This window comes from Onthophagus taurus, chromosome 2 (genome assembly GCF_036711975.1).
Source record: "Onthophagus taurus isolate NC chromosome 2, IU_Otau_3.0, whole genome shotgun sequence".
NCBI classification, from domain to species: Eukaryota; Metazoa; Arthropoda; class Insecta; order Coleoptera; family Scarabaeidae; genus Onthophagus; species Onthophagus taurus.
In genome coordinates, this window is record NC_091967.1 from 28,980,724 (window position 1) to 29,052,812 (window position 72,089).

Below are 72,089 nucleotides of genomic sequence, written 5' to 3' on the forward strand. Positions count from 1 at the left end.
AGGATCCGGCTCGAAGGACCAATGTTCGCGTGGCAAATAACCGGGAAACAAAAAAATTAGGTGTTGGTTCTTAATTGAAACAAAATTATAATGAAGACAAATAATAAAACAAAAAAATCGCAAATGACTAAATTTAATAAATGAAATTGAAATTATAATTACCTTAGATTTAATCTAACGGTAAGCGTGGGTGGACGTGCTTGCAGAACGTGGTTATTTTTTAACGATTAACACGTGCGATCGAAAATGTGATTTTTTTTTGTGTTTTAAAGTTGAAAACTCCAGGTTGAGCCGGCGCACATGCGCACATAACTCAGACCTGGGGTGAAGATAAAAAGGTTAAATGTAGGACAAACAATGAGCCTGAAGGTAACGGTAAATTATTTGACTAAAGAAGAGTTGTCATATGAATTGTGGGTGCGTGGCATAGAACCGACAACGGTCGATGACATGCGCAGAAAGCTTCCCCTTTGCTTACAGAAAGAGAAGTTGGGAACATACGATGAATTGGGATATCCTGATTATCCATATACGCAGGAAGAAGATTTGAAAGCGCTTCATCCTAAACTTAAAGAAATAGCTGAAATGCTGAGTAAATTTCCCAGTAAGGATTCTCGTAAAATTGAAACGAAATTGTGGCATACACTTGGGCGTATTAAACGCATGGGCGAATCGGAAGAAAGAGCAAAAGTGTTGACGGAAGCAATGGAACTCAACACCAAATATATGTCTGTTGTATCTGCATTAACACGGCCGCTTGAATTAGAAGTTTTAGAACAACCCTTGAATATATCATTAAATTTTTCTTCGCCGTCTGGAGCATCGTCTCCACAGGTAAATATTCCTGTAAGCCGTGAACAACATATAAAGATCGTACCAGTGCATAAATGGGACGTGAAGTTTTCAGGAAAACCTGGTTCATCTGTTGGAGCGTTTTTTAGAAAGGATAGACGAGCTTTCATCGGCTAGAGGAATTCCTAAAAACCAAGTGTTTTTGTCAGCATTGGATTTGTTTGAGGGACCGGCTGTCGCATGGTATCGTTCTATTCGGAGATCTGTTTCTTCTTGGGCGGAGTTGGAGTCGTCGTTAAGAGAAGAATTTCAACCACCGGATTATAACGAACACCTTATGGAAGAAATTAACCCTTAGCTACACGCGCTCTACGTTCAGACCTCTCTACACGCGCGCGGTACTGCGTACCGCATTTGAACTTTTAACCGTTTCATCGGTACAGTGCGAAATATTAATACCAAAACTGATTCGTATGTTTGCAAAATATCAATAGTTAGTAAAAGAAACGATTGGGAAACAAATTTATAATTATTTTTTTTTAATTAAGACGACATTGCATCGTTAATACAAGATCTACATTTTGAAAATCTCTCACAATGGTTTTTGCACACAAACCTTGTGCACTCGGTACAACGTACGGTTGTTGTGTTATTTTTGTGTTTTCCGCATTCGTGGCATGGACCTCGTCTTCTTTGGTCAGGAACCGCTTGCTTCTCTGGGACATCTTGATATCTAGCCAGAAAACTTTTTATATCCTGCGGAAGGTTGGCTATCTTAGCTCTTTCTTTTAGGTGATTTTCAAGAAGGCTAAAAGACAATGACTCTAGAAAATCCATCCTCGTCTTTGGTTTCTCAGCAGTCATCATGTGATTGCCAACATATATAATATGGGAATTTACTCCCGCTATATCCAAAAATCTAAAAAACATAGTAAGCGGCCATCTCCGGGTTCTTCTTTTAGTCGAATAATTCCCACACTTTTCGTCAACTGCATCAACACCTCCTTTTGTCGCATTGTAGTCTAATATAATAATTGGTTTTCCATTCTCCTCGTCTACTTTTCCTTCGTCGTGCATTGTGGAAATAAGAATTACGCTTTTATTTTTTTTCGGAGCGTAAGAAACTAATGTGACGTCGTCTTGGAAACCAAAAATGGAAGACCCGACATCCCGATTTTTATTGGGCAAGAATTGAGGTGGAATCTCGGGTTTGTTTTTCTTCATTGTTGCGATGAAGGTGAGTCCATTTTCTTTCAAATATATCGCTAGCTGATAACTTGAGTAGTAGTTGTCTACTGTGACATTCCTATTGCTGTTCAGAATGGTTGATACCAACCCATTCACTATATCCATTGGTTTGTTGGAAACTGAAAATGGCCCGTCAGGTTGCTTCCCACAATATATTTCAAATCTAAAGACATAGTGTGTTTTGGCATCTGCTAACACATAGAGTTTGATACCGTATTTCCCAGGTTTATCAGGTAAGTAAACTATAAACCCACAGCGACCTCGGAACGGGTGTAACATTTCGTCTATTGTTACAAATTCTGATAGGCAATAATTGCGTTGACAATTTTCATGTAGATTGGTGTAAAGTTCCCTAATTGGTGCCAGTTTATCCGTAGCCCTTCGTTGCTGCCGTGTTCTTTTATCGTCAAATCTAAGAGATTGCAATAAAAATCTAAATCTATTTATTCCAAATGTTGCTCTGCATATCATCATCCCAGTGCCATTCGTTTTCCAAGCTCGAGATACGTTAGCTCGGCTGCTTTTGTTTGTTCCTAAAAGGAATAAAATTCCCATTAACGCCATTATTTCGAAGCGTGTTGTTATCCTACAATCCCTCTCTCTTTGGAAACCCTGACTTTCCCTTTTCTTATCAATGTATACATTAGTGTGTTCTACAATTCTGTCAATCATGTTTAGATATTTTTTGACTTAGATTTTGACTGAAGAGTTGTAGGCGAACTAAGCCAAAAAGTGTCACTATTTTTTCCTTGTGGCAAAAAAACTTCGAAATCAGATGTCATCGCCAGGTCTTCTTCACTCTCGTCTCCTGATTGTTCGTCGTCACCTTCGTCCCTCTCCTCCAAAATAGTTTCTTCTTCACCTTCACTATCGTCTGTGCAATCGTAAGGGTCTTCTTGCTGCTCTTGTATTTCATGGTGAGGGAGTTCTTGAAGTACTCGCTCATAATCCTCAGGCTGCACTTTTCTACGCAAATTACGCCTGGTCTTACGTTGTTCAGATGTGCTTGCCCTAAGAAAAAAGAATGAATCAACCTGAATGTATACCTGAGTTACGCCAAGTACTCTTTTGCGCATTGCGGGGACTAAATTTTTCTGCAATTACATGATTTCTTCGCTAGGTCCATACCATTAGACCGGTGAAAGATTGAGAGCGGACACGTTTCGGTTTTCTCTGTCTGAGATACAGCAACCATGTAATGCGGACAAAGAAAACTGAATCCGCGTCATCGGTTATTCTTATAGAAACTTGTACTTACATTTTATGCGTAAGACACACTTCGCTATAATTAAAAACTTTATAACTTTTTTCACACGCGCGTGGTACTAAACACTGCCAACGACACCTTTACAGATAAATACATGTGCGACCACTCGTTTTCATATAACTCGGGGAATACCCTAATGTTCCATTCTTGGAACACCGAGAAAAAACGGGTTAAAAAATTATACTTATAAAAAATGAAAATGTACATAAAGGCATCAACAATATGAAAAAAGGAAATTTGGATAATAATAATATATATGTACGTACATTTTGTACGTAACACACTTCACTATAATTAAAAACTTTACAACTTCTTTCACACGCGCGCGGTACTAGGTACCGCCGACGACACCTTTGCAGGTAAACGTCCAAAACTCATCTGTACAGGCATATTTCTTTTTTATTTCACGTGGTACGTTAAGTAGGCATCCCATTTGAAGAATACCTAAACAGTCAAGGGATGTTTTCAAGAAATAACGCTTTTGACATAATTTAAAAAAATGCGGTACTCTGGACCGCGCCGCGTGTAGCTAAGGGTTAAGCATCGAACGCAGGGAGAGCAAGAACCAGTAAATATTTATATTGCAAATATGATGGGACTTTTCAGTCGGTTAACATGTCCAATATCGAAAGATGCCAAAATAAAGATTTTGAGAAGAAACGTTTTGCCTTACTTACAGAATCAGTTGGCATTGCAGAATGTGAATTCAATCTCGTATTTGAAGACACTATGTAAGCGAATCGAAGAGAGTCGGAGGACTGTAGAAGAATTTGCACCTCCTAAGCGACGAGGAAAAATGTTGGAGCCAGACCTGGCGTATGTTGAATTAGAAGCTAAAGAAGGTTCATCTGTTGAAGTGATAAGAGTGGCAACGACTACAGAAAAAGAACGAGAATTTGTTTTAATTGTGGAAATGTTGGTCACTTGGCAAAAGCATGTGCTGCACCTCTTAAATTACATTGCTATAAGTGTAAGAAGCCAGGAGTTACCATTCGAAATTGTCCGATTTGTTCGAAGAATTATCCCACTACGTCATCGTCGGGAAACGAAAGGCGTCGTCACTAGGTGGTCGGATAGTAGACATAGACGCCGATATATCGACCGAGAAATTTAGATCCGTATTACATTATATTTTGGAGAGTTCTGAGCCTGATGAACGACCCTACCTTACTGTGAACATTCTTGGAAAAAGAATGTTAGGATTGTTGGATACTGGTGCATCAAGAACGATTCTAGGTGGTTTTGGTTGGAAAATAATATCTGAATTAGGACTTAGTTTAGAGAGTGCATCTGTTACAGTGCGTGTGGCTAACGGCCAATGTTGTAATAGTATTGGCAGTGTTTTGGTTCCGGTTGAACTTCGTGGTGTGTTGAAATTAGTGAACATGATAGTTGTACCAGAGTTACCTCATACCTTGATATTGGGAGTTGATTTCTTCAGAGCATTGGGAGTTGTACCGGATTTACGCAGCAAGGAATGGTATTTTTCGCGGAAGGATTTACAGGTTGATTGTGTGAGGGAGGATTATGTTGATGATTTGTCGAACATTGAGAAATTACAATTGGAGAGATTGATTGACAAACATAAAGAGATGATGGGTTCTGGATTGGGCTGCACAAATTTCTTCGCCGCCGATCAAGCAAAGGTACTACCCGGTATCTCCTGTAGTTCAAAAATGTATTAACGCGGAATTAGATGAAATGTTGTCCAAGGGTGTTGTAGAACCGTCGACGAGCGGGTGGTCATCGCCAATTTTACTGGTAAAGAAAAAAGACTTAACCTACAGATTTTGCGTAGATTTTCGCCGCTTAAATGCAGTAACGGAACGGGATGGATATCCACTACCTTACATATCCGCTACATTAGACAAGCTTAGAAATGCGAGATATCTTTCTCCCGTGGACATCAAGTCAGCTTTTTGGCAGGTACCAATGGAAGAGACCTCGAAGAAGTATACAGCGTTTACTGTTCCCGGCAGAGGACTATTCCAATTTACAAGGATGCCGTTCGGATTGCATAATTCACCACCAACGTGGCAGCGACTAATGGATCGAGTTATTGGAGCAGATCTTGAACCTAACGTTTTCGTCTACCTGGATGACGTTATCATTGTCACCGTAACATTTGAAAAACATATCGCTATACTAAAAGAAGTGTTTAGAAGACTGATTAACGCAGGTCTTAAAGTTAGTTGGGACAAATGCAACTTTTGTAGATCACAATTAAGTTATCTTGGTTATGTCGTAGATAAGCATGGATTGCATGTCGATTCCAGCAAGGTGGATGCTATGTTGAGGATACCGACACCAAGGACCCAGAGAGAGGTTCGTCGCATGGTGGGAACTTTTTCATGGTATCGTCGCTTTATACCTGATTTCTCATCGTTGATTTCACCTATAACTAGTTTATTGAAAAAAGGTGCTAAAGTTGTATGGTCTCAGAAGTGTGATGAAGCTTTTAAAATCATGAAAGAAAAGCTGGTGACTGCACCTATACTTTGTTGTCCGGACTATTCGTTACCATTTGAACTCCACACTGACGCATCTGGAGTTGGATTAGTTCTTTTACAGCCATCAGAAGAGGGAGATCGAGTCATTGCCTACCTAAGTCGCACTTTGTCGAGAACTGAGTCTAACTATTCTACCACGGAGCGAGAGTGTCTGGCCGTTATATGGGCTGTAGAGAAGTTGAGTCCATATCTTGAAGGTATTCCTTTTACTGTGATAACGGACCATTACTCGTTGTTGTGGTTGTTGAAGTTGAAGGATCCGACTGGTCGAATAGCGCGATGGGCTGTACGATTGCAACAGTTTGATTTTCAAATAAAACATCGCAAAGGTACCGAGAATATCATTCCGGACGCACTTTCCAGATCGTTTCAAGCTGTTGATTGTGTTGATACTAGTGTTGTTTTTGATACGAATAGTGATAAGTGGTATAGTAAGCTTCGTAAATTGGTAGAAGAGTATCCGGCTAAGTATCCGCGGTATCGTATAGAGAATGGACTACTTTACAAACATGTTGCATCTTCCTTACCTGGTTGGAAAGTTGAACCCTAGAGGTTATTAGTACCAAAAAAACATCGATCGTCGTTGATATCGGACGCACATGACCCACCAACCTCTGGTCATATAGGAATTTTCAAGACGGTGGGACGATTATCTCAGCGTTATATATGGCCTAAGATGCGCGCTGATGTGGCGAAGTATATTGCTAATTGCAAGATATGTGCTGCGCATAAAATTCCTGCATCAACCAATTTGCGATAAACCATGGGAATTGATCTCGATGGATCTCATTGGACCTTGCCTCGTAGTAAAATTGGAAATCAATCAACTTGTCATATCCATTATTTTAGTAAGTATTGTTTACTTTATCCTTTACGAACTGCTACTTCTGACAAGGTAGTGAATATTGTGGAAAATAATGTTTTTCTCAGATACGGTGTTCCTAAAACATTGATTTGCGATAACGAGCCTCAATTTAGGTTAAAACAACTGTTGGCGCTTATGGATGAGTATGATGTGAAAGTGCGTTACAATGCGAGCTACCATCCCCAAGCAAACCCAACTGAACGTGTCAATAGAATTGTGAAGACGTTAATGTCTATCTATTGTAGGGATGATCAACGGACTTGGGACGTCAGTTTACCAAAAATCGAATGTGCGTTGAATAGTGCAAGACACGAAACTACAAGGTTCACACCACATTTTATCTGTACTGGAAGAGAAATTATACTCGATGGTAAACATCATGATGGTTTGATTACAGATGATGCTGATAGTGGTATGATTGGTAGTAAGCAGCTTCACAAGATTTTTTAAGATGTTAAACAAAGAATTTGGTCTATTTCTAAGAAGAACGAGCGATTATATAATTTACGCAAACGTCCTGATGTTTTTAATGCAGGTCAAAAGGTATGGAAGAAGAATTACGTGCTTTCGGACGCTTCTAAATATTTTTCAAGTAAATTAGCTCCTAAGTATGTTGGACCTTATACCGTTGTGAAAAGTGTGTCGCCATGGACTTATATGTTGAGGGATGAGTTGGGAAATTCGGTGGGGACGTGGCACGATAAAGATTTAAAATTGTATTTCGATTCGAAATAAGGAAAAAGTTTCGGGGAAATTTTAATGTAGTAAGGGGGGAATTTGTAACGGTTTTATTTGAAATAATTTGAAAATTTGAATTTTTTTTGGAAAAAAGTTATTTATTTTAAATATGTTTGAAGGGTTACATATAGATGAGGGGTTAAATTTTCTTAAATTTTCGGATCGTGGTTTTTTGGCGGAACGGGTTTGACGCAGCGGGCCGTTCTTGAAAACGTAGAGATTTTGGAGAAGTGCTGAAGCGTTGAGCTAGCGACGAAAGTTTAAATTTTATTAACATCCGCGTGCGTTTCTTTACGTTGAGATCAAATTAATGGTTTAGTAGTACCCTCCAAAGTTATTTTGGGATTGTGGGTCTCATTGTGAATTTTTTTCGACGATTAATTCTTGTTAGTTTTTGCAAATTTTCGTCGGTACTCCTTTGGGAGGATTTTTCAAACCACGTTTTGCGTTTTTACGCGTGCTTCTAATAAATTTTCGTGCGTGAAGTGAGACGCTTCTTGTATTGGATATTTATTTTTGGTCTAAATTTTTCCGTCTACGACCTGTCGATTTCGGTCCGTCAATCCAAAAGGCGATTTTTCCGGATAAAGAATTATCATCGGAAAAGTAAAATTTTCAGCGTGTGTAGAATTTTCAAGGTCAGATTACTTAATTTTCTCGTTCCCGGAACATTCGTCGAGTCGTCTTTTTCGTAACCTGTTAACAAACAAAAAAAAGCGTGTTTTTCAAATATATATGAACGTTATATATATTTTGAGAGAAATATTGAATTAAATATATAATAAAGTTTGAGATAATAAAAAAGAAAAAGAAAAAAATATATAAAAAAAAAAAATGGAACAGTTTATTGTTACTTACCTAGAATTATGTTTGATATTTTTATACTCACCTGAAATAATTGGTTATTTATTATTATTTGGTTTAGTTTATTTTTATTTCATTTTCTTACTTTTTTGATTTTGTAAGATCACAGTTAACTCGAGTAAACTTTGGTTAAATTAAATTTTTTGTTTCTTATAGTTTTTGAATGATTGTTATTATAATTGATTTATTTATTTTTTTTACTTTCACGAAAAGTTACTTTATTTTTTATTTTACTTACTTTTTTTATTATTTTTTAATAGAGTATTATTATTATCCGTTTTGTTTTCTTTAATTTTCGTCATTCACTTTCACTTCAGAGTGGGTCCTGTTGTGATTGGCATTGAGACAAGGAATACTATCGTAGATCCACTGGCGCCCTCTAAAAAAAAAAGAAATCAACCCCTTCTCTACTGAGATTGCCGGCACCTTGCTTTTCGTGGCGTTTTGTTTTGAGTTTTTGATTATTAATTTTTTTTGTACGCTACAAAGTTACCACAAAGTTGCTTACGTAAGTTAGCGTTATTTGTGAAAAATGATGACGATGTTAATTCGTTAGCGTTATTTGTGAAATATGATGACGATGATAATTCGTTCATCTTAAGAGGCGGGGATTTGCGCTACAAAATGAATTGAAGGTCATGAATTTACGTTTTAAATATTCATTATCAAAGCAAGGTCAATACTCAAAGCCGCCACAAAGTTGCTTAGGTAAGTTAGAGTTGTTTGTGAGATATAGATATAAAAAGAAAAAATATAAAGTATTTTAAATTAAAATAAATTTATTTAAAGGAGATTTTTAACATAATATTTATTTAATATACTTAATCTATATGAAATTAAACAATCTAAATATAAAATATAATGAACTTCCGACATATTAATTACAATAGGTATCAAAGAGGTTCTCAAATTTCCATCAACATCGAAGTCTTCGCATTTAATACATAGTACGTTCTCACTCAGGCGGGTAATATTTAAAATTCCTTCTGCTAATGGTATTGTGTCACTTGAAATCACCTCCTTGTTGATGTAAAATTGTTTGAATATATAAATTAAATGATCCCAATCTTCGTGGTGAAGGCAAATTTTGTTTAACTCATCATTACGCGATTTAAAAATTAACTCTACACAAGGTATAAAGCCTCGAACAACACTAATACCAACTTTAATGTTAAATTCACCTACAGAAAATACACTTTCATCAATAAGTTTAATTTCTTTCTTGAGATCCTCTTTGAATTTTACCCACAGTTTGTCAATTAATCTCCAAAAATCTAAATTTACACCGTTGACACTCATGTTTCAGAGGATGTTTGATACTAATTAACATGTACCCTATATCTAATATTAAATAGGAATGGGGGATTTAGATTTTAAAATTAGGGAGGGGGTGTGTTTTATAATTACGTGTTGGGGGAATGTTTAAAACTGAAAGGGAATTTGTATGAAAATATAAAAGCACTAGTATCATTACAATTTAATTCAGTAAATGCTTTCTATATGTTTGAAGCGGTACAGATTGCTTTCAGTAGTGTATATTACGATTTTGAACTAAAGTGAAGAGTATGGAAACTGTTATAAATAAAATTGGGGATATTATTAAAATATTAGAAGTAAATGGTGGAAATTTACAGGATATCGATCCGAATCTTTTTCAATACATTCCAATCTACATATTTCAAACCAAAGTTCAAAGCGAATCGCTAGAAAATAAATGGGATTTATTAACACCACAACAGAAGATGGAACTGAAAAGTTTTAGACCGTGTTGGAAACATTTTAATCTTCCAACGCAAAATACCCATGTAGATGGATGTCCACCTCCAATTAATCGGTGTCCTTCTTGTCGCAACGGTAACGGTGATGGTTTTAAGTTTGAAGAAAAGAAATAAAAGCAGTTATAAAAGTCGGGAGAGCGTGATGACCTCGCTCCCGTTATCGTTGATACTATTTATAAAGTTTAAAACTTAGTACACATCGTGAAAAAGTATAAAATAAAGAAAAAACTCTTAAAAGTCGATTTTTTATTATTTTTCATAATACATTAGCTTTAGGAATCCAACTGTTATGAGATTTATCTAAACCTAACCACTGCACGTACACTTTGTTTCCTTTACGACGTAATATTTTCTCAATTAAATAAATATCTTCGTGTTTCGCCTTTTGTAGTTCTTCTTCATAGAAACATCCAAGTAAAACCTTTCCTGTTATGTCCTCCAGTAAATACGTCTGCGGAGATGTGTTATTTATTTTGGATATCTTGAACAATTCCGTAGACCAGTTTGGAGTATATCCTTTTTCAAATATTGTTTTATATTTACTTATACGAACTACATCACCTAATTGAAATTTCGATTTTTTGTTCGTATTACTATTATTATTGGTATAGTAAACGGAAGATAGTAGATGTTTTTCCTGCTTTGCGGTCACATCGCAGGGTTTCATTCGGATAGTTCTATGTATAGTATTTTTAGAAAAATATATAAATGTAAAAATTATTAACATCGAAAATGAACCTAATGTACCTAAACTAGTAAAAACTAATTGTTGTTGTGTTAATCATAAGAAAAATAGATTAAGCAATTGTACTCTATATAATGTAACCATTTTATATAACTTTTTAAAGAAATAAAAAAACCTTTTCTTTAGTTTACCTACATTTTATTCTTTTTTAAATCGCAAAGTTAATTTATATGTGTATTTATATGTTAATAAAATATAATAGTTTTTTGGAACTATTCATTGCACACGCGTACTTAGAAAAAAATTAATAAAAATTATTATCTCGAATTTGATTTGAATACGTCTCTGGTAACCTACTTGACTTTGAGAACGCATCCTCAGCACATTTCTGATGACTTTGTATTTACCGTGAAACCCCGCCGCGCCGCGCCTCACATTCAAGGTTTTTCTCGATGGTATAAATTGGTTAAAATTTTCATACGAAACTCAGTTCTTCTACTACTACTACTCGCATCGCCCGCTCACGTTATAAAAGCTATTAGTATGTCACGGTTAAGCCAATTAGGACAGTATCAATTTTCCCCGAAGAAGAACATATCCGAATTAGAGGTGGATAAATTGTATACGATTAAGTCTGCGAAGCGGATTACATCATGCGCATGGCCATCAGTTGTCGTTGATTTGGAGGATGGATTCACCGTATTTTTACCGAAACGTATCGCGGAGGTGATTACAGATGGCGAAATTACTGAACTAGGAGGAGGAGGTATGAGCTTAATATTCAAAGGATCAAAAGACGTTGGAAAAGGGAATCCAGCGCATCTCATCGACTTCGTAAAAACGTTAGAAAGTAAATAAATGTAAACGTTCTTATCGACTTTGTAAAATGTTAATAATAAAATGTTAATAAAATGAGTGTTTTTTTTTGCCTGATGAGCGATAGATGGCGCCCGATGGACGTCATCTATCGCTCATCAGGTAACGCCCCCTCACCTAACTGTCCACCGCTAGGTGACGACACACGAACTGCCGCCGCCAGGTAGCGTTTCCCCACGCTAGGTGGCGCAATAAAAAAGTTACCGTTAAGCTGCGCGCCATCTATCGCTCATCCACACCCCCCTTTCACCACCAGATGGCACCTTTCACCACCAGATGGCGTCACATAAAAAAGTTACTGTTGCCACCGTCGACCGATTCTTCGATCCTTAAGGATGTAAATTTTAAATTTCCCGCGGATCCTTTGATCCTTAAGGATCGTTTCCGGTGGCGCCACCGTCGACCGATCCTTAAGGAAGCCTAGGTGGCGCCACCGTCGACCGATCCTTCGATCCTTAAGGATGATCCTTAAGCAAATTTCAAATTTCCCGCGGAATTTCAAATTTCCCGCGCTATGACGTTACTTCCTGCGCGCATGCGCAGGATCATCGGGATTCAGGATTCACTTCCGGTCCAGAACCGGCATTGATACTCTACTATCGTCTAATTGCATTATCATCGAGTCAGTCAATTTTTTCGGCATCATGTTCAGTTGGTCCAGTTTGATGCGAGATAGGGCATCTGCATTCTAATTTAATTTACCCTTTTGTATTTGACAGTGAAGTCGAACTCTTCCAGTTTAATGTTCCACCTCATCAGTCGTGAGTTGGGTTCCTTTAGCGACCATAACCATACTAAACGCTTGTGATCGGTATAAATTAAGAATCTTCTGCCATAACGGTATGGTCTGAATTGTTTTACCGTATACACAATTGCTAGAGGTTCCTTTTCTATCGCAGAGTACTTTTCTTCCGTCGTTGATAGTGTCCGCGAGGCGTAGCAAACAGTACGGCCCCCAAGGCTACGTCTGAAAAAGAGTTCATCGTTACAACAGAAACGATGAACTCTTTTTCAAAGTCCGGATAACATAAAATCGGGTCGTTTGTAAGGAGTTCTTGGCATCTTCGGAAGGTATCTTCATATTCTGGTGTTATTTCGACTTTTGCATTATTCTTTAAGCATTTAGTAAAAGGCTTAGTGACTTTTGCGAAATCTTTGATAAATTTCCTATAGTATCCTAGTAATCCCAAAAACGATTTACCACCAGATGTATCACCCGCCGACTCTTCCAACTCTAGACAGGGAAACCTCTACATCGCGCGAGAAGTAGGGCTCCTGCAACAGTAAAATGTCCACCCCCCTCTCCGTCGCGCACTGTACCGCCTCCCCCATCACCGCCTTTGATCGTTGGCAGTTCAGTTGCATACATTTAACTGTGAATGTACTGTGTTTTTTCTCTCCTTAGTTAGATTTGTGGCGCAAACTCAGGACACCCACTAGATGTCGTGGGGTGATCACTCGGCTTTCCCCTTCCCAAACACAGTTTACAACGCGCGGAGTCATCTTTGTCGGGACAATCGTACTCACTGTGACCCTTACCCGCACAATCTCAAACTCTCTGTTGCAGGACCCCGAAGGTGCCGACGGAGACCATACCCTCGAGGGAAGATGGAGACGAACGGACTGCATTACCCCGGCCAGGGAGGATGGTGAAGACGGCGCGCAGGTGGACGGCGCCAAACACTCTTCATAAAGAGGGCGTGGAGTGTTGATCCCCATTTGAGGCTGGACTGGACGCATGAACGTTTCAACGACGATGTCATCTCAAGGACGTCTTCAGTTGGCTGGTTGCAGCGGGGCCAGACCACGCGTGCGCTGATGATGATTGGTAAGAAGACGAACTCCCGTCCTGGCCAACGGCGGTCAGCAGCTTCCCGGAATGGAAGGCAGTCGTATATCCTCTTCTTATTTAACCAGGTGCGGTCCAACGGTGTTGAACCCTCCCAGGAGACCTGGACATTGCGGACGACGGAGAGCTCCCTGTTGACATGGACGACCAGATCCGGTTTGAAGAGTTGCCTACTTGAATGGTAGACGTAGGGCTCCACGTCGGTGGTCCATCCCTTCCGTCTAGTGTGCCTGCAGATTTTGCACAGGACCTCGTTGTGGCGTTGTATTCGGGCGTCGTGTACCACGGGACACGCCTGTAGGATATGGCAGATGGTTTCCTCGTGGTAGCAACCTCCTCTGCATCGCCGAAGTTCTGGCCGCTTCGTTGGAATAGCCTGTGTTGGAAGACTCCCCGTGCGAAGTTGTACTGCACGGAGGAAATCACGACCGGTACAGCCTCCTGGGGTTTGATGTAATCAGGATCGGCTTGCTGGATCGTCGATGGCACGTTCGAGTCCAGCGCTGAACGGTCGGACGCTGACCTGCTCACGCCAGTATGCTAGATGGTCCCCGGCCCCGTACAGCTTTGCGTTCCTCTGTGGTAGTGGGCATGCTGCTGAGGACGGCCTTGGTCACCTCATCACCGGACAGCGACAGGCTCCGAATTCTTCGCCAAAGGGTGTTTATAATTTGATACCGTAGTTGCGGGATTCCCAGTCCTCCATCTCGGACGGAGGCGTCGATATACTGGTCCCCAACGGTTTTGTGGAGATGGAAAATCTTTTTGACTGATTTCTTAACCATTCGATCCGCTTCCCTAAGAGACTGGCCTGTTGTTTGAAGTGTTTGGGGACCGTGGTAGACCTTGGGTATGAGGTGATCCCGCAGAAGATGATATTTCTGCTGTGGCAGAGATAGCGGCGCTTTTTGAGGCGTTAATTGCCATTCCGCGACGACGGAGAAATTGGGCGACGTCGTCGAGCGTGTTCGGCGTGTCGATCTTGCGGTCCTCCAAGATAACCAGGTCGTCGGCGAAGGCGACAGCTGTGACACGTGTTGTGTCATCTGTAGTGCCGGAATTGGTGGTGTCCAGCAACTCATCCATCACGATGTTCAAGAGGAACGGGCTTAGTGGATCACCTTGTTTTACTCCACGGTTAAACTTCATTGGCCTGGTGCATTCGCGGCCCATCTGGATGGTAGTGGTGGCTCGCGCGAATGTGTTCATGATATATTCCACCATGAATGGGTGAATATGGTGGCGGTTTAAAGCTCTTTCTACGGAAGCATGGGATACTGAACCGAAGGCCTTTGCCAAGTCTATTGAGACGATATTATAAGACTTTCCATGCCACTTTCTGGACCTGATGTAATGGTCGACGGTAATAAAGTTCGCTAGAAGTCCATCGCCGCTGACAAAACCTCGCTGGCGCGGGTTGAGATCAACGGATCCGGACATGCGTTTGGCGATTTTTCGGTGAAACAGTCGCTGAACTGCAGACGAGATTGTTATCGGCCTCCAGTTTTTCGGATCTGTTCTGTCACCGGACTTTGGTATCAGTGTTGTCCCGGACTCGTACCACACCGTAGGTGTTAGGCGGCGATATAATAATAAGGTGAAGAGGATTGCGAGTTTGTTATGCGGACATCTCTTCACCTGGTTTACGGTTATCCCATCGGGACCGGAGGCGGAGTTCCTCCAGTTCCTCAGCAGCCGTAGCCGCCGGAAAATCCCCCGATGGCTGGATTGGCGTCGCTATCGCCGGAGGTGGAGATGTTGGTGGGCAGGCACGATGGTAATATCCTGCAGGACAATCACCTTCTTCCCTTCGGCAGGCTGAGCTGATACTTCCTCCGGCGGGGATGGACTGATGTTTCTTGTCCTCCTCTTCACCGTTTGGAAAAGTACGTTTGGGGATGAGGATGGGAGTCTGTTTTCGCCTGAAACAGGCGACGGTGTTTAAAATAGGTCTCAAGGGACAGTTCACCTTGTGAATCTTCGGCAACCCATAATACTTGGGAATGACACCATTATGACATCTAAGGCTGTTATACACTCTCTTATCAATATATTCCCTCCCTAATAAAATTTTTTAAAATCTATTGTTCCTATTTTGTATCTTTGAAGTAGGGTCCCTATCCAAAACACAATACGTGGACTGATCATTAAATAACTCTAAAGACTTCGATATATATTCAGATTTAAACATAACTACTGTAACCTGTCCTTTATCTGCTCTGAGTATAAGAATCGGGTCCTCTCTTTCAAAACTCAAAAACCTTTTTGTAGAGATCAAACTCCTCTTCAAAAACAACTGGGTACTGTTAAGGTGTTGGTGTCCATTAAGAAAATTGGTAATAATGTTTGTAACTTCAGCTCTTTTTATGTTATGTAAACTATCAGGCAATACTTTAATTATAGATTCTACCATCTGCCAACAACTTAGGAATAGACACTGTAGTGGCATCAGGAAACAAGCCAAACTTAGGTCCCAGTGACAAAAAATCTGTGACATCTTCAGGTATTTGGATAGATGTATTATTAACGAACCAACCCTAGTTATCATTAAACATTTTAAATTTTTTTACATTACTACTATTTTTTAAAACTTTAAACTTTTTTACATTAATACATTTTACTTTATTAAAAATAAAAATCTTATTATTAAAAATCTTTGAATAAGAAAAGGGCAATCTGATCTCAAATTCACCACACATATAAGAGGGTAACACATTGTACAATTTATTTTTTAGCTCCGCAATAGATTCATCAACCTTTTTTAGATCATAGCAAGTAATTTGAATTTCAAAATTAAGAATCTTAGTTCCTAACCTTATATTAAACTCATTAACATTATGAGAGATGGTTCCTCTTGCCTCGTCCAACAAGGCAACAGCATTCCTGCTACCATTTTTTTAGCCTTCCTGACCCCCGGACCCACTATGTTAAGATTCTCTTCGTCCCCAAGTTGACTGATAAACTTGTTTCAGTTCTGAGGTTTGACTCGATTAAGTTTGCTAAATGTAGCTCTTTACCTTTATCCACTTGTTTTTCAAGGACTAAAGATCTAGTTCCTAAAAGTCTACAATCTAATGTCATTTATAAGATTCCTTGCAATAATTGTGAAAAAACGCCTATAGGTACTACCAGTCAGTATTTTGATGCTAGGATCAAACAACATAAACGTGATTGTCAATCTAGAGATGAAAATAAGAGGTGGTCACCATTTTAATTTTGAGAATTCTCAGATTGTGGATAAAGAATCAATTTATTCTAAAAGATTATTCTTAGAGATGTTTTACATTAATAAAGAGGTTAATTCCTTGAACTTCAGAACTGACACCCAGAACCTTAGTTCTATCTACAGTTACCTTGTTATGAAGGACCGGGGTAGAAGGGATCAAACATTGATGGAGAGTGATTCTCTTGTTTTCTAGTTTTTCTCTGATTTTGGTGTATTGGTTTTCCTTTTCAAATTTTCAATTTCATTCCCCCTTTCAGCGCCACCTGGTGGATGTTTTTTGGTGTATTTGGTGTTTTGCCGGGACGACGGTTGGTCAGCCTCGTTTCTTTCCAGTTTTTTGTGGTATTAAAAACTTGCGTGACTTATTGCTTCTTAACTTTTAACGTAGAATTTTAACGTGTTCTTAATATTATAAGTGATACTTAATTTAATAGTTTCATAATTAACTTTTTAAAAAGTTTTTAGTATTATTTGATCTTTAATTCGTCACCTTTAGTGAATTATGAGAAGTATAGTTTTAATAAAAGATGTCTAGTGTTCAATTTTTGCGACCTCATGTTTAGCTTTGGTTCAGTTCCATGTGCAATCCATTTTTGTAAGTTGTTAAAATACATTTTTGCGAATTATATATTATAACTTTTGATGTCTCAATATTGTAGTTACCCTGAAGAAGGAAAAATAAAATTTCCGAAAGCTCGGTAAAGATAAAAGGAAGCCTCTTTTCAATTATCTAGCCTTGTCGTGTTGGTCGTGTATCCCAATAAATTACTTTAGTTTAAAGGAATGTTTACTAAACCCATTGACTTTACTGAACCTACAATTCCTCTTATATCTATTTGTTTAGTGGTATCAATTATTTCATTTTTCTGTAAAAATTTTGAAAAAATTACACTTAATGTTGCACCCGTATCCAAAAGAAATAATAGATCATCCGTACCGTATCTCATTCACACATAATTCATACCATTCATACTACAATTTACTTCATCTGTAGAGTTATTCACGAAAACACCGTTGTTCGTTTATGTCATTGGCTGTATTTTTATTGGTAACCTCAGGATTCCCATCGCGTCAGATTCTGCAAAATACGCATGATTTCTACGAAAAGAACCTGAGATTCCTCTATGACCTCGAAAGTTACCGCGACTGCGATATGATCCTCTCTGACTACCACGATCGTTATTTCTAAATTCAGCATAATTATCTCGGTTGTTATTGTGGCTATTGAAATTATTAAATCCGCAATTATTGTTATGAGGAACAAAATTATTATTTCCTCGATTGTTTCGGTTATACCCGTTAAATAGTCTAGAATTCCGAAAATTTGTTCTTCTGATTTGATTACCTCTACCATTCATTTGAAAAACAGTATATGACGAGGGTTTATTTATTTCCTCATCTAATGCAACGTTAATTGCATCTTTTAGGGTTTTACAATTTCGCGCTTTAAGGATTGTTCTTAATTCATGATTTTTCAACCCGTTACAAAACGAATTTATCGCGAGTTTTTCATTAACAATGCGTAACGAACTTAGTAAATTTTCATCATCACCCGCTTGTGCAAAAGTTAAATCAGTAAGTAACTGTTCAATGTCCCTACCAAAATCATTAACTGTTTTACTCTGTTGCCGGGAATTATGGAGTTGATTGCACAGAGTAGTGGCAGATTTTCGAGTTGTAAAATTTTCTCATATCTCTTACAAGCGTTTCAACGGTATCATACATTTTGTACATTTTATAAATACTTACTTTAGCATTGCCAGATAGTTTGGTTTTTAAAACATAATTAATTAAAAGTTTTTTACCATCTGCATTTAACAATTCAGAATATAATTCAATTGAATCTATTAACTGTTTTGTAGTTTCCTCTTTTCCATCCATTAATGGAAGTAAACTACCTGCTGTTTTAAGATCAAAAGTTTCCCCCATACTTATTTCTAAAGGTTCACTATTTATATTTAACCGATCATCTAAAATACCCTGAATTTCTAGAACTATATTATCTATCCCTGAACTATAATATTTAATATCTTCAATTTTATCAACATTTGATGTATCCCTCTTTAATTCTATATTTAATGATTCTAACCTAAGTCTAAATTTATTTAATTCATTCAAACGTTTTTGAGTGGATTCTAAATTTTTCCTTCTTTCTTTATTATCCTTTAAAATATTAGTTTTAAATGATTTAATTTCTACCAGCAATAATTGTAATTCTTCTATGATTGTCATAATATTATGAAGTTTTTTACTCACACTATAAATCACATTTTATTTATCGTCACACCGCGCACTTCCGATATTGAGCGGAAGGAGTTCATGACGTCTCGCAACTTCTCGTCGGATTTTTCTTTCCATATTCCTATTACACTTTTTCCATATGATGTATCCCAATGCACAGATTACTACGAAAACCAGAAATGCCATACCAACTTCCCATAATGTAAAAATTGTTCCAGTAGTTGCTGTAGTTCCACCACTGTTTCCAGCTTTCGATATTATGATTTCTTTCTCTTCCTTAGATTGATTGGTTCCCATAATTACGTTTTCATAAATTTTCGATTTTCTTTCAAACGGCTGGCAGGATAACTTCGCCATATGATAACTTTGTCCCTTTTGGGGTTTCATATAGGGTATTTAATTGTTGTTTCATTAAAAACCATAAACTAATTTGCTTAACAACTAACTTTATTGATAGCTAAAATAATACTAGTTGCAATATTAATTATTTCACTATTCAAACGGTTCACTGTGCGTGCTCATCAATTAGGCCATCAGTCAACGACCAAAAATGCTTACTCCACGACCCGCACAGTTCATCGTCTTTTACTTAATGCTACTTATCCTATTTTTTATAATTTACACGTATTTCTAATTAATTTCTAATTATAATTTTAGTTATTCCACTACATTTTATTCCCGGTAGATTCCGAGATCATTCAAATCACGGAAAAAGTGCGTCGCCAAAACTTCGAGAGCGTATAACTTTCGATCGATGACATCAAATTTTTTTTTGACCGTTACGTAGCGATCCGGAGAGCCGGCCGCATGCGTTAGAACTAAAAAAAATGGATTACCGATTTTCTGTTCCCACTGCATAGTAGGAACGTGGAAAAAAGATTTTTTTCGCTTACCAAATTTCCTTTCTGCGATTCGTCGATTGATTGTCTAAATCCACTAACGGAGAACGTGAGCTGGACAACAAAACGGCGGTGCTCCCAAACGGCGAGTCCGATGGCAAAACGGTTTGTCGCGCCGTACTCGGCTCGCGAATGCGCCCCGGAAGGGCGTATGCGCAACGAAAATTTCGAAAGTCGGTTTTTCCCGATGAAAAAAAAAACGGTAAAGGAAATTTTCCGTGCATGCGCGGATACGGCTATCGGATAGCCCGCGCCGAGGCCTACTTCGCGGTACCCGGCGATTTTTTTTCCAACGGTTGAGTTGCGAGTATTTTCGATCGACGGTTATAACGCGATAAAACTTTTTCGACGACACCTATCGCGGAATGGACCTCACCGTCCTCCGCGCCGCGTCGGCCCGCGTCTTTCAAGACCGTCCGCGGGCCGCTACGTAGAATCAATTGAGGACACATTTAGACACATTTGGAATTACTTGGGAACATTTTGAATTAGGTGGAGCCATTTAGGCATATTTGGGATCCGTTGAGAACATTTGGGCACACGTTGAAGCAGGTGGAAGCATTAAGACATACTTGAAATCCGTTGGGTTAATATTAGACACACATTTAGACACACCTCGAATGAAATGGATACATTTAGAAACACTTGAAATCGGTTGAGGTCATTTAGATATACATTTAAACACATCTGAAATCAATTGAGGACATTTGGACACATTTGGAATCAGTTAGGGACATTTAGACACATTTGGAATTACGTCAGGACATTTGGACACACGTTGAAGCAGTTGAAAACATTTAGACATACTTGAAGGAGTTTGGAGACATTTGGACATACCTGGATTCAGTTGGGGTTATTTAGATACATTTAGAACCAGTTGGGGTCATTTAGACACCTATTTTGATACACTTCGAATCGTTTGAGGGCGTTTGGACACACTTGGAGTAAGTTGGGGACATTTGGACACACTTAAAATCAGTTCGGTTAATTTAGACACACATTTAGGTACATCTGGAATTAGTTGGGTACATTTAGATACACTTGAAATAGGTTGGGGTCATTTAGACATGCATTTAAAACCAATTGGAATCAGTTTATAACATTTGGACATACTTGGAGTCAGTTGGAGACATTTGGTCACATTTTGAATCAGTTTAGATTATTTGGACACACGTAGAAGCAGTTAGGAAAAATTTTGACAAAAAATGAATCAGTTGAACACAATTAGACACATTTGAATTCAATTGTTATGTTAAATTATCATTTAAGATTTCAATTAACAATTAATAATAAATATAATATTTATTTATAATATTAATATTTAAAATATTTTATTTTATTTTGTAAAATAAATTTTATTTAACTCATTTATTTTATTTTCGTGAGAAAGTTATAATTCAAACTTTCTCACGAAAATACGTTAACAAACAACAGGTGTTCGCAATATGTATCGGATTAAAGTAGTTTGAACCGGTTTTAAGACGCTTGAACCACCTTTTAGTAAAAGGCGGCAACGCTATTCGTTTTTCAGTTCTTAAGTGTTTTAGCGATGTGGCGGTATCAACTTTTCCATAAAGGTTTATTCTATTGATTGGGTAAGTGGAATAATTTATTTAATTTTTTTATCTTTCTTATTGTAAAGAATAAGTTTTTGATTTCTTATATTTAATTTGTAATAATTTAACTAATTTTTGCGTTTTACTTTAACTTTCGATTTTTTTTTATTTCGTTTGTTTAAGTTTAAAAAAATTAATTGTTAATTTTTTTTAATAATATTTATTTAATTCATTCTGTATTTCAACTTTAACTCAGTTTTTAGGTTTTTGTAAGTTTTATATTTAAATTTAGGTAATTTTTTTTATTATTAATAAACATTAAATTAAATAGTGGTAAATAAAAATCGTGATAAAATCGCTCGGTCGAAAGCTAAATTGTCGAGTAGTGGAAAATATAGTTCGCAAGCGACGAGGAGGTCGCAGAGAAATATTAATACGGCGAATAGAGAAATTTTATCGCCAAAATGCGGAGCGGCGTTACGGCGACCCGTTGTCGTTTTGGAGCGGTTACAGGTGAACGTACCGGTAAATCCTGAGGGCCGTGCACGGGCGGAAGAAGCTACTGGAACAACGATGGAACCTGTGCCGGGACCGTCGTCGGCCGTGGTAATACCCCGTTTGGGAGAGGGCAAGATAGAGGAATGCGAAATTTCTCAGCCGGGCCAGCAAACAAAAGCGGAATCACGCAGACCGTACGTGATGATCTCTCAGAGGAGCCACGTGCAAGCAGATATTTGCCATAGCGGGACCGTGCGGATTGCAAGCTCGTCCCGAATTAAGAATTGTAAGGGAAGAGGAGGAAGAGGAATTACGAAGAGCGGGAGTGAGCACGCGAGCGCCGCAACCCTCCACCAGAATTCGTGGATCGAGAAGATCACCGATTGTGATGCAACCGTCAAGAGAACGGCAAGCCGGTAGAAGACGTCACGCGGAGATTCCACACAAAGTGACTACAGAAAGGCGCTTACGTTGAACGAGTCCGTCGAGACGGCTGTCGCGCTGTATAATATCGGCGTTTTGGACGATGTTTGTAGACACTGCAACGCGAAATATTTTACCAAAGAAATTACAACCAGATCCCAGAAGAGAATGTTGTGCTGTAAAGATAGAGACGTACGGTTGCCGGAGTTACGTCGTTGCCCGGAGGAAATCAGAAGATTATTGGTCGAGAGAGACGCGATGGGTAGGAATTATAGGGAAAATATTAGAGCGATTAACGGCCTGTTGAACTCACAATTTACCGGAGAGTTGCAGTGACGTGGCGGCCGTATTTGTCGGAAATGAGCCGCTGTTTTTTACAAACCCACTTTTTAGTTTCTCGACACACCACCAGATGGCGCCACTTGAATTTTAATTTTTGCGCGCGCCATTTATCGGGCATCAGACAAACCCGTTCTTTAGTTTCCCGACACATCACCAGACGGCGTTACATGAATTTTTAATTTTCGCGCGCGCTATCTATCGGTCATGATATAAACCTCCCGTTTTAGTTACACCACACGCCACCAGATGGCGTAACATGAACTTTTAAATTTTCGAATTTTTAATTCTCGCTCTAGACACACTCAAGGATCTCCCGTCCTCAAAGATCCGTACGCTCGGCGCACATAAGGCCGTATTATCAATTTACGACGACAAAAATGTAAACTATGATTTTATTAGATATTCTGATCAAAAATGCTTATGTAGCGCCTATTTCATAATTATCTTTCAGAAAAATACCTAATTAGAGTTAGTTGGTATCAGGTGCTTATAGTATGTTCTAATTAAAAAAAAAGCAGTTCAAAGTCAAATTGTTTATTAGGGTGTTAATGAATGGTGTGCAAATATTTCAAGAGGTGGTAGTACTAGACAAAATAAGAAAAAAATGCCAATATACATGTGGCCTCAAAGGCGTTATTTTCGATATAAAGGGTGGAAAAGTTTCAATTATTTTTTCGAATTTTGCGTTTTTCTCCAGTATCTTCTGAAATAATTGTTTCAAATTTGATACATTTATTGTCTTTTAGAATCTCTATAAGAAAATATCAATACCGTCTATGGCAGTACACAGGTTGTTCATTTTTTTAGTGTCCGATCCATATACGTTCCGGAACCTTTTCTTTTTGAGTACCCTGTACAGATTCTGATATTATATTCCAACTACCTGTCCTTTTATTCGCCTTTTTGGTGTTTTGGATTATTATCAAATTTGTTGTTGAAAATAGATAAAAATCTTCATATATCCTTGGTGCGCATGAATGGCTATTTTTGTAAATAACTCGAAAACAATGACAAATTCGAAATGCAAAACACCAAACAGTTGTAGAAAATGACAGAGATTTTGAAGGTTATCAGAATGTATGCAGCTAAAAAAATAAATGGTCACCCTCAATGGTCACCTCATTTTGTCGATTACTACCATCCGTACCCCCTGAAGTATTTTCATATCATTCATTAACACCCTGTATAGTTTGAATTAGTAACATAAGTACATAATGTACAATTTTGATTAAAACATTATTTTATATAATATTATTGTTGGTTAAGTCCATCATAACACGTTAAAAAAACTTTTTTAACGCGTTGACTGTATTGCTTAACGTGTTACGATTTTAATATTTAATGTTAATTTTACTTCTAATGTCTGATGTAATCTTGTTTAATTGAAAATTTTGACAAGCTCTCCGAAGACGGCTAGGTAGCCGAAACTAGTAAGAGCAAATGAGTAAAAATCACCGGAGTATACGAAAACAAATTTTTCAAGTTACTATTATTTTATATGCACATCCTCATCATCGTTATTATCATCAGACTCCTGATCACCATTACCTTCATCATCATCACCAAAGTAAGTATGTTGCCTTAGCATGCTTAATACAACTTCATTGAATTGGGTTTTACTTTTTTTAGTTTTTTTTCGATTATTTGTCACAATAGGGTCCGAAGATACAAGCATCCAGTTAAATATGTCAGTATTGGTGTTGATCCTTGAAGTTTTTCGGGAGTGATATTGTCTCAATTTTTTGTACTCTTTATGGCCTGTCTCAATTACGTCTTCTGATAGTTGACCCACTGGCAAAGGTAAAGATTTTATGATATCAGCTCCATGTATTAATAGTTTGTGAACACTGGCACTCATTTTGTACCAACCATAAAGCGACACAGCGATTTGTGCTGTTTCAAAACAATAGTTTTTAAATATATCTTCTTTAACGTAGTGCCCACAAGAAATGATGGACAGTATATTTGCAAATCTTTCTATTAATTTTTTATCGATTCCTGTTATTTGGGAAACAAGCAAAGGATTCTTAAAAAATTTCCGCGCTGAGTTTCCGTCGTTACTATTACCTCCACCTTGTTTTGGCTGATCAACTACGAGGCCCAATTTCTTATAAAATTCGGCCGCTATTTGATTTTTTCTTTCCTTTACTTTTTCTTTGTCATTTTCGCCCCTTGCTTGCCACTTCTGTAACTCCAATTTATATGCTATATGCAGTAAATATTCATAGCATCTAAGATGTGCATGGAGTATAGAAATTCCATATTTAAATGTGTCTTCATAACAGACTCTGTTCTTTAGTTTCTCTAGATCATTTAAATCTTTAGGAGTAGCCTTACACACATTGCACGCTTGTGAACTTGAAGTATCAGTCAAAATGTTGACTGTCTTTCCATCCAGCATCGTACATATGGGAATATGTATAAATTTTATTTGCTTAGTTCCTAGAACGATTATCGTGGGCTGGGCTCCAATTTCAATATTTGTGTTTGTACTTCGTTATATTCTTCTTTTACATTTTGGACATTTTCTTTCTTTATTTTAAATCCAATTGGACGGCAATACCTTGTCGATGATGGTGTCGTATTCTTCCAATATATTTTTTTGTTACTGCCATTAGATGCACACATTTGTAGTGGCACGATCGTACACAAAATGATGTTGGAATCCGCATATTCCGAATTATTGGCGAAATTTTGTTTGTAAATACTGTGTCCACCGCTGCCATCTATAATAAACTTCGATAGTATCACAGTCCTCCGAAATATTTTGAAGTATTACATCAGCCTGCACTTGTGCTAAACGTTGCGTAGTATTTATAAGAAGATCTATCACTGGTATCACAGCCTCGTTCTCAGTTATCATAATATTTGTTGGATAACACTTCCTCTTTGTCTCTGCTATCACATGATATGAGGGATAAATATCAGCCCCTCTTTCTTTTGCTCCAAGTCGCATCGTTATGTAATCCTCTTTTGTCAACTCAAGATCCACTATAAGAGCTAAAGCTTCTTCAGGGCTGTACGGTCTTATATTAGCAAAGGATGACGTATCTTGCACCTTTTTCATTTTTTTTAATGTGTTGGGCGAAGATTGTATTGCTAATTTCACAACCTGGGCTGCCGTTCTTTTGCCTGATTTCACCAAGCTTGATTCTGCAGCCAAACACAGTGTTTCTGAACAGAGATTTGATACAATTGGTTCAACATGTCGTTGCTTACTGCGTTGAGAGCTCTCTTCGAATAATTTTCTTGGCCTGCCTCGCTTCTTTGGTGCTGTTACTGCAAGCTGTGGTGGCTGTATGTTCGGGAGATTCAAGTCTTCATTAAGCCATTTCATATGCTTGTTGTTAAAACGCTCGTACATATAATTACAACCTCGCCATTTCGTCAAAACCTTCGTAACAAACACTTTGACCACAAGTTTTATTTGTTTTGTACAATTTTCAGAAAGTTCACTAATGCTAAACTTGTCCAATATATACTGTAATAATTGTTCATTACACTTTAATGACGATAACTTATAAAACTGTTTATTTTTTAACACTATAAACAGTTCTTTTCTCTTAATCTTTATTTTCATTAAAGCGGGGTCGCCACAACCTGAAAAATACCCTTTATTTAACGAAGGGGGAAACAAGGGGACTTCTATTTTATTTTTTGATGTTATTTATAAGATATTTTTTTGAACTAGTAAAAAAAAATTGGTGTACTTTTTGGAACTTTTTATATAATTCTAGCTAAAGTTGACATTTCAAAATTTTTTGAAGAAAATAATAAATGTTATATAATGTGCATCATATCTAAACTACGAACAACTGTTAAGTTGACAGTAGTGGCAGATTAAAGTACATACCTGACGCTTCAATATCCATATTGAAAAACTAACGATTTTAAATTTAGGAAAATATTACGAACGTAATTACTCTGTCAACAATTCACGCGTAACTAAGTGTATTCCCCGTGCAAAAGATAAGCCAACTTTGCGCACACGGGTAGGCTATTCTGTTACGTTAACAAAAAAAAATTTTACGGTTCATGTCTGACTAGATTATAATGAACATTTTGAAGATATTTGTGATTAGTTTAAAGATAAAACTTATATCAGTAGTATAGAAACGCCGATTCTAGATAGGAAGTTGCTCCTCCGCTCCTCCGTGACGTCATCAGCCCAATGTAAAAGGATAGGGAAGGGTACCAACCTAAGGCGGAGGAGAAAAAAAAAATAGGTTGGTATTGGAAAAGTAACCAGATCTGGTGACTTTTAAAAAAAAGTAACGCGCCACCTAGTGGTTGGTAGTGGAACTAAACCATTACCGACAAGGTAGACTGCTACTTGTTTTTTTAAAAGTCACCATATCTAGCTACCAACCTATTTTTTCCCCCAAGCCTTTGGTTGACACCCCTCCCCCCCTATCCTTTTACATCGGGCGGATGACGTCACGAAGGAGCGGAGGAGCAACAACTTCCTGTCTAGAATCGGCGTTTCTGAAAGATGGCGCGCCTCACAACTCTTGAATGCGCGTGCGCAGGAACTTGGGAATATTCCGGAAAATAATAATAACACAATTTAATTCCCCCCCCAATCAACCCAATAAAAGTATTAATAAACATTTTTATAATAATAAACATTACATAATAAATAGTTACAAAAAAATAATAAAAACCTTAATGTTATGGTACTTTTTTTACAAATTCAATTATATGAGCGGGCTTCGGTTTACCACCATCCTTTATTATTATACACGATACATTGATCTTGTAACTCCAAAAAATTTCTTGATCGGTAGGTAAAAAAGAAACGTTGAGAAGCAAGCCCGCTTCTAACTCCACCACAACGGAAGGTGACGACCATGCGCAGCTCGTAAGACGTTTTCCATTAACAATAAATATGGTAAAAGGGGTAAATCCAACTCAACTTCGAATAAATTTTTTCTTTGGTTTAAACTCACAAAGACTGAAAAAAAAAACACAGAGACGACTATGAGACATTGCGCGCGGTTTACGTTTGACGGGTAAATCCAACTCAACTTCGAATAAATTTTTTCTTTGGTTTAAACTCACAAAGACCGAAAAAAAGAAAAACACAGAGACGACTACGAGACATTGCGCGCGGTTTACGTTTGACACGTTCGATTTCTAAAGTAAAACTGATTATGAGCGGGTAAGTAAATTAAGAACATGTAATTATATGCTTGAAAAAAGATCAACGACGAGACATGCGTTGAGAAGCAAACCCCCTCGCTTCTAATTCCACCACAACGGAAGGCCATGCGCAGCTCGTAAGACGTTTTTTCCATGAACAATAGATAGGGTAAATTCATCCAACTCAACTTCGAATAAATTTTTTCTTTGGTTTAAACTCACAAAGATCGTAAAAAAAAACACAGAGACATTGCGCGCGGTTTACGTTTGACGCGTTCGGTTTCTAAAGTAAAACTGATTATGAGTTACGCGATACAATGCTTTCCTCGCCGGGCGGAAATGGTGTAAAATTACGACGCGGCGCATCGCTAAGGTGCAATACACCTCGCCGACGGAAGTGTCAAATTACCTAGCGGCTGCAATAATGCTGAGCAAAAATAATACAAATTATAAAATTGTTTTAATGCATTTTCAGTAACAAAAAATGATGTACGTGAAAAAAATACATTTAAATAAAAGACGGAAAAGGTTTAAATAATACAATTTAATTTTCTCAATTAACCCAATTTAATTATTTATTTTTTAAGTCACTACATATCCTGGAGCGCCCATCCCCATTACCTTGTTTGTACATCCTCAAACACAAAAAAGAAAAAATTAATAATAATATTGTAAAGCAAAAGAAAAAAAACAAGGACTTACAATCAACCTCCTCCATCCGATTAATTATTACCCCTCGTGAAGTTGGAGACGGGGATCTAGGGCTATCATATAACCCCACTATGAAAAAAGATTGAGAAAATAAAATAATACTATAAAGCAAAATAAAAAATAACGACTTACGATCCCGCATTCCCATCTCGTTGATGTTGGAGGAGGAGGAGGAGGAGGAGGATGAAGATTCATTATCATCATCCTCACATTCCGCTAAGAAAAAAGAAAAAATTAATAATAATATTGTAAAGCAAAAGAAAAAAACAAGGACTTACAATCAACCTCCTCCATCCGATTAATTATTACCCCTCGTGAAGTTGGAGACGGGGATCTAGGGCTATCATATAACCCCACTATGAAAAAATATTGAGAAAATAAAATAATACTATAAAGCAAAATAAAAAAAAATAACGACTTACGATCCCGCATTTCCATCTCATCTATGATCCTCCTAATGTTGGAGGAGGATGAGGAGGAGGAGGAGGAGGAGGAGGAAGACGCTAAAAAAGAAAAAAATAAAAAATAAATTCGAGAAACTTGTTTATAAATCTTTTTTTAACGACTCAAAAGTTCAGGACTTCAAAATTTATAAAAACAAGGACTTACAATCAACCTCCTCCATCCGATTAATTATTACCCCTCGTGAAGTTGGAGACGGGGATCTAGGGCTATCATATAACCCCACTATGAAAAAATATTGAGAAAATAAAATAATACTATAAAGCAAAATAAAAAAAAATAACGACTTACGATCCCGCATTTCCATCTCATCTATGATCCTCCTAATGTTGGAGGAGGATGAGGAGGAGGAGGAGGAGGAGGAGGAGGAGGAAGACGCTAAAAAAGAAAAAAATAAAAAATAAATTCGAGAAACTTGTTTATAAATCTTTTTTTAACGACTCAAAAGTTCAGGACTTCAAAATTTATTGAAAATATTGATGATATATTTTGCAAAACTTACCTACAACCACTTCCACCTCAAATTTGTATTTCCGGATGGTCGTTGTACCATCCGGATTTTCTCTAACGTGGAGTAAATATTCAAGATCCATTTTAACAATGATAGATGAAAATGATCACATCGTATTTATACTTAATTTTTACGTAAGAGAGGGGAAAAAATATTTCTCTTTTTTATATATTAGACTAGCAACATAAAGATCGGATTCGGTTTATTACATGAAAAAGGATCCTAGAAACAATATGTATTGTTACCGTATAAATTGTAAATTAAACAGTTTTTGTTATTAGAATAGTGAGAAAGCATCAGATTTAGTTTATTACGGGAAAATGTAAACCAATGACTTTTGAATTTCAATAAAATATTATTCCATCCGCTATCGATATAATTTGATCAGAAACTGATCTGTTTTATTCGACATATTCCTAAGCGGGAATTTAAGCGTGCGTATTCAAGCATCACAACTTAAATTTCATGCGGTTATAATTTAAATCTATTTTTTTAATTTGTATTATTTGCATTACAGCCACCTTAAATGTTAATACACGCATTACAGCCAACTTAAATGTTAATACACTCAATTATTTTAAATTTAAACTTTTAATTGATTGCGTCCTAAAATTGTAACTTAACACTTCGACAGCCGACTAATACCGAAACACACCGATCGGAGTAATCGGATCGTCACCGGAAATGTTAAGTTGCACAAAGAAAGAAACAACAAGTTTTGATAGTCATTATAATTAGGAAATAACTTTTGATAATCATTAAGTCGAATATAAATTACACAACATTATGTAATCATCAGCTTCAACACCATGTTCCAATTAACAAAATGAGAGAATATCTCTTAACCACCCTCACGCCATTATATCTGTTTCAATATAGTATTTGTCACAAGGACTACTATATCAGGTAAAGATGTTACGAAAGCGATGGAAAGTATTTTAAAGGATGCAAACGTACTAACAAAAATCTTCAAACGGATCAAGAATAAAGTATCGGTGTTACAAGCGAACAAAGCGGTTGGTCAGATAAAATAGATCAATTAAAAACAGACCTGTTTGATTGTAGATACCTGTTTCGGTTTGAATCATCGACTTCTGATCAAATTATGCCGTCAACGGGTGGAATGCTTCACAATTCGGTTTGAAGAAGCTGTGTTATTACAACTGATATAAACCGGTTGGTCCGATAAAAACTGATCGGTTTCCGATTGAATTATATCGTTAGCAAACGAAATTCTTTAGAATTACTGTGGGCGTTGAGGAGGAATTAACAATTAATTTAGAGATAAAAACTTGAGGTGCATCCGGACCCCGTACACGTTTTCAAATTTATTGAAGTCGGAATCAACGGTGGAAACGAAACTTTTTAAAAAGTAGCAGATGTTAAGAAAAAACAAAATTATATAACAATTTTTCCATTTTCATGTTGGTTTGCAATTTACGCGAGATATCTTATCTAAGGAACTAATGGAATATACGGGAATGACTTCATGAATTTTACAGGTGGGCTAAATCCTTTAATGAACAGGTATTAAAACAATTTTATAATTTGTATTATTTTCATTGTAGCTTTTATTTTAAAATGTTTAAATATATTATTTAAATTGGGTTGATTGGTAAATTGTATTATTTCCGAAATATTCCTAATTAGCGTTTTAAATTTCTATTTATCTGTATGTATTTCCTTTGGCGTCAATAATTCTATCGCTCAGCATTATTGTAACCATCATGTAACTTTACACTTCCGCTGGCGTGGTGCATCGACCTTTGCCGAACCTCGGCGGTTTAATAAAAACTATTTAATTTGCATTTTATATAGCAATAATATCAATTATTTCTAGAAACTTTAAGAATAAATTTTTTCATTTTTTTATGCGAGATATTTTATCTAAGGAACCTTTAATTTCATGCAAATTAAAAGTATTGGGTAATTTATATTTTATTATGAACACAAAATTTTCAAAGGATAAGTTAAATTTAATTTGAGAATTTTGTTTGCGCAATTTATCTGAAATAAATTATTATTACTTAATGGAATGACTTCATGAATTTTGCAGGTGGGATAAATCCTTTAACGAAAAGGTATTAAAACAATTTTATAATTTGTATTATTTTCATTGTAGTTTTTATTTTAAAATGTTTAAATATATTATTTAAATTGGGTTAATTGGTAAATTGTATTATTTTTGAAATATTCCTAATTAGCGTTTTACGTCAACCGATAAATACAGATAAATAGAAATTTAAAAGTAAAAAAAATTAAAAGTTTAATAACATCATTATTTTATTTCATAAGCTTCGATAATTTTAAAATGTTTAAATATATCATTTAAATTGGGTTAATTGGTAAATTGTATTATTTTTGAAATATTCCTAATTAGCGTTTTGCGTCAACCGATAAATACAGATAAATAGAAATTTAAAAGTAAAAAAATTAAAAGTTTAATAACATAATTATTTTATTTCATAAGCTTTGATAAGCCGAAAGTTGTGTTCGTTATCCGGATCACGATTCCAATTTAATCCATGACAATTACATCTTAACCATTCGAAATGGATTTGAATTTTATTATTAAACCATGATAATCAGCACTTTTTAAAATCATAAATTGACAATTCTCTTAATATATACATTTATGCTTAATTAGCAAATTATTCAACGTATAAATGTCTCTCAATCGGTTCGATTAGCATACCTGCACTTAGCCTTCAACAGTTCAATTTTATAACAAAAGAAAGAATGTCTACACCACCATGCACTTTGCTGGTTAGCAGTACTGACATAATGAATGTGCCAGTAAAAACATTACATGTAGTGTGCAAACACCTGTTCTCCCGGTAAGTTTCTTTTTCTTTTTTTTCCTTTATTAATAATTCTGAATTAGGTATGGTTTAAAAAGCGTTGCAACAAGGGGGAATTGCGTGATCATCGCACTAATGTATACACCCAAAAATGAGACGCTGAAGAGGAAGTTCGGAAACCTCCCAGTGCAATATATGAGGCTGGGAGTTGAAAATGAAACGGAAGTACAGATGTTGGCATCGGTGATGCATAAATATGTTTTTGATTTAAGTGTTGATGGGGATGAGCAATCCCCCCAAATTGAAAGTCATCGAAAAAATCTCAAGAGACAACCACCACCACCACCATCATCATCATCATCATCATCATCATCAACATCACAAAAAGGAATGGTTGCAATTAATTTGAATGATGTTGATGATGATGATGATGATGATGCTGATCGAGAAGAAGAGCAAGACAGTACTAAAAAGAGGAAAGTAGTCACGTTTCCGGATGACGATGATGGCTTTCAAGCTTGTTGTACTCAAATAGTGGTAAATGATGATGAACAATGTGAAATGAAAAATTTTTTAAAAAATAGAAATAGTTAAAATAAAAATCATAATAAAACAAATAAATTTTTTATTGTATAAACCGATTATATAATCCTTTCATTAGTGCAACTTAATTGAACTTAAAGTTCAAAAGCAATACTATATATCAGGTAAAGATATTTCGAAAGCAATGGAAAGTATTTTTAAAGGATGCAATCGTACTAAAAAATCTTCAAACGGATCATGAACAAAGTATCGGTGTTACAACCGATAAAAGCGGTTGGCTGGATGAAACAGATCAATTAAAACAGACCTGTTTGATAGTAGATATTTGCTTCGGTTTAAATGATCGACTTCTGTTCAAATTATACTGATAAAAAGCGATTGGACCGATAAAAACTGATCGGTTTCAGATCGAATTATATCGTTAAAATAAAAATCATAATAAAACAAATAAATTTTTTATTGTATAAACCGATTATATAATCCTTTCATTAGTGCAACTTAATTGAACTTAAAGTTCAAAAGCAATACTATATATCAGGTAAAGATATTTCGAAAGCAATGGAAAGTATTTTTAAAGGATGCAATCGTACTAAAAAATCTTCAAACGGATCATGAACAAAGTATCGGTGTTACAACCGATAAAAGCGGTTGGCTGGATGAAACAGATCAATTAAAACAGACCTGTTTGATAGTAGATATCTGCTTCGGTTTAAATGATCGACTTCTGTTCAAATTATACTGATAAAAAGCGATTGGACCGATAAAAACTGATCGGTTTCAGATCGAATTATATCGTTAGCGGATGGAACAGATAAAAACTGATAGGTTTCTAATCGAATTATATCGTTAACAGACGGAATTCTTTAGAGTTACTGCTATCGATGTAACAACAGATAAAAGCGGTTAGTCGAATAAAACAGATCGATTTCTAATCAAATTATATCGATAGCGGATGGAATAATATTTTATTGAAATTCAAAAGACATTGGTTTACAATTTATGTAATAGTAATACATATTATTTCTGCAAACTTTTTGTCGTATCAATGAATCGAATCCTAACCACTTAACGAACACTTGATTCTTTCTTCTCTTTAACACTTTTTCAACAAGATACACATCAGGTTGTTTAACCTGATGTGAGAGGTTGATTGTAAGTCCTTGTTTTTTTTCTTTTGCTTTACAATATTATTATTAATTTTTTCTTTTTTGTGTTTGAGGATGTACAAACAAGGTAATGGGGATGGGCGCTCCAGGATATGTAGTGACTTAAAAAATAAATAATTAAATTGGGTTAATTGAGAAAATTAAATTGTATTATTTAAACCTTTTCCGTCTTTTATTTAAATGTATTTTTTTCACGTACATCATTTTTTGTTACTGAAAATGCATTAAAACAATTTTATAATTTGTATTATTTTTGCTCAGCATTATTGCAGCCGCTAGGTAATTTGACACTTCCGTCGGCGAGGTGTATTGCACCTTAGCGATGCGCCGCGTCGTAATTTTACACCATTTCCGCCCGGCGAGGAAAGCATTGTATCGCGTAACTCATAATCAGTTTTACTTTAGAAACCGAACGCGTCAAACGTAAACCGCGCGCAATGTCTCTGTGTTTTTTTTTACTATCTTTGTGAGTTTAAACCAAAGAAAAAATTTATTCGAAGTTGAGTTGGATGAATTTACCCTATCTATTGTTCATGGAAAAAACGTCTTACGAGCTGCGCATGGCCTTCCGTTGTGGTGGAATTAGAAGCGAGGGGGTTTGCTTCTCAACGCATGTCTCGTCGTTAATCTTTTTTCAAGCATATAATTACATGTTCTTAATTTACTTACCCGCTCATAATCAGTTTTACTTTAGAAATCGAACGTGTCAAACGTAAACCGCGCGCAATGTCTCGTAGTCGTCTCTGTGTTTTTCTTTTTTTCGGTCTTTGTGAGTTTAAACCAAAGAAAAAATTTATTCGAAGTTGAGTTGGATTTACCCGTCAAACGTAAACCGCGCGCAATGTCTCATAGTCGTCTCTGTGTTTTTTTTTTTCAGTCTTTGTGAGTTTAAACCAAAGAAAAAATTTATTCGAAGTTGAGTTGGATTTACCCCTTTTACCATATTTATTGTTAATGGAAAACGTCTTACGAGCTGCGCATGGTCGTCACCTTCCGTTGTGGTGGAGTTAGAAGCGGGCTTGCTTCTCAACGTTTCTTTTTTACCTACCGATCAAGAAATTTTTTGGAGTTACAAGATCAATGTATCGTGTATAATAATAAAGGATGGTGGTAAACCGAAGCCCGCTCATATAATTGAATTTGTAAAAAAAGTACCATAACATTAAGGTTTTTATTATTTTTTTGTAACTATTTATTATGTAATGTTTATTATTATAAAAATGTTTATTAATACTTTTATTGGGTTGATTGGGGGGGGAATTAAATTGTGTTATTATTATTTTCCGGAATATTCCCAAGTTCCTGCGCACGCGCATTCAAGAGTTGTGAGGCGCGCCATCTTTCAGAAACGCCGATTCTAGACAGGAAGTTGTTGCTCCTCCGCTCCTTCGTGACGTCATCCGCCCGATGTAAAAGGATAGGGGGGGAGGGGTGTCAACCAAAGGCTTGGGGGAAAAAATAGGTTGGTAGCTAGATATGGTGACTTTTAAAAAAACAAGTAGCAGTCTACCTTGTCGGTAATGGTTTAGTTCCACTACCAACCACTAGGTGGCGCGTTACTTTTTTTTTAAAAGTCACCAGATCTGGTTACTTTTCCAATACCAACCTATTTTTTTTTTCTCCTCCGCCTTAGGTTGGTACCCTTCCCTATCCTTTTACATTGGGCTGATGACGTCACGGAGGAGCGGAGGAGCAACTTCCTATCTAGAATCGGCGTTTCTATACTACTTATATCTATTTTTGTCGTCGTAATTTAGTTATTTGTCCTTATGTGCGGCGATCCAATTCGCAAACTGGGTACACTCAAGGATCTCCCGTCCTCAAGGATCCGTACTCTCGACGATCCAATTCACAGACTGGTTCACCCACTTATAGGGAACGTGAGCTGGGTTTAGACCGTCGTGAGACAGGTTAGTTTTACCCTACTGATGACCGGTCGTTGCGATAGTAATCCTGCTCAGTACGAGAGGAACCGCAGATTCGGACATTTGGTTCACGCACTCGCTCGAGCGGGCGGTAGTGCGAAGCTATCATCCGTGGGATTATGCCTGAACGCCTCTAAGACCGTATCCTTTGCCGATGTTTCGTGTAGGTGTTAGGCTGCTTGCTTGGACATTACCGCCGGGCGATAACCGATTTTACATTCCCACTGAATAGTAGGAACTTGGAAAAAAAATTTTTTTTTTCCGTTTTTTTTTTGGTCGTTTACATTCTTTTTTTTCTGCGTTCTTCGATGATGGTTGATTTCGTCTCACGTTTGATACCTGGGTCGACCGTTCCTTCGTGACCTTTCCGTTGATTATGGTTGGTATCTTTAGTATTCGTATCCTTACGATAGTTTCTGAATTTCGCCTCGACTCCGTTTAGCGGAGTTTTTTTGTTCTCTTGTTACTGGCTATACTAACTAACAATCAATAATACGGTAGGAGTTTTTATGTGAATTATATTTGTTTTATAGCATGCATTTACTTTTTGCTTGTAATATTGTCCTGTAATTGATCTTTGTTGCAAATTAAAGTGAATTATTATTATTATTACTGTTGGTGATATTTTGGGAACAACATGTATTTATTGAAATACGACGGACTGCGAACGGAACGTGTGTGTAGTGTGCCATCCAAAATTGTTTCAAATGATTTGTTACAAAATTTACAAAAAAAAAACAAAAACAATTGTTAAATAACATTTTACCGGTACATATTTTATTTGGCCCTCTCCTTCCATTACAGCCTAAAACTAACAATATAAAATAATAAAATAGATAATAATAAGATGTCGAATCGAATGGTAATAAGCGAAAGCGGTTTAAGTAAGTAAAGTTATCCTTAAATTTACGATTGAACAGGTAAAAACTGCTATTATATTTATGTTATAAATTATCGAAAGAAATAATAGTAATAACACAAAAAAGGCAACGGCACGCGGTGTTCCCAAGCGGTCACCAATCCAAGTACTAACCGCTTAACACTTTCGCGTCCGCTCCATATACAATTAGGATAACGTCAATGGCCGGCATCTTCACTACGTATTGTTACGCCAGGAGCCGCAAGTAATGTCATATAAACGTAAAAATACGTGAGCGGCGCCTGACTATAGACAATATAAAAACGTAAAAATACGTGAGCGGCTCCTCACTGATGACAATATAAAACGTAAAAATACGTGATCGGTCACGAAAGTGTTAACTTCTCGGTGATCGGACGAGAACCAAAATCAAAATAAACTTTATTAGTTGTGATTGTTGTTTTTTTACAAATGTATTACATACTATATATATATATATATATATATATATATATATGTATATTTACAATGTAAAGTCTTATGATTAACATGAAACAAATTTGTCATAGCCTATTAAATTTACTTAAATATTTTATTTCGCGGGTATTTGCTGGGGGAGAGACAATTAGGTGGGGAAATAAATATATATACAGTAGGGGAGCAAAAAAGAGCCGCGTACAATATTTTTACTCGTATGGTGGGTGGCAAAACCATTTGTTATTTTAAGTCTACAGTGAGGCTGAACTATTAACTAATTTTTGACCCTGTTAATAACACCCGAATTGTGTTATTTTCCTCGGAGTGTTGTCTAAGTTTTTCTAGTATTATTTTTTCTACCACTTTGGAGATTGCAGGAAGGAGAGATATGGGTCGGTAGCTAGAGGGAACGGTTTCCAGGACGAGGGAAAGTGTTGGTATTTTCGGGTGTATCTGGTGATATAGGTGAGCTGCATAATTGCTTTTTAGGGAGACTTTGGAAAAGGATATTTTGTATTTCATCATTACCAGGTGCTTTGAAGGGTTTTAGGTATTTGATAATTGTCTTTATTTTAGAGGGGGTTATAAGGTGTAGGTATGAAGGAGGATCGTATTCCTGGGCTAGGAATTGGTGGATATGTTCTTCAATTAGTTTTTGCTGGTCACAGGTGTTGGGCTTCGGTTTATGAATGTCTGAGAAATAGTTGGCAAGGAGGTTGGCTTTCGCATGATCCGTGAATTTGTATGAATTTTGGGTGGCTAGGGCTGGGACAGGTTGAAATTTACTTTTAATTTTAGGGATTTCATGCCAGATAGAGTTGTCTTCTGGGTTTAAGGAAATTAGTTTACGATTCCAGATTTCATTTTTATGTTTGGTTAGTTCGGTTTTGATTTTACGGTTCAGGGAAAAGTATTGATTTTTAATGTTTGGGTTTCTGGTTCTTTGATAGAGTCGTCGGAGACGGTTTCTTTCTTTGATAATGTTAGCTATGTGTGGGGGCGTTGGGGGGTTTAGGGAAGGTTTTTTGGTAAGAGGAATTGCAAACTTTTTGGCGGATTGAATACTTTTGGAGAGAAGGAGGATTTCTTCTTCAAGACGGGGGATACTTTCAATGATAACCCATCCAAATAACCCCATTTGGATAGAACTATTTATGTAATTTCTGAAGAGGGGCCAATTCGCAAGTTTATAGTTGGGGATTTTGGAATTAGGTTGGAAGTTTTTTGTGGTGGTACCTAGTTTGATAACGATAGGTCTATAGTCTGAGGAGAGTTCATCGAGTGCAATAGGGTTAGGAAGTTGGGTTAGATTTTTGGCTATGGCGATATCTATTGTTGTGGGGGTCATACCGTTTGTTGGGAAGTGTGTTGGGGTTTGGGGTGCTAGTATAAATGCATTATGGGATTGGATAAAATTATGGAGGGTTCGTCCTTTTGTATTGTTAATGTGACATCCCCACGAGGGATGGCGGGCATTTAGGTCGCCTAGGATAAGGATTTTATTATATGGAATGATTATTTTACTGAGGTCGTTATCTGTGAGGGGGGAATTGGGGCTACTATAGATTGTGGTGATGTGAAGGTTATCCTGGAGTTTTACGGTTATTATGTATAGGGCACTCTTACCCCGCCGATACATCATCACCAGCTATTTAAGAAATGCTTTTCATACCAAATAACACATATTCTTAATGATTTGCCATCAACTATAAAATGTAGCACTTCTTCAAGGTAGTTTCGTCACAGAATGAAGGGCCGCTTGTCTCAAATTCAGAATGCATTGTAGGGCGACAGGGATCGGGCAGTTTACGCTTAGTAATTAATTATGATTTCGCCATCGGGTCTTTTTCTTTTCTTATTTCTTTTCGTTTTTCTTTTCTTATTCTCTCTTATATATTTAGAATTAGTTTTATTAGGTTTGAGTGGAAGAGCAGGTGCTGTTACGGCTGCACCTGAACTCCGCCTAATTTGTCCTGGCTTAATTTATAATAATTTTATGTATATATACATCTAATGGGACAAATAAAGTCATATTATTATTATTATGTCTAGGTGGGAGAGGTCAGGTTGAGGAACGTTGATATGTGAAATTTCTTTTTTGATTAGAATGGCAACTCCTCTGGAGCGACGGGAGTAATCTTTTCGATGAATAGTGTATCCGGGAAAGGAGATTTTATCTAAAGGAATAAGTTTTGTTTCGTTAAGGAAAAGGATATCAATTTTTAGGCGGTTTAGGAATTCTTTTATTTCAGATATCTTGGGAATGAGGTTGTTGGAGTTGAGGTGTACTATATTTAAGCTATACATTGGAAAGGTTATTAGCAAGAGTTTGAGTGGCTAGCATGAGTCCTCCAGGAGATTTATCTTTTAATAATTTATCTCTAAATTGCTTCAGAGCGTGAACAAGTGCTGTAACATTTATTAGGTTATTAATAGAGCGCGGCGAGTTTAGCTTAACGGCTCCAAAACTCGCCCCACCCGAGCCTCGATGGTCAGAGGCGTCGCCGTAAGGCGACTAGCGTGTATCACAGAACGAGATTTTTAGTACTCTTTCAGTATTGTACACAGGTGTATGGTTAGGTTTTGATTTATTTCTCACGCAAGTGTATGCCAGTTTCTTTTATTTCCGCTCTTTATTTTATTTCGCTATATTCCTCTTTAGTTTAAATTGAGTTTAGTTCATTGGTATCTTTAGTTTAAATTACATTTTTAGTTTTAAAGTAATTTTTACTTCTTATTGCTTCTTATTGCGTTTCTTTTTATTTTTTACACTTTTATAATGGGCTCACCGATACAAAATTTAGAGGGATGGATACAAGGTTGTCATGAGCTGTCTGTTTTACGCGAAAATGCAGTATTTTGTGAGGTTTGTTCCACTACCATAGTGTGCCGGCAAAAGAGACACGTGGTTCAGCACATGGAATCTGCAAAACATATGAAAAATAGCGACCCATTAAAAGCGTCGTATGCAGAGGAATTGTGCGAGGCATTCTTGTCGTCCGACATTCCACTAACTAAATTAAAAAATCCTATGTTAAGATCTTTCTTAGAGAAATATACTCAACAAAAAGTACCTGATGAATCGACTTTACGTAGGTTTTATCTACCTAAAGTATATACTAAGGTGATGGAACCTATCAAAAATAAATTGTTAAACAACTATATATGGATAAGTGCCGATGAAACTACGGATATTGTTGGTAAATGCGTTGTTAACGTGCTAGCAGGAATTATGCATCCTACTCAGGTGTCTCAACCTTACTTAATAGCTACAAAAATGTTCACTAAAGTTAACGCAGACACAATAGTAGCAGTTATCTGCGATAGCATAAGGCCTATCGTAAAAAAAAAATCCCGAAAAGGTTCTCTTGTTTGTCTCAGATGCAGCAGCATATATGTTAAAAGCGGGTAAATTGCTGAAGACAATGTATAAAAATATGTTGCATATAACCTGTATCGTACATGGTCTCCATCGAATATGTGAGTTTGTCAGAGATCATTTCTCAGATCTTGACAAATTTATTAGTTTGTGCAAGAAAATATTTTTGAAAGCTCCTCTACGAGTTTCAATATATAGAGAAATGTGCGAGAACTTCCTCCTTCACCCGTAATCACTCGTTGGGGAACATGGTTGAAGCTTGCATTTTTTATGCAGATAATTTTGAAACCGTCACAAACTGCATTTTACAGCTCGAAAATGATGCTACAAGCATTATACAATGTAAAAAAATGAGCCAGATTTGCATGAGCAATTCAAATATGTTAAAGAAAATTTTTCTAAATTAACAGACAAAATAAAATACTGTTGGCGAACGACAATAGGTGGCGTGTAGAGACGAGATGTACGAACTAAAACAAGTCGGTGTGCATCATCGGAAGAAGAAGGAAGTGTCGTGTGGACCAAATAATGTATAGCGTTTAGTTTAATCAGTTACATATTCTTTTTTTGTGTTCTAAGTAAAACCAATATATCTGTTACAAGAAAGCTGACTTTAATTTAACGAATAACAATTGCAGCGGTGAGATAAATATCTGAAATCAGTGTAAAACCTGTGGTAAAACGGTGAAGCGCGTACGTGCCGAGCGACGACATGGCGAGACAACACATGTGTCGGGTTCGATTTTTATAAGAACAAAGGACGTTTATCAGGTGAACTTTATTTTTATTTTACGATGGAAAGTTTGTCAAATAATCCTACAATTAATGCTAATATTAAATCGGCACCCGCGCATGCAATAAAAGCCTTACATAGATTGATTTTTGAATACGATGGCGACCGAAGAAATCGACAAAGATTAAGAGAGTTTCAAGGGTTCTCATTTGACGAAGACTCCGATGATTTTAAATTAAAATACATCAAAGCGAACCTAACGCTGAAAGATCTGGTTGCATGTTGTTGTGTGTTACATGTCGATTTTGATAGTGTTACTGTCGACGAGATACCGAAGAAGGTTTGCATGACCTTGAGCGATTTGAATAAATTAGCGTTGAGTATGAAAGCTACCGAAGAACACGAAAAAAGCAACAGCAGAGGTAAGAGTAATGAAGAGATGCAGGAAAACGATGATACTGATGACAACAATGGAGACGACGCACAGTGGTTCAAAACGCGAAAAAGTGACGCATAGAGGTAAAAAACAAATTTACCCCTAGGTAATTTTGGAAAGTCCCTTTTATAAATAACACTTTTTTCTAAGAATTACTTTTACTCAAAGTCAATTATATGCAAATCTACCTGAGCAACATGGATTTCCTTATAAGGGCGCAGGGCAAGTTATTCGGTCACTTTGTCTCAGCGCTTCATTGGTATACTTTCAGTTAATTTTGTGACGTTTTGAGTGGTAGTAATTTTTGAAGAAAATATGGATTTCAAGGTTTTAGGTAAGTATTATCATATGTATATAACAGTTTTTCAATTGATGTCTTGATTGCCAGTTAACATTATGAGAAAGTATATCATGAATTTTGACGATTTTGAGGTTTTGAACTATAATAAGTCTTGACGGCCGCCTACGCCCGCTTTGAATGTTGATCGTAAAAATAGTTTAAAGTATTACGTATTTCGTGGTGTATGATTTAGACCCGCCACGATCCGCCTGTCGAAAATATTTTGCATTTTATCACCACATCTCCGTAAAACACGCAATTATTAAGTAAATAAGGCTTACTAAATTTTAAAGCCGGCTTAAGCCCACTTTGGTTATTGATTGTAAATATAGTTTTAAGTACTACCTTATCCGTGGTGAATGATTTAAAACCACCTCGATCCAACTTTCGAAAATATTATGCATTTTATCACCACATCTCCGTAAAAAACGAAACTATTTAAAACTAACAACTACATATTTCTTAAAAGGTTCATTAATTTTTTGGTAATAATATGTTTCAGATCATATTCTGTATACCCTTTTTAATACCTTTTTTTATGCGATTGTTTTTGTTCATTTATTTGTTTATTATTTATTACAGCTGAAATCACGCGTATAGATCTATGCAATAAATTTCTTAAGGGTGGTTTTAGCAATAGAACCGAAACGGAGGTATTTAACGAAATACTAACATACATGAACGGGCGTGGCTTTACTCCAAACGAAACCCAAATAAAATCTTTTTTAAAGAAATGGGCAGAAAAATGGAGAAATTCTGGACATTCTTGGGAAAAATTTATTATTAAAAATCAAAGTTGGTTAGATGACAAACCATTTAAGAAGTTATCTGATGAGAGTGTGTCAGAAGCTGGACCTTCAAAACGAAAATGTTTTACAGATTTGTCAACTTCTCAAAAAAATAGAGGAACCAAAGGTTGAACTATTACCTTTGGTTGCTCTATTATAGCACGTGTGTGATATAATGTGACTATAAACTTAACTTTTAGAAATAAGAGATAGTTACACATCTGAAGAATTATCATATGCAGCTACATCTGCACTTAGGCAAGAACACAAAATAGATGCAGCAAAAGCTGTAAAAATGGCTACTCTAGTCCCCGAAGACGTATTGTCTGCCGTAGGGCGCAGTGTTCCTGAACCATTTACCCCAGAAGAAGCAATAGCTTTATTTATTATAAATGGTAAACAAACAAAGGCTCAGTATCAAAATATGCGTTCAGCAGCCTTGTGGAAAAGTAATATTAATTTTATTAAGTAAGCAGTGCACCTAATTTACTTTATTGCATTTATTTTATTGAAGTTGATATTTATCCAACATACCACGAGATACTAAAAGCCAAAAAAGAAAGCTATCCTATTTTAAATCCAGAGTATTTTTCGGAAATGGAGGCAAAGGTATCTCTTCAACATCTGGTGGATAGAACAGCCGAAAGAATTTTAAAAAATATACCCATAGAAAATTGCCCAAACAAGTTAAACATAACGTTTAAATGGGGTATGGATGGCAGCACTGGTCATCCTGAGTTTAAACAAAGGTTTATTAACCCTGAAAATTCGGATGCCACCGTAATGTGTACGCACGCATTACCCTTATTCATAGAAGGTGATAAAATTTTAGTTTGGAATAATGAATTTCCTAATTCGTCAAGGTATTTTTTCGTATAAAATATTTTAAAGCAGTCTCTAATCATGAGTTTTTAAAATTTAGTCTATGTAGGCCAATACGGATGGCATTCTGTAAAGAGGACCAAAATTCTATAATGGCAGAATACACGAGGATGCTGAAAGAAATAGATAATTTAAGACCATCAAAAATTAAGATGTCAGAGACATATGAGGTGGAAATGACCCATACTTTTTTTACTTTTTTTACTTTTTACTTTTTTTTTTTATTCACCATGATAAATGGAAAAGTTATGACGCCAAATGCGTTAAAAGATTTTTAAATCAAAACCAAAAAAAATTAACGAAATTTTCAACAAGGACAAAACTAGTTTTATCACCCTGAGATGTACGCGAGTCCTCGACCGGCTCAGTGAAGAAGGGAAGGGTATTTATATGGCGCCACACAGTTACCCCGCGTACAACACGAACTGTGACGTGAGATGATGGAGTATGGTGATATAAACAAATAACACAACAAAACATAAACGCTCAACAAAATAGGTTTTGAGTTGCAGACAAAATTTATTAAAACTCCCGTAAATAACAGGTAAGTAAAGAAAAATAAACTAATAACAAAATTATAAAACCGTAAAATTTTAGGTTCAAACAACAAAAAAAAACTATATTGATGTTTGCGAGCTTTAAAAAAAATTAAAGTCAAAACTAAAAGGAAATTTAAATTAAAATACCAAAAAAATGAAAAATTAACCCGCGTCTGACTCCGTATGGTTGAGCTCAACGTGAAATCAAAAATTATAAAAAAATCAACGCCAAAAATAGAATTAAAAAAAATCTCGCCAAACAAGAATTTACAAAAAAAAAATTGAAATGATATTATAAAAAAAAATGAAAAGGTTTAATGTTCCAATGATTAATTAATTTAAAGATTTTCTTAAGGAAAATCAAAAAAATAAAAAAAATATATAAGATACAAATTCTTCAATGACCAAAATAATAGTATGTTGTTCTATCTGACCTTTACTCCAAGTCTTGATCACCGGCCCGATTAGAAAATAAATCCTCAGCAACAAATTCTGATGACTCAGGAAAGGTAAGGTAATATTCTTTGTTTGGTTCCAAAAAAAAAATAATTAGAATCTTTAGGATGTAATGGAAATTATACCCTTGGACAATGGTTCCAAAATACCAATAAAAAAAAGTTGTTCCAATAAGAGATGCCAAAAGTTGCTCCCCTCAATAAAAACCTGGATATAGAAATTAAAAAATTAAACGTGGAAATATTAGATTTAAGAATTTTTGTTTGTAGGATAGTTTTTCTTTTAAAGTAGTTAGAAATTTTTTTTTAAAAGTAGTTAGATTTTTTTTTGAAAGATAGATTTAGTAGATTGTTAGTTTAAGAACCAAAAGAAAAATATAAAAAGGTGAACGAATATGCCAAAAACTAATTAATAAAGACCTTACAAAAATGGTTACCTCTGATGTTCGAGGTTTAACCAGAGGACAGAAGAAAATATAATGAAATACGTTAAAATCCGGAATCTCCGTACAATTTGGTAAAAGAAAAACACTTTTCCAAAACTTTATTTCGAGTGATGAATCCCACAAATATGGATTAGAAACAAAATTTTACACCAAAACCAAAAATGGCGAATCAACCAAAATTTCTTTAACACTCGAGAACACGTATTGCTCTGGTAATATAGTGAGAAAGAGAGAGGCCAAGAAGAAACTTGAACGGTCTTTTATACCCAAAATCGAAAATATCTAAAAAAAAATTACGTCTGCGCAAGATAACATCATGAATCATGAACGACACCCTCTCAAAAGCAAAAAGGAGAATTTTAAAGTGATAGGAGTTAAAAGGGAAAAAAAAGGAATACTCAGAATATGTTGCTGAAAGAGAAAACAATAAAATGTTATAAACAAACAAAATGTAAACAAAGTAAATAAAAATAATAATAAGTTTCCGAATGTATGCAACTCATAACCCACTACACATAAACAAGTCACCCACACATAACATAAAAATTTCGGAATGTAACATTCTCCTCTTTCCCACCAACAGAAATTTTATCAAACTTTCTTTAATAAAAAAAACTTAAGAGTCCCGAAGAAGAAAGAAAAGCATTAACAAAGAAAGACACAGATAAAAAAGAAAACTGTAAGGGTTGGTAAAGGTACAAGTAGGTTATCTACATAAGTATAGTCGTTCGACACGTTCCCGACGCAATAACTGGTTATAAGTTATAACCTAACCTAGCTCTGAATTCGCCGGATTAGATTCACGAACGTACGGATTCAGATGTGTGACATGCCAATGGCCTATCAATGGATTCCCGTCCATATCCTCCAACGAATAAATTTCAGGTGAGATCTTTTCCCTTATTTTATACGGTCCTACAAATTTGTTCCACATTTTAGCCGCGATCCCTCGCGATGCATCAGACAATGTGAAATTACGACGCTAAACTTCATTACCAATTTCGTATTCTAACGTTCTGTGACGTAGATTATATCGTCCGACCGCTTTTAACGTCGCTTGTCTCACACGCTCATGTATTTCCTTAAACAATGAAGGAAACGCTTGTTCCCTCTTTTGAACATCAAAATCAACGTTCCCCACTCGATCCGCATAAGAATCTCCTCTCAAAACCATCTCCCGTCCGTAATTGATGAAATATGGCGTATAACGCGTTATCTCGCTTTTCGCCGTTCGAAGCGCGCAAACAATTTTATTTAAATACAGATCCCATTTGCGATGATTATCGTTAACGTATGCTATCAGCATGGTTTTAAGTGTTCGATTTACCCTTTCGGTAGGGTTCGCTTGAGGATGATAGAACGGTGTAAATTGACTGATCACGTTGTACATTTTTAAAAGTTTACAATATAATTCCGATCTAAATTGTACACCGTTGTCGGAAATGATTTTACGGGGAACTCCATAAGTTAAAAAGACACCCTCCTCAAGACATCTAACCACCGACGCCGCCGTAGCTTGTCTTAACGGAAAACAAACGGGGAGTTTCGAGAACAAATCAGACGCTACGAGAATATACACGAAACCACGAGTACTTTTCGGTAAAGGCCCTATCAAATCCCCGCTTATTTCTTCCCAAGGCAACGTTGCTGTGACACTACTTCGCATTTTTCCAGGAGCGTCCTTTTGTTCCGGCTTAATTCTTTGGCAAGTTGGACAACCGCGAATATAACGCATAATATCGTGACGCAATTTAGGCCAATAATATTTATCAATAACATGCGATACGGTCTTAGTGACACCCAAATGTCCACCAGTTTCCGCTGTATCGTGAAGTCTTTTCAAAATACCCAAACGTTCACATTTCGGAACCACCAAACGCCAATCGTTAATACCGAACGATAAATTTCTCTGATTAGTCCGTATTCTCTTAAATAACTTTCCTTCCTCGACACGATATAAAGGAAATTTTTTCGGTTTCAATTTAACATTTTCCCTTAACCGATCGTACCACGCATCTTTAACCCTATCCTTGTTTTCGCCGATTATCTCATCTACTGCCGGTACAGAACGCGACAAACCGTCTGGTATCACATGATCCTTACCATTGCGATGTCTAATGGTGAAATTATATTGTTGCAGACGAATTGACCAACGCGCCAAACGTCCCGACGGAGTCTTTAAGTTATTCAACCATACAAGGGAATAGTGGTCCGTAATAACCGTAAAATGACTACCCTCTATATACGGTCGGAGCTTTTCAATAGACCACAACACGGCCAGACATTCTTTTTCGGTGGTTGAAAACTTGCGTTCTTGCGGAGTTAAAGAACGACTCAAATAACTAATAACCTGCTCGCCCTGATCTGTTTCCTGCGTCAATACCGCGCCTATACCATAGTCTGACGCGTCGGTTCGTATAATGAACTCTTTATTGAAATCCGGACGCGTTAATATAGGAGCCGTAACCAAACATTCTTTAACTTTTGCCCATGCCTCCATACACTGTTCCGTCCACGTAAAATTTTTACAATTTTTCAGAGCCGTAAGTGGAGATGTTATCATGGCAAAATTCGGAATAAACCGTCTATACCAAGAGGCCATGATGATAACGCGCCTAACTTCAGAAATCTTTCTAGGAGTAGGGATTTCGAGAATTGACCTTACTTTGTCCGGATCGACATGTAAGCCATTACCATCCACGACGTAACCGAGGTATCGAAGTGAATCACGAAAGAACTGACATTTATCACGGTTTAAGGTAAGACCCGCCGACAACAAACGCTCGCAAATGTGTTCCAAAACTTGAAAATGTTTTTCAACCGTAGGTGTCACGACAATAATATCGTCGAGATATACAAAGACATTAGACTCGAACTCGCTACCAATGACATCATCTATAAACCGCTGCCACGTTGCTGGTGCGTTATTTAGCCAGAACGGCATACGGTTGAAATGAAAAAACCCGCGTCCCGGAACCGTAAAAGCAGTGTAAGCTTTGCTTTCCTTGGCCATCGGAATCTACCAATACGCGGACTTGATATCTATCGACGATAACCACTTAGCATCGCGCAACCTATCCAAAATCCACGACACTTGAGGCAACGGATAAGCGTCCGCCTGAGTGACCCGATTCAATTGCCGATAATCTATACAGAATCGGTGACCACCGTCTTTTTTCGGCACTAAGAGTATGGGGGAGGACCATGGGCTACAAGATTTTTCCACAATTCCCATCTCTATCATATCATCTAACTCCGTATTAACTATCTTTTGAATCGCGGGTGAAATCGGATAGTACCGCTGTTTTATAGGTAAAGTTTCCGAATTAATTTTTATGTGATGTTCTACAAGTTCCGTACGACCGATTTTCTTTTCCGGTTCCAATGAAAACGCGCGATTCATAAACGACGCTAACTTTTGTTCTTCTACCGCATTTAGAGCTGTTCGCGACTGCAAGCTATCTATGTTCACTATCGGGGGATGATTCGAAAAGGACCAGTCCCCTCGTCGGAGATCAGGTATCAAACCCATCCGTTTCCAAAAATCTATGCCCAGTATTAAGGTGTGTCGCAAATCAGGAACTAAAAGTACCGGAATAATTTTTGTTTGTCCCTCTAAACTAAATGGTACATTAACTATACCCTCAACGTTACACTTTGAATCGTTCGCAACCGAACACTTTACGCTAGTGATCTGAATCGGAAGACCTAAATTTTTCACTATAGATATACCACGTTCTCCCATAACCGTTTGACTCGCACCAGAGTCCAATAAGCCCGTAATCTTTATTCCCATAACATTAACCGTTAAATAAGGTCTTTCATCACCACGTACGCATGAAAATACAAAATCTAGGAGTACCTCGATCGGCTTTTTACTGGACTGATTACGACACCGACCTACCGTCGCATCACTTGTCCGTTTCCCGAACACTTTCGGCAATTCCTCGTAATAACATCCGGCGCCCCACATCGATAGCAATGAACCCTTTTATGAGCCCGACAATCAATAGCGCGATGGCCGTCTCGCTGACAATTCCAATATTTAATCGCGTTCCCGAATGACTGATTACTCGTAGATACGGTAGCTACATAAGAATTTCCCGCATGGAAGTAAGCTAAATCCGGTTCTAATACTTTACTCATCCGCGAAGGTGACACATAATTGTCTACCGCCGCTTTAGTAATTTCTAATTTTCGTCCGAATTGCAGTAGTTGTTCTACCGAATCGATTTCTTCGAGAGCTAATTGTCGTTGAAATGACGGATTCAAGTTCCTACGGATTAAATTGACTTGGACGCTTTCGGGTACCTTCATGGTCAAACGCGCAAACAAATTTTTCATGATAGAAATAAAAATACCGATAGATTCGCTAGGACCTTGAGTACGATGACGAATCTCGTCGTACAACTGATCGTCATAATCAACAGGTAAGAATTCCGCCCGCAATCCTTCCACTAATTGTTTCCATGTCGCGAATTTATCTCGGTTGGCTCGGTACCATATCAGCGCTTGGTCTCTAAATAGATCGACCGCAGAGAGAAATAACATTACTTTCGGCACGCCCCGCGCCACACGCAATTCATTTACCCTTTCGAGAAAGGCGCTTAACGAACTTTTTCTATCTCCGGCAAACGTAATACCCCATTTATTTATCGGTACTAATTTTGAAGTATTTGAAGCCACTTCGTCTTCGGAAGTTTCACTAGAATTCGACAATTCCTCAACCAAATTTACTATACTTATATTGTGATTCGTTCGACTCGGAGTGGACGATGCTTTAACCCGAATTTCAAGTCGCGATGACAAGGTCACGATATCTGTTATTAAGTTTGCGACGACCTTTCGTCAACAATCGTTTGATGGCACAACCTCGATGCTCCATAATTTCGTTGATTCTGTTGATTTTGTTTTTAACCGTTTTGATCCGGACGACAGAGATATTTTCCAATTCATTGTAAAATCAAAACAAGACGGTATTGCCTTAAATCATATCAGCACATTAGAAATCACAACGTGGCCGGACATAAAAAAGGAATTACTTAGGACATTTGGCGAAATATTAGACATACACAGAAAAACCTTTAGATTTTGTTAATCGGGTCGAAACTCATTTACTTCGCGTACAAAAATTAATTAAGTATAATGACGATTATCCTCGATGTTGCAAAGATGTCGTAAACGAATATCAGGCTAAATCCGCGCTTATTACCATTTTAAGTGGGTAAAAGAGCCATTAGGTCAGAAGATTCGTATACAGAATCCACATGATATTACCGAACTACGAAATTATCTTATACTTAACGAAAACCAGCTATTCATAAATCGACAAACGTTTCCGTTTAACTCGCAGCCATCAAAACCTACTACTAATGCTATAGGTGCGGGAGGTGTTACCGTCAAACACGAAACGGTAAAATCACCTGTGAAAGTTTTTATTAAAAAATGCACATTTTGTTCCCGACTTGGTCATACGGAATCCGAATGTTTGTCTAAACAACGACAACAGTCGTTACGGAGTTCGGCGAAGGCTCATGTTATCGCTGAAACATTAGACGACGAACACGATGATACGGACGAATGCGTGTTAACAGACATAGAATATGTCACGGAAGATTTTTTAGAAATAACTCGCGCGCAATCGACACCGCCGGACAAAGTTGCGGACGAGGTGCAAAAATTATCAATGTAAATTTGTCTGAAGATAAATTATTTTATGTTCAGATTAAAAACATAAATTTAAGATTCTTAATAGACACGGGAGCCAGTTTATCTTTAATAAAACCTAATAAAATATTGCATTGTACTAACACGATCGAAAATTTTACTGTGTCGGGAGTAGACGGCACTCCGCTAAAAATTCGAGAAAGTATCATTACCGAAATTTTGGAAAAGCCGCAAAAATTATTTGTTTTAAATTTTGATTCAATATACGATGGCATTTTGGGTCTCGATTTCCTAGTAGCCCATAACTGTTCTATTGATTTTGAACGGAAGGTCATAAAGATCGCTGACCGCGAGATTCCCTTGCGTGCCATTAATGATAACCGTGAAGAAACTCAATCATTAACTAAAGCTTCCGGTTCTTGCCGTACGATAAACGATAGAAATACTTTAGGTCTCAAAATATCACCCCGTTGTCAACAAGTCATTCAGATTCGGTGTGAAAACTTCAAAAATAAAGAAAACAATATGTCCCAAAATTGAGATTAATGAACATTTAAGAATACCAAGCGCTATCGTCAACGTACGTGACAACTTGTTTTATACCACGATATTAAATTCTTCTAGTAAAACATTTAAAATAAAAAATTTGTCAATCAATTTGGAATCGTTTCCAGAGTCTAGCGATGTAGAGGCTAAGGTTAATAAATTCGCGTCAAGTGAATTAAATCTTACTAAAACAATTATGGAAAGCTTAAACTTAAACCTTAAAAATTCTGAAGAAAGAAAACAAATAAAAAGCTTATGTTGCGAATTTAGTGACGTATTTCTGTTGAAAGGAGAATCCTTGAGTTTTACTAACGTGGTTAAGCATAAAATCTTAACCGGAGATGCGGGCTCTATTTATACCAAAAATTACAGACATCCTCACGTTCTAAAAGATGAGGTAAATCATCAAATAGATAGCCTCCTAAATCAAAACATAATTAGACCCTCAAACTCACCTTGGTATAGCCCACTCTGGGTGGTACCTAAAAAATCGGGACCCAACGGTGAAAAACGATGGCGGATAGTAATCGACTATCGTAAGCTAAACGAAGTAACTAAGGCAGATAGGTACCCTATACCCAACATTGAGGAAATATTTGATACTATCGGTAGAAGTAAACATTTCACGACTATAGACTTAGCATCCGGATTTTTGCAAATTGAAATGTCACCTGAAGACGTGGAAAAAACTGCGTTTAGTACCACCAAAGGTCATTTCGAGTATGTTAGAATGCCGTTTGGCCTTAGAAACGCGCCTTCCACTTTCCAACGTGTGATGAACAACGTTTTTCGGGGTCTGATTGGCGAATCATGTCTCATTGACATGGACGACATTTTGGTGTTCAGTGAATCCCTTCAGGATCATTATACAAAACTACGTCGAATTTTAAAGCATTTAAAGGAGTCTAATCTAAAAATAGAACCATCTAAATGCCACTTCTTGCGGAAGGAAGTTTCCTTCTTAGAACACGTCTTAACAGAAGATGGCGTAAAACCTGACCCAAAGAAAATAGATTGCGTAACAAAATACCCTGAGCCAAAGAATGCGAAGGACATACAGTCATTCCTTGGATTTTTTGGTTACTATAGGAAGTTTGTCCCGGGATTTGCAGAGATAACAAAGCCCTTAACGCGTTTATTGAAGAAAAACGTTCCGTTTGAGTTCGACGATAACTGTAGAGCGTCATTTCAAAGATGTAAAGCTATCTTAACGAACCCGCCTGTTCTAAGTTATCCTGATTTTGACAAGCCATTTATACTTACGACGGACGCGTCTAATGTTGCTCTAGGTGCGATACTTTCACAAGGCTGGAATATTTAATTTACCGCCGTCAAGTGATATGTGTGTGTCGGTAAATTCAACAGGTTTTGAACCGATCTTCCATCCATCGGATTTAGAATCATACCTTATACCCATTCTAAGATCAATTGAATCCCGTTTACCGTACATATAATATAAATTTTTAATTCCAACGGGTAACCTTCCAATAGGTATACGCTCTAATTTGGCGTCAGGTTTCGTCAACGCCGAGGTTGAAGGAGATTTTGATACATAAGCAGCTTCCAAATTTTCAATCATTTGCGAGCCCTTAGGAATTACGCTAGGACTTTTAACCTCAAATTTTTCACCTTTAACTGTTTTCTGTTGAGGCTTTCGATGCAATTTTATCGGTACCTTTACATCATCCAATTTTTTGGATATATCCTTCAATGTATCGCTTAACGGTCGGTGTAGTTTAGCTATAAGCGCGTCATCGCGTTCCTGGCCTAGCTTAAGCGCCAAGCGTTTACGCTTTAACGCATTCGTGATGTTTACTATAGCTCTATCACGTTCGACGTTTGAGCGCTTTCCTACTTTATCTTGTTTATCTTGTTTAACTGGTTTACTACTACTGCCCATCGATTATGATAACCTCACACAAACGCATGTGAAATAGTAATGCGTCTTTTCAATCTGGGTAGATGTATTTATCCATACCTATACGATATCTACCATCCTTAATTTCAAAGTCTTTCATTATAATTAATGGATTATATTTACCGTCGTTCCAACAACGTCTACACATATCTTTAAATTCTTCAAACCTCATATCGGTATTTATATGTTCATCGTATACATGTTTCAAATTCACCTCATCCTGTTTGAAAAGGACTAACATGTTAGCGTTATCCCGAATTAGATGTTTAGGTATTCGGGTATAGGTCTGCGTCAGGTAGAAAGAGTCTACGGTTCTATGTCTACCCATAGAAAAGTACGCTCGAATTTTATCCTGCTTATCGCACGCCACATCATCGAATATAAAAATTGAATTCTCGTTAGCTTCATTTGGGTCCAGTACGGCGTCATTATCGCTGAATCGATAGAATCCAATTTCCGGAAGTCGATTCAAAACTAAACTTAAAAGTTCATATTTTGGTTACTCCAGTGACTTTGAGTAAATATAGATATTCTCGAATGTTAGCCCATTTTCATCAAAAATTAGATTTAAAATTAAATTGGTCTTCCCACAGCCGGAAGGTCCGCAGACAATTGCCCGTAAACTGTTGGGTATTAAATCACTATGTCTACGCTTCGTCTCCGATGCTAAAATCAGTCGATCGAGATCAGTCAATGGTATAGTTAGAGAAGGGTGCTTCACTACACGCATGTCGTTGTTGTTGTTATTGTCAACAATGGACTGTCACTTTAACGTACCTGCGCGCATATATAAAGGTCCTGGTTATGTTTGAAATTGGATCACTTGAGAGTAATGCTCGTTCAAGGTAACACATCTACAGCAGCATCGATTCGGGGTGGAGGAATTTTAAATTCAATTATCAACAAACTCCCCGTAGAGTTACACATTCCCGGATATCAATTTTGTGGGCCTGGAACCAAGTTAGATAAACGCTTAGCACGAAGTGACAAAGGTATAAATCCGTTGGATCAAGCCTGTAGAGAGCACGATAAAGCCTATAGAGATAATAAAACATTAGATCAGCGTCACGAGGCCGATAGACGTTTAGAGGATACCGCTTGGGGAAGGGTGAAGGCGAAAGATTCATCGCTTGGTGAAAAGACGCCGCCGTGGTTAGTTACAAACGCTATGAAAGCAAAACGCAAATTAGGTATGGGTCATAAGCGTAAAGGCGGTAAAAGCCGGCGACAGCGTCGAGGTGGATCCCTGAAATCGAAAAGTGGCGGTAAACAGGTGACCTTTCAAAAGGGAATAGTTAAACGTATAGCAAACGATTTACCAAAAAACACGGATAGTTTACGGGAGTCGGCTCGATTGGCGTTGAAAGGTGCTCGCATAGCCGTAAAGTCCGTAGGCGGAAAGAGAAAAGTTAAAATTCCGCGCACAATCCCAATTCCAATTAAACGGGGGGGAATATTACCACTTTTACCTGGGATATTTGCCGGACTGTCAGCCTTCAGCGCACTATCCGGAATCGCGGCTGGAGTCTATAGAGCAGTAAAGAAAACCCAAGAGGCGAAGGATAAAATGAAAGAAGCTGAACGTCACAATAAAGCAATGGAGGACATTGCAATCGGAAAGACAGGGAGTGGTATTTACATTAAAAGGTATAAAAAGGGATTGGGTATATATTTAACAAAGAAAAAGAAGGAGACTCAAAAAAACTTTTAAGGCGGCTACCCAAGAGACCTCTAAACAATTTCGATATAGTACGTTACGCTAAATCTCTAAATATCCCAAAATTCCGCGGTGTACATATGCGAACCGCATTCCCTAAAGGTGGTCCAAAAAGGGATGAAGCGGCGGTGGTGAATTTAGATCAACAAAGCGGAGATGGAATGCATTGGGTAGCCTATAGAAAATCTGACAATAGAGTGCTATTTTTGATAGTTATGGGGATCTTAAACCCCCCAAGGAACTTTGAAAGTACTTTAAAGACACTCAAATTATATACAACCACGATAATTATCAGAAGGACAATCAGTACAATTGCGATTTATGTATAAAATTCCTACTTCAAACAGGAAACGGGTCATATTTATAACGATGTCGCAGACGTTCACACTGGTTAGTACAAAGAGCGAAATTTCTGAGGAATACTTTCCACCTATACAATTGGATCCTAACTTTAACTATTCATTGGGGTTGATTGGTCTGTACACATACAACAGCATACCCAACATTGAAGAGGGGATTAACGATAAATTCCACTTTACCATAATAAATCCCATCAATAAACAGCAGCAGCAGAGGTCCAAGAAGACTTCAAAAGAGGTAATCGGGATTCCTACGGGCGCATACGAAATTTCAGACAATGAAAAATATTTGCAAAAGGAGATTCTACGGCTGACCGGATTGGATAAGATAGGTAGACTTGACGGTCTATTGTCGCTCAAGGCCAATAACAATACCTTACAGTGCGAGATTAGCAGTGACTACTTGGAGATTGATTTCACAGGATCCGATTCGATTGCTTCGATTTTAGGATTCTCCCAACGTACACTGAAACCCGGACAATTACACAGATCCGATCTCCCAGTAAATATAATACGCGTGACGTCCGTTCGTGTGGAGTGCAATATAATTTCGGGATCATATTACAACAATAAGCTGTCACATACGCTATTTGAATTTGCACCGGCGGTCGATCCTGGCTTCAGTATAAATATAGAGCCTAGGAACCCAATTTATTTTTCAGTCGACACCGATCGACCGATAACGAACATTACGCTTAGACTTCTCGATCAGCGCGGTAGATTGGTAAACTTTCGAGGAGAGGAAATTGTAATTAGGTTAGAGCTAAAACGTATGGCATTATAATGGGTTTTATGTTTGAAACACCTGTTGGTGGAACGTATCGCACACCACCACCACCACCACAACTTACCTTGAAAAAGGGTAAAGGATATAAATGCAAACGTAAGAGAACGTCTAGATCAGTCTGCAGAAAGACTTCGTTGCGACCTGACAATGTTCGTTTCCTTCAAGATTTGGGGTACCATGTCAACAAAAAAATTAAACATATATAAAGAGATCCTATCGTGGATAATTCCATCGCTAGGGAAGAGGTGCATAGTTACCATCCTTCAACAAATTCGTTTCAAAACAACGATGTGTTCACCATCGAACTGAACCAAGAAGATGTTTTATTCTCCTTTTTCGAGAGCTATATACGAATTGAGGGTAACTATGTTAAAAATTTAAAGGATGCTGCAGATAGCGTAAGTTTAACGCACAATTTACCGGCATTTCTATTTGAGTACATCGCGTTCGAACATAATGGTGTTGAAATAGAGCGGGTTCGCGAACCAGGACTCACATCGCTAGTTAGAACCCTTCTACATCATAACGATGTGGACTGTAAATCATTGGAGATTGCCGGGTTAAAATCGCCTCCAGAAGGAGCCTTACCCACAGTGGACGGCGTAAACGATAACTTTGTATTTCAAATCCCACTTGTGCACATCTTTGGACTATTTAGAGACTACAATCAGGTTATGAGAGGTCGTTTCAAGTTTAGGTTTGTTAGAAGCCGTACAGATTCAAACTGTTTTAAATCTATATCGACGAAAGCTGACCCCAGCACTGCAGAGTTTACCCTAAAGACAGTGTCATTGCTGGCGAAGCATGTTTATCCCAGCCCATCGATAAAGATTAAGCTTTTGGATGGGTTAAATAAAAATTCGAATATAGCTGTACCATTCCGTAAATGGACGTTTTATGAATTGCCATCTATGAGACGGGGGAATAAAGAGATTTGGCCTGTCACCTCAACCACAAACAGGGGTAGACCGCAATATGTTATAGTGGCATTCCAAACCAATCGAAAGGATCAGCCGAATTCTGATTGTACGCTGTTCGATCACTTGAACATAATAGATCTTAAAGTCTATTTAAATTCATATACCTACCCATTCGAGTCTATGAATTTGGATTTCGCAAAGGAAAACTACATTGAACTATATAAAATGTATACAGAATTTCAACCATACATTTGGGAATCTAACCGAAAACAACCGATAATGGATTTCAACAGCTTCAAGAAAAGACCTCTATTCGTAATTGATACCACAAAGAATAATGATGAGGAAGCGGCGCCATCGGAATTTAACGGTTAGCGACATTGCCTCGGAGTATTCTGAGAAGGAGGTTGAAGAAGATACTAAATTGACGGCAACTTTCAATCCATGTTGTTTCCACAACAACGCTCCCGCTGTTTGCTTGCAAAATAACGCCATAATTTTAAAGAATTTATGTAATTCGTATAGACGTGCTATATAAGAAGTTGTTAAAATTTTTTTAATATATCTATATTTAGAATTTTTTGTATTTATTTTTGAATCCTTATGCAATCCTTCAAGCATTCACTGTCTAACCTCCATCACGTAAACATGTACATTGTGATAGTTATTTTAATATATACGCTCTGAATGCTTCCAACCCTAATTTTAATGCAAGATTTGATGGGCGATAGGGATATGGAAATCTATAAATATCTGAAAGCATTCGGATATTTAAATGGTAACGTGAGCGGTTTACATCACCAAACGGGGTATACAACAATGACGGAAGGGCTACGTAGATTGCAGAGATATTTTCACATACCGGTATCAGGTGAAGTTGATTTTAAAAATTTGGATTTGATTGGTAAGTCTAGGTGTGGGAATCAAGACTTGGAAGACATTTCAACGGACGCTAAACGCACGATACATCGGAAGTGGGGGATCTCAACAGTTAAATGGGCCATCTATAATAAATATCCAGATGGTTTTCCCAACATTGTTCAAAGGGCATTTGGGATTTGGGCTAAACATATAGATTTAAAGTTTCAGAGCTCATTTACCGACGTTAACATTCTAATCGGATTTAAAGGTTACAACCATACGTGCATACGGAACGTAGGGTCAATGTGCGGTAGTACATTCAAAAATGGAATTTTGGCTCACGCTTACTATCCCTATATTAATGGACGTAATGTTGAAATCCACATAAATGCCGATTTAGAGTTTATCCAACTCTACAGTAGATGGGAAATATAACCTATTTTTGGTAATGGTGCATGAAATTGGACATTCCTTAGGATTAACGCATCGAGTTGAACTCGATTCCATCATGCATCCCAACTATGGTCACATGAGAATTGAGGATTTCAAGTTGAATAGCAGAGATATTGCGGCAATTCAAGCTATATATGGGTGACCCAAACTGTATACATCATCGACCGTTTCAAGTCACGTTACGTCATCATATAGGAGCACGACGAGTCGGCCTACGACAAAGTCTGCCGTTCAACCCTCAATATTTAGAGACGTCTGCGAGGTGGATTCAACGTTTTTGGGGTTTTTAATTTACTATCAAACCATGTACGTGTTTTATAAACAGTGGGTTTGGCTAATGGATTTAAAGTTTAAACGACCTAAACAACCCAATCCTACAGACATAAATGATTGGCTGCCGACTTTGAGGAATGTTTTTCGTGCTGTAGACTATAGCTATAAAGAGTCTATCTCACCTATAGGTGACCTTATACTTATAATGGAAAATTCAATATATAAAATTGATTTTAAGAGTATGAATGTGCGGTCTGTGTGGCCATTTACTTCGACCGAGTTAGGGTTTAACAATTTTACTCGAGTTAATGGGATAGTTACAAGCAATTACGGCTTGCCTTACATATTTTTCGATGACATGTACGCAATTCAAGTGGATTTTAATTACTTTAGAAAGGAGAGAGTTATAGTTTCGATGGGTGAACTTTTTCCGGGAATTCCGACTTCTTTCAATGGGGTTTACAAAGGTTCCGACGGCATCTTCAATTTCTTTGTTGGCGATCGAATCCTCCAATACGACGAATATATAAAGGAGGTTGTAGACACCTCTCACAAGAGCCTATCGATATTGGGGATAACTTGCCCCTATATAACAATTTTAGATCAATTGAAATCCCTCCTCTCCACAATAATTTCGACCAATCTCTCAATTCCCATAAATTATTAAGATGGAAAATTTTGGGGAGGGGGTAATTAATTATACGTACTCGCTGCATACATTTAAATTCAGTTCTACATTGGAAATGGACATCGAGGGAGTGAACGACGTCTGTGAAGAGACGGGCTTGGATTATTGGAATTCAGTCGGTACGCAGTGGAAACGATATCTTGAATTGATAAAAAAGGAGACTAAATTTATCGGGGAAACGCAATTTTCAAGCGAATCTTTCAACATTAAAGTTGGAATTTGCGTCGCTAGAGGGGGTACAACCTGTGTGAAGTTCGTAGTAAGAACATGTAAAGGTTTGGAATCTCAGTCGCATCAAATTACATTTTTACGTCAAGATTGGGAGCACCTAATTTCTACCCTTAAACTGATACGTTTCAATGTAGAGGTTTCCTCACAGACACTACCATTGGCCGAGGGTAATCTAAAGGTTGAATTTGACGATGAAGATTACCTGTATCTAACGTATGTGATTGAGGATTCTGAAAGTGGCGTATTCATACCGATTTTACTTCATTCAACGGATGTCGATAAGATTTTGGCAATGGAGAAGCTAATTACCTATAAAATGAACCTTTTGGATGGATTAAATTTTTGGGAATACATTAAATCCCTACAGCTAGTTGACGACGACGACGACGATGATGATGATATCCATAACACGACGTCCATTGAAGAATTCTGTTTAAATAATTTATCGGAAATTAATTTTTATGTGATGGAATACTTGGAAATAATAAACTCTACAACAGCTTCTATTTGATCACGTGATCACTGCGTGATATTGACGACTGACCATAACTCTAATCACACGTCTAGCTGCTTATCAGTTCAACGTTAGCGGTTGTCGCGCACATTTATACCGGAATTCAATTTTGCAATAAGCTGTGGTCCCTCCATAAAGGTTCAGATCGAGTTTTTCGCAAATTATGTTAAAGCCGCGTATGATGAGAATGGGGATGAAGACGTATTAATGTCCGAGAAAAATTTTAATTGTAAATTTCAAGTTATTTCGTTGGGTACGGATTTGCACGAGGTTTATGTTGGGATGTGTAGGGAAATTTTAGCTCAAAACGAAGAATTTCAAGAACGCGACTCTGGGTGGGCCTTCTTCTCCGTATCTCACCTCCTGCTTAATATTAATAAATTTGAACCTATACCCGGGTCATCGCATATACGTTTACCTCAGGTAATTGCTGAAAAACATGCGTGCGTAAATATTAAAAACTATGAGGACGATGCTTGTTTAGCGTGGTGTTTGACGGCGGCTCTTCATCCTACCAACCTCCATCAAGATCGTACTACAAGCTACCCTCATTATAGTCAAGTGCTTAATTTGCACGGGATTACATTTCCAATAACTTTAAAAGATATCATTAATGTCGAAAAATTAAATAATTTAAGTATTAATGTTTACGAATTGTTAAGTAGTAGTGGTGGTAAATTCACAGTGGAAGGGCCAATTTATTTTACTAGACGTAGACGCGATATTCATATAAATTTGCTTTATCTATACGAAAACGATAAGGACCATTTCGTTTTAATTAAAAATCTTTCAAGGCTAATATCAAGCCAGTGTGTGAACCGTAACGGCTCTATACACCTTTGTGATGGATGTTTAACGCGATTTTCATCCGCAGACAAGTTAATCGCGCATCAGAGTTATGATTGTAATCATGTAATGACCGTTTTACCTACAACCGAATTAAAATCTAAACCAAATTATTTCGGTTTAAAAACTCCGCAAAATATTTTAGAATTTAATAATTATACATTCGCTCAGATGGCTCCCTTTGTCATCTACGCTGACTTTGAATCGATTTTAAAACCGATCGATTATTGTAAACAGAGTAACGCTAAATCTTTTACGGAAAAAATTGAGGAACATAGTAGGTACAGTTTTGCTTATTACATTGTTTCCAATATTGATAGCAGTTTAAATAAATTTGAAACGTATACGGGACCGGATGCGCCAAAAATTTTTATCTCTAAATTAATTGATGATGTCAAATTACTTTACAACAAATACTTTAAAACTGTAAAACCAATGATACCTTTAACGGATTATGAGCAACGGCATTTCGAATCGGCCGAAAATTGTATTATTTGTCAAAATCCTTTTACTTCAAACCAGGTTAAGGTTCGTGATCATTGTCATATTAGCGGCAAATACCGAGGCCCCGCCCATTCAAATTGTAATCTAAATTTCAAACTTCAAAATTTTATTCCGATATTTTTTCATAACTTTAGCGGGTATGATTGTCATTTATTTATTAAAGAAATATGTGATGTAGACAAATATGGGCTTGATGTATTACCTAATAATAAAGGGAGATACCTTAGTTTCAGTAAAAGAGTTTTGGTCGATAAGGTAATTAGCGAAGACAAATCTGTTGGAAATGTTTTCTTTAAATTAAGATTTGTTGATTCATTGAGCTTTATGTCATCTTCATTAGATTCTTTAGCGAATCTTAATGAGTTTGATTTTATTAACGTGCGTAAATTTTACCCCCACAATGATCATTTTAAATTGCTGACCAAAAAGGGAATCTTTCCCTACACCTTTATGTCATCATTTGATAGGCTTAATGCCACATCCTTGCCCCCTAAAGAGACGTTTTTTAATAATATGTCCATGCCCAAACTGTTTGGAAGAAATTTAATTGTCAAACTTTTAAGGATTATTCTGATTTATACTTAAAGACCGATGTTCTTCTATTAGCTGATGTATTTGAGAAATTTAGACGGGTATGTTTCAAAACGTACGGTTTAGATCCCGCGCATTATTATACGGCACCGGGGCTATCTTGGGATGCTATGCTAAAAGTCACTAAAATTAAATTGGAATTGTTGACGGATATTGATCAAGTTCATTTCATTAAAAAAGGTATCCATGGGGGCATTTCCCAATGCTCTCTACGTCATGCCAAAGCAAATAATAAATATATGGAAAATTATGATGCTAATTCGTCCTCTAAATTTCTAATGAATTGGGACACTAACAATTTGTATGGGTGGGCAATGTCTCAATTTATACCCGTTTCCGACTTTAAATGGTTGACTGAAAACGAAATTCAACAACCTACACTTGCACAACCTACATAATGATTTACCTTTCTTAGCCGAGAATTTAATCCCCCCTAACTGTAAATGCGAGAGCGATAAACGATTAATTCCAAATTTATTTGATAAGACGAATTATGTAATTCATTACAGAAATTTAAAACAAGCCGTTGCACACGGATTAATTATAAGTAAAGTTACTGGTGTGAAGTTATCCATAAATCCCAGCAATAAACTTAAAACATTAATAATTCCGTAACTAATACGATTTGGGTAACCAAATTTCACACAGAGGTCACTCTTACCCTCAAGAACAGCTTACCACCCCCATTTGGTAAAAGAAATTTGTTTCAACCCCCACCCCCGAAAAAGGGATGTTTTCGCCCTGATGGGCACCTTCGAATTAAACCAAATTCTACCACATAATAGAACACACTTCTAAGTATTTTTATCAATTTTCAAAACACCGTAAGCCCTAACGGTTTTCGAGAAAAAAAATCATTCTTATAAACCGCGGATGGGACTTTAGGGGTGAATTTGACCCCGTTGGGCACCTCCAAAATTGATGAAATTTTAGGATGATTTAGAGGATGCCTTTAGCGATTTAAATCGACCATCCAAACACCGTAAGGTATAACGGTTTCCAAGAAAAAAAATTTGTTATTAGACTATAGGTATACAGCGCGGCGCGGACTTTGGGGGTGAATTTGACCCCGTTGGGCACCTCCAAAATTGATGAAATTTCAGGATGATTTAGAGGATGCCCTTAGCGATTTAAATCGACCATCCAAACACCGTAAGGTCTGACGGTTTCCGAGAAAAAAAATTTGTTATTAGACACTATAGGTATACAGCGCGGCGCGGACTTTGGGGGTGAATTTGACCCCGTTGGGCACCTCCAAAATTGATGAAATTTTAGGATGATTTAGAGGATGCCCTTAACGATTTAAATCGACCATCCAAACACCGTAAGGTCTGACGGTTTCCGAGAAGAAAAATTTGTGATTAGACACTATAGGTATACAGCGCGGCGCGGACTTTGGGGGTGAATTTGACCCCGTTGGGCACCTCCAAAATTGATGAAATTTTAGGATGATTTAGAGGATGCCTTTGGCGATTTAAATCGACCATCTAAACACCGTAAGGTATAACGGTTTCCGAGAAAAAAAATTTGTCATTAGACACTATAGGTATGAAATTGTCTGAAATTTTAGGATGATTTGGAGGGTGGATTTTTGATAGAAAAAAAAACTTTTGATAGAGAATGAAATTTATTATATTAATGGTCTGTTTTACTTATAATTAAATTGTGTAATGGATTGAGAATATTATTATAATTACTTGCTACCGCGTTCCAGACCGCTTACAATCCTTGTTCATTTAAGTGAATGCCATCCCTGTGTAGAAATTTGTATTAAATACATAAGAAAAGAAAAATTTTCACGTTGTGTTACCCTTCCATCATGTTTCTGTTAACAATTGCTTCAATGTCGGTACAATTGATTTGCTTTTCATAACAAAACCGTCGAATGTAATGATTGATTTCCTATAAAGGCATGGAGAGTATTTGTTTATAGCATGACATAGAAATTATAATATCTTACGTTCACAGACTCGAAGTTTTTGCAGGAAGGAATTGTGCAAATTTGTATTCCTTTAGGATTTAAGGAAAGAAGGAAGCGGAAGTGGTGAGAATATTTGGACTTCAGTTGGGGGATGGTGATGTTTTGTGGAGTATATCGTTAGTTCCTATCATTATAACGATATGTCGTTCAACAATATCTCCACAAAACCAAGGGGAACATGTTTTTGGAATACACTTTGCGCGCCGCAAAAGTTTTAGTATTGTTTGACCGCCTACTGCTAAGTCGAGGAAATATTTTCCGTTAGTTGTCCGTTTTGATTGTCGTCCTAAAAGTATATACCATTAGTAGGAATTAACTTCACATCTGTTAAAACAAATACTTACTTTGTATAGTACGTAGCATTCGGCAAAAATTACTATCGCCCAAAAACAGTAATTTCGTCGGCATCTTCACTGCTCACTGGTTTTAACAAGAGATAAGCAGAACAACTGATCTCTGCAATAGCTGAGGAACCTTTATATATTATTAAGTTCTTACCTGTGTTACAGTAATATCCATGGCTATGATTGGTCAAAGCCGGTGTAAGTGTACTTACGATGCACTAACTCGTAAGCCACGTACCTGCTTAAGTGACCTTTTTACTGAAAAGAAGTTAAAAAGGAATTCCCTGTGTGGCAACCACCACAATTATAAATATAAATCATAGTAATAAGTTCTTTTTTAAACAAAAATTGTAAATCCATAGTGATACAAAAAGTTTGTTTATTATTATTATTATAACAAAATAAAAAGTCAAGTCACGTTGTAACGAAAAATTGGTTTTAATCTCTTTTTAAATTGTCCCACAAATTGGTGACTCTTCCCACAAATTGGTGACCCCGAACAAGAACTAACCCGACATCGAAAAAGAAGTAACCCAACGTTAAGTTATAAGAACCAATAAGAACCCGACGTTTTGGAGAAAGAAGTGAAAGATTTGACGTAAATTGGAATTGTCTTCGTCGTTTTCTTCATCCAATTCTCTCCAACCTCGCACCAGTGACCGAGCCTGCTATTTTTCCACAACCACAACTACTTGGTGATACCTATCCAGCGACCATCCACGAGTCTACATCCGGATTTTAGAGACGAAACCTACATTGCAGGTATTTCGATTACTGATAAGGGTTAATAAGTGTTGATCAGCAATATAATTATTTGAACCTAAATAAGTATCCTACCACAATCATGAATACTTCTGGTGATCAAAGCGTTGACATTGTCACCAATATTAGATTGCCTCCCTTCTGGAATGCAAATCCTGCTGCATGGTTTCACCAAATTGAAGCGCAATTCAACCTGTCCAGAATAACTAATGATAAAACAAAATATAATTTGGTAATTACGCATTTGCCTACCGAGATAATTTCGATTGTTTACGACGTCGTAGATGCTCCACCGGATATCGATTCATACTTATACTTAAAAAACACTTTGATCAATAGGCTTTCTCTAAGTGAAGAGAAACGTCTTGATGATCTCCTTTCCGGCTCTCAGATGGGAGATCAAAAACCATCTGATTTCTATAGGAGTATGTTATCGACAGTCGGTGGATCGCAAGTCGTAAGTCCAAATTTATTGCTAAAACTTTGGCAGAGAAGATTGCCCCAAACTATCTCGGTAGCGTTATTGTCTTCAGGTAAAGATGAGATCAATGATTTGCTTAACATAGCCGATAAAATCTGGGATTCATTATCTTTTTCAACGACTCGTTTTCCTAAAATTGAAGTCAACAAAATTAACGACGAGTCCTCTTCCAATGTGCATACAACTTCTCAATTGTTACAAGCCATAAATAACCTTTCAGTTTCTATTGATAAAAACTCACAACAACTTCATCAATGGCAATCAAATATCCAGACGAGCATTAACTCTCTTGCTGCTCGACTTAACAAACCTGACATAGCAACAAATCTTTGCTATAATTGTAAGATGTTAAGGTATCGATCACCTCGTCCAAGAAGTTCTTCCAGGCAACGTCAAAACCATATCTGTTATTATCATTCCAAGTATGGCGATAAAGCACGAAACTGCGAAAAAGAATGTATGTTTTATAATTCCTTTAAAGACACAAATCTTTCATCATCTTCACAGAACCAAAAAAACTGAAACAAGTTTCGCTAGAGAACAACAATTCAATAAATTCAAAATTTGATTCAAAACAATTCAATGAACGACGAACGCACCCGATAATTAATCAAATCAGTTCTCGTCTTTATGTTTACGATAACCAATCCAATTTAAATTTTCTGATTGATACAGGAGCAGACATCTCTGTGCTGCCTTATAAATTCTTTCGTAAACATAAGAGAGATACCATTTCTACATTAACGGCTGCAAATGGTACGCCAATAATTACCTATGGAAAAAAATTGTTAACATTAACATTGCAATTAAGAAGAAATTTTCCACATGTTTTCACAATTGCTGATGTCAACAAACCAATTATTGGCGCTGATTTCTTAAACAAATTCGACATTATCGTCGACATCAAAAATCGTCGTTTAATTGATAATACTACCAAATTATCTTCAATAGGTAGCATCAAAAAATCTTTTATACCAATACCCAAACTCTTCTCTATCGAAACTAAATTCACTTCTCTCGTTAAATCTTTCCCAAAATTAACTTCATCACCTAATTTTTTATCTCCAATTAAACACACAACGCAACATCGAATCATTACAAACACTCACTTGCCGTTTTGTCGTCCAAGACGTTTAGACCCCATAAAATTTTCTATCGCTAAAAAAGAATTTGAACACATGGTATACATGCCACAATACATGCCACAATACCTGATCGCTATCCATTACCTCATATCCATGACTTCAATCTGCATCTTCATGGTTGTACAATATTTTCTAAAGTCGATCTTGTACGTGCATACCATCAAGTACCTGTGGCTGAAGAAGATATTCCCAAAACAGCGATTTCAACACCATTTGGCTTATTCGAATTTTTGAGAATGCCCTTTGGCCTCAAAAATGCCGTCCAAACGTTCCAACGCTTCATGAACGAAGTACTTTCTGGTCTCGATTTCATTTTTGTCTATTTAGATGATATCCTTGTCGCAAGTAAAAACGAAGAAGACCATTTACTTCACTTATCAACACTCTTTGAGAGGTTAACCGCTTACGGTATCAATATCCAACCATCAAAATGTCTTTTTGGAGTTTCCTCTTTAGATTTCCTTGCGCATGAAATTTCTTCAGAAGGAATCCGCCCTTCTCAATTGAAAGTAAAATCTATTAATGATTTTCCAAAACCTACAAATTTAAAAAAGAACTTATTACTATGATTTATATTTATAATTGTGGTGGTTGCCACACCCTGTACATTTATTAACATCAAAAATAAGTTTCTGAATATCACTATTTCTTTATTAACTTCGCGCTTCTAAATGAAGACGTCGTTACCTCGGCAAAATATTAATATATATATATATATATATATATATATATATATATATTATATTTAATTAAATATAACTACTTAGTGATCTCCGTCCCCAATAGAATAGTTTAAGCACATTTATAAGTTTACTCCTCACCCTTCTGGCAAAATCTAAAAAATGTGTATAACGCTCTAAAACAACGCCGAATAAGTCGGCAACTATTTTCCCGGAATGCACTTATAATGCAAATAATATGGACATATTTTTTCCTTAATACCTGCGCCTTTTGTAACTGCACGTGGCGGAGTTCTTACCCTTTGTCAGGAACGACTAAAAGCTCATAAAACTACAAAATGCCTTTCTTAACAAAATTTATTTTTTCCATGAAATATTAAGAGTTTCGCAGTTTTCATAATCTATTAAAATCGCTAAAGGCACCTGCTATCTGGTCTACATACGTGTACAATTTAATAACAAATTTTTTTCTCTGAAGCCGTTAAGGGTTACGGTGTCTTGACGGTCGATTTAAATCGTTAAAGGCATCCTCTAAATCATCCTAAAATTTCATCAATTTTGGAGATGCCCAACGGGGTCAAATTCACCCCCAAAGTCCGCGCCGCGCTGTATACCTATAGTGTCTAATAACAAATTTTTTTTCTCGGAAACCGTCAGACCTTACGGTGTTTGGATGGTCGATTTAAATCGCTAAAGGCATCCTCTAAATCATCCTAAAATTTCATCAGTTTTGGAGGTGCCCAACGGGGTCAAATTCACCCCCAAAGTCCGCGCCGCGCTGTATACCTATAGTGTCTAATAACAAATTTTTTTTCTCTTAAACCGTTAGACCTTACGGTGTTTGGATGGTCGATTTAAATCGCTAAAGGCATCCTCTAAATCATCCTAAAATTTCATCAATTTTGGAGGTGCCCAACGGGGTCAAATTCACCCCCAAAGTTCGCGCCGCGCTGTATACCTATAGTCTAATAACAAATTTTTTTTCTCGGAAACCGTTATACCTTACGGTGTTTGGATGGTCGATTTAAATCGCCAAAGGCATCCTCTAAATCATCCTAAAATTTCATCAATTTTGGAGGTGCCCAACGGGGTCAAATTCACCCCTAAAGTTCCATCCGCGGTTTATAAGAATGATTTTTTTCTCGAAAACCGTTAGGGCTTACGGTGTTTTGAAAATTGATAAAAATACTTAGAACTGTGTTCTATTATGTGGTAGAATTTGGTTTAATTCGAAGGTGCCCATCAGGGCGAAAACATCCCTTTTTCGGGGGTGGGGGTTGAAACAAATTTTTTTTACCAAATGGGGGTGGTAAGCTGTTCTTGAGGGAAAGAGTGACCTCTGTGTGAAATTTGGTTACCCAAATCGTATTAGTTACGGAATTATTAATGTTTTAAATTTATTGCTGGGATTTATGGATAACTTCACACCAGTAGTAAAGTTAATAGAGTTTTATCGATTAAACAATCTCCTTGGTTAAAGTCATATGTCGATAAAAATACAGAGTTACGCCAATCGGCTAAAAATGATTTTGAAAAGGATTTTTTTAAATTAATGAACAACGCAGTTTTCGGTAAAACCATGGAAAATGTTGATAAGCGAGTCGACGTCCGGTTAGTAACCAGTTGGGACGATATCAGGTCTGGCAAAACCGCAGGTCGACCTAGACTTGGAGCTCGGAGTTTAATCGCTAAATTAAATTTTAAAAGTGTTAAAGTATTCACAGAAACGTTTTCGGCAATTCAAATGGAGCGTCTTCATGTAGTCTACGATAAGCCTCTATACGTTGGTTTTACAGTTTTAGAACTCTCAAAATTATTAATGTACGATTTTTATTATGATTTTTTAAAACCTAAATACGGCGAGGACGTTCAGTTGTGTTACATGGATACCGACAGTTTCACCGTACTAATTAAGTCTGACGATGTGTATAGCGATGTTAAATTAAATTTAGATAAATTTGATACATCTAACTACAGTCCCGATAATCGGTTTGACATCCCCTTGCAAAATAAAGCGGTTTTAGGTAAGATGAAAGATGAAAATTGCGGAAACGTAATGGTTGAATTTATTGGCTTAAGATCGAAGGTGTACGCAAATCGGGTCGCTGATGGGCGAGTTACTAAAAAATCTAAAGGTATTAAGAAAGCTGTGGTTAAACAAAAGCTTTCATTTCAAAATTATTTCGACTGTTTACATTCAAATTCCCTCTTGTGTAGAAAACAGTTATTATTTAGAAGTTTTAACCACACGGTTTTTACCGTTTTACAAAACAAATTGGCCCTTTCCCCACATGATTCCAAGCGATGTATCGATGCCGATGGTATTAAAACATTGGCTTGGGGTCATTTTACCACTATTTCGAATAACGTTTAAATATATTTAAGTAGTTTAAGTAGAAAATAGTATCATTTTTTTGAGTCATCGCTCCGCGGGGGATTAACTTCCGCTGATAAGCATACGATCGTCGACGTCATCGTCGTCGTCGTATTTAGCATGGGGTTGAAGGGGTTGAAGGGAGCCGTTAGGGCGCTAAGATGGGGTTGAAGGGAGCCGTTAGGGCACTAGCATGGGGTTGAAGGGGGCCATTAGGGCACTCACATGGGGTTGATGGGGGTTGAAGGGGGATGATGATGACACCGGAAGTGACAAGATACCGGAAGTAGGATGACACCGGAAGTGACGTCATGGGGGATTAGGGGGATTCATTTCCGGTCCAGAACTCTCATTTATTATCTACTAACCAGTCAGCTTCATCGATTCTTAAGGTGTTGATCTTCAGATCAGCTTCTTCTGGTTCTTTTCCAGGCTCATTTGGGTGTCTACTCAAGGCGTCAACATGTGACATCCTTTCTCCCGATCGATGTATAACAGAAAAATCGTATTCTTGTAACTTCAAGAGCCATCGCCCAATCCTCGGCGTCATATCTTTCTTTGTCATGATTGTTTTCAGAGAATTGCAATCAGTAACTACTGTAAAGTGTCGTCCCAATACGTATATTCTGAATCTATCTATGGCTTCCACTACTGCCAATGCTTCAAGTTCATATCTATGGTACTTGGCCTCCAATTCGGTCGTCTTTCGGCTATAATAAGCCAATGGTTGGAATGTTCCTTTATCATTTTTCTGTAGAAGCATGCCTACAAGACCGTCCTTACAAGCATCTGTATGTACTTCCAATTCTGCTCTACAATCATAGAGTGCTAGTATCGGTTTTTGGGTCAATCTATCCTTCAGCGTTTGGAATGCTTTCTCCTGCAGCTCATTCCACTCAAAAGCCCGATCTTTCTTGGTCAATTCTGTTAATGGTCTGGCTATCAATGAGAACCCTTGTACAAACTTTCGAAAGAATCCGCATAATCCCAAGAATTGTCTAACTTCGTGAACATTCGTCGGTGTCTCAAAATTCATTACAGCTTGGGTTTTTTGCTCACCCGGCCGTATACCCTCACTATCAATTTCAAACCCCAGGTAATCTAGTCGCGTATGTAGGAATTTACATTTACTGAGTTTTAATGTTAAGCCTAGCTCTCGCAATACTCCCAACACTTTTCGTAGTTTCGCGATACCCTCCGCTACTGTATCACTTGGTATTAGCATATCGTCCATATATGTTAGAACAATGTTCGGTCCAATGCGTTGCACGACACGCTACATAAGAGTATTAAATACATTTGGTGCGTTTACCAAACCAAACGGCAATTTATTAAATTCGAATAGTCCCTCGGTCGTCACAAACGCGGTTAAATGTTTAGATTGTTCATTTATCAGAATCTGATAATACCCACTCATAAAGTCTAATGTAGTGAAATATTTGTTACCCGCCAACATGTCTAACTGTTCGTCAATCGAGGGCATCGTCACATGCGATTTTCGCGTTATGGCATTTAAGCGTCTATAGTCTACACAGTCTTTGCGAACAGTCTTTTTTAGGAACTAAAATCACAGGGCTTGAATATTCCGATGTTGATTCGCGAATGATGCCGGCTTTCAAAAGATCGTCTATCATAGATTTCACCCGCTCGCGTTCCGTGTATGGTAGTCTATATGGTCTGCACCGCACTACATCCTGACTTGTAAGATCAATGTTAATAGTTACCAGGTCAGTGGTGCCAATGTCACAGGAGTTCGTAGAGAAAACTGAATCAAAATGACTTACCAAGTCTCGAACACTTTGAATCTCGTCACAACCTATGCCCGAATTTATGTTCACATATTCGTTCTGACATCTTGTTTTTTCTATTCTGGAAATATTTTCGATGGTAAACATCTTATTTTCTTTGGTTACTCTTATCCCTGGCTGATCCAATGCACTCTGTCCCACTATCATCGATTCCTGTTGCGCTTCATTTGGTACAATCAGAACAACCGCCTCGATTTTGACTCAATCTATCTCTAACAGCAATGTTCTCTTTCCTACAGATTCGCACATTCCTTGTCCGAAACCTCTCAGTTTAATCTGGTGTGGCACATACTGTATGTTCATCTCAATGGTTGTCTCTTCTCTCATCGTGACAACGTCACTTCCAAGGTCGATGAATGCCAATGTCTTCCTTCCATCGATTTTCAC

At 37.1% G+C, this 72,089-nt stretch overlaps 4 protein-coding genes and 2 long non-coding RNA genes across 6 annotated transcripts; 3 read left to right on the forward strand and 3 right to left on the reverse strand.

The window, feature by feature from the left end:
* Positions 1-1,335: 1,335 nt before the first annotated feature.
* On the reverse strand, positions 1,336-2,604 carry LOC139432702 (piggyBac transposable element-derived protein 4-like). Its single transcript, XM_071201466.1, has one exon. It carries the CDS (start codon positions 2,602-2,604, stop codon positions 1,336-1,338), a length of 1,269 nt encoding a protein of 422 aa, XP_071057567.1.
* Positions 2,605-28,325: 25,721 nt separating this feature from the next.
* On the reverse strand, positions 28,326-28,688 carry LOC139429102 (uncharacterized). The gene is made up of 3 exons (XR_011639805.1): positions 28,643-28,688; positions 28,502-28,579; positions 28,326-28,434 (listed from the first exon to the last, which is right to left on the reverse strand). It is a non-coding gene; the product is annotated as an uncharacterized lncRNA (long non-coding RNA).
* LOC139429103 (uncharacterized) lies at positions 28,680-29,067 on the reverse strand. The gene is made up of 3 exons (XR_011639806.1): positions 28,933-29,067; positions 28,789-28,866; positions 28,680-28,726 (listed from the first exon to the last, which is right to left on the reverse strand). It is a non-coding gene; the product is annotated as an uncharacterized lncRNA (long non-coding RNA).
* Positions 29,068-32,099: 3,032 nt separating this feature from the next.
* LOC139432677 (uncharacterized) lies at positions 32,100-33,123 on the forward strand. The gene is made up of 2 exons (XM_071201434.1): positions 32,100-32,320; positions 32,368-33,123. The coding sequence occupies exons 1-2, from the start codon at positions 32,223-32,225 to the stop codon at positions 32,876-32,878; spliced, it is 609 nt and encodes a 202-aa protein (XP_071057535.1). The 5' UTR covers positions 32,100-32,222; the 3' UTR covers positions 32,879-33,123.
* A 23,119-nt stretch (positions 33,124-56,242) lies between these two features.
* Positions 56,243-57,541, forward strand: LOC139432703 (uncharacterized). The gene is made up of 2 exons (XM_071201467.1): positions 56,243-56,418; positions 56,485-57,541. Exons 1-2 carry the CDS (start codon positions 56,243-56,245, stop codon positions 57,539-57,541), a joined length of 1,233 nt encoding a protein of 410 aa, XP_071057568.1.
* A 2,852-nt stretch (positions 57,542-60,393) lies between these two features.
* Positions 60,394-62,525, forward strand: LOC139432704 (uncharacterized). Its single transcript, XM_071201468.1, has 2 exons — positions 60,394-61,791; positions 62,124-62,525. The coding sequence occupies exons 1-2, from the start codon at positions 60,394-60,396 to the stop codon at positions 62,523-62,525; spliced, it is 1,800 nt and encodes a 599-aa protein (XP_071057569.1).
* The last annotated feature ends 9,564 nt before the right edge of the window (positions 62,526-72,089 follow it).

Bases quoted from the DNA above. Each gene is read 5' to 3' on its own strand.
- LOC139432702 (XM_071201466.1), bottom strand. From the start codon at position 2,604: ATGGCGTTAATGGGAATTTTATTCCTTTTAGGAACAAACAAAAGCAGC.
- LOC139432677 (XM_071201434.1), top strand. From the start codon at position 32,223: ATGTCTACACCACCATGCACTTTGCTGGTTAGCAGTACTGACATAATG. The intron at 32,321-32,367 runs GTAAGTTTCTTT...ATTCTGAATTAG, and splicing joins TGCAAACACCTGTTCTCCCG to GTATGGTTTAAAAAGCGTTG.
- LOC139432703 (XM_071201467.1), top strand. From the start codon at position 56,243: ATGGGTTTTATGTTTGAAACACCTGTTGGTGGAACGTATCGCACACCA. The intron at 56,419-56,484 runs GTACCATGTCAA...TTCCATCGCTAG, and splicing joins CGTTTCCTTCAAGATTTGGG to GGAAGAGGTGCATAGTTACC.
- LOC139432704 (XM_071201468.1), top strand. From the start codon at position 60,394: ATGTCCGAGAAAAATTTTAATTGTAAATTTCAAGTTATTTCGTTGGGT. The intron at 61,792-62,123 runs GTAATTAGCGAA...TTATACTTAAAG, and splicing joins AAAGAGTTTTGGTCGATAAG to ACCGATGTTCTTCTATTAGC.